Here is a 72,089-nt window from a genome sequence, read left to right as displayed (position 1 = left end):
ACTTCCGTGCGGATTCATAAGTTTGGTATGATACATCTTTAGGTCGGAAATGTTTTGGGAATAACACTAAGATATAAAAACATTAGTCCGAGGAATACAAATAATACGAACAACTACTCACCTAAAAATCAGAAACGTAATAGCTTATTATCGAACTCTTATGTGTACTTTTTTATTGTTAACAAGCATTTCAGCCTGGCGTTGCCCGAGTGTTTGGAGGTGTATGTTGAGCAAAAAAAAAAAAAAAAAAGCGGTCATTTTTTTTAAAAACTTTGGCCCCTATTATGACCACTGAACAGTTATTGTTTGGGGCTCAAATTTATTAAGTTAGATTCATGTCCAAGGAACCGATATATAAAATGTCAAGTGTTTAGACCCAAAAATTGTCGGAGGAGTTTGGTAGAGTTCTCAAAGGTGACATCGTTGAACTTTGACTCTTTAACAGCCAAATTTCTGGCCGAAAACAGATTATAGATTTTCCCGAATCTCAGTACGCTGTATATAAAATTTCGAGTCTGTAGAATGAGAATTTAAAGAGTAATTGCGTAGGAAAATGTAGAGACACGCGGACATATTAACTTTTATAGATATATAGATTGAATCAACACTTCTTCCCGTAAAAATTACATATGGAATTCGATCTAAATCCTCAAGTTCCCGAAGTTTACAAGGAAGCAACTGAATGCTGAAGACTAAATCCATAGAAACATTGCGAATATGAAGGTTGATATGAGAATGGTAGTCCAAATACGTATTAATATCACAAAACAACGCAAGCAAAATAAATTAGATAGCATACACCTACTAACGGTAGCAAGTCTCTTCCTCTTGTCACACTGATATTAAGCAAAGACAACAAAACGAGCAACGATTGAGTGTTCGCAATTGCGTGCGTGTGTGAAGCTTTAAAACTTATGTATAATTGGCGTTGTAGAAGTATGAGAGTGTGTCCGTTCGATTGCAGTGAAAGCAAAGTGTGTAATGAAATAAATAATATAATACGAAGTAAAAGTGAATACAACAGATGTTGTAGTTTGTAATATTAAAATCTATTAACGGAGACATTTCAGAATGAATGAAGTTGCCCTATAATGTAATGTAGTTTTATTTTATATATTGGAGCTGTTACATACTTTCCTTTTTAATGCTCTATCATTATCAAGCAGAAATAATTGCATCTCTTAAGAGATAAAAGTATTTCTGTTTGAAAATGATAGAGCATTACAATGGAAGGTATGTATCAGCTTATATATATATATATATATATATATATATATATATATATATATATATATATATATATATATATATATCCTAGCAGGAGACTAGACAGTACACGAGATTGATGATCAATGGAGGTTTCACAGTCTTAGTTTTCAATCAAATCAAGTGATAACCTGCTTTCGTTGCGGACCCATTGTGGTACACCGGGATAAAGCTGCACATAACTCCCCGCACTAATATGGATCACAAATCATTGTAACATACACTGCCCTGTAGAAAACCTGTTGATTTTATGAAACTGTATGTATAAGAAACAGCTGGAATTAAATTCTAAAATAAAAAAATATACATATAATTCAATTGTGCTTTAAACGGGAACATTCATTTCGAACCTAATTTTGACTCACACTTGTGATGTTAGGGTGTTTATATATATATATATATATATATATATATATATATATATATATATATAGTAAAATGATTTATAATTTATGATTAAAAATCGGTTTCACAAGGAAGAGCAAACACAATCAATGAAATTTGTCTGTTCTTCCTTGTGAAACCGATTTTTAATTTTAATTATAAATCATTTTACTCAATATTAAAATAGCTCTAGGATATCTATGCCTATCGAGCTTATTATTTATGTACATTACAAGGAACGCTTTTTTTTTTAAATTGTATTAATGCATTGACTAATACATTAAACGCCCTCTGCTCTTTAGACTTGTTCTAATCCCCTTAAAAAAACAAAAAGGGCTCCTTCAGTCTTTGACAGACTATGGATATCACACGAAGGGGTGCCTGCGCGTGAAATATTTGGGGTAAGAGATGCGCAATCTCCAACTACACCCCCCTCCTGAGTTGACATTGTTAAATACCAGTGGCAGGTGAAGTGTATGTACAAGACGACTGGAAACAAATGCCGAGAAAAGCGGAGAGCACATACAGCGCCAAGAATTCCCAAATTTTCACCCATCCTATACTAACCAGGCTCAACGTTGCTTAACTTCGGTGATCTGACGAGAACCGGTGTGTTAATGCGATTATATCGTCTAATCCCCTTAATATATATATATATATATATATATATATATATATATATATATATTATTCAGAGAGAGATGTTTTTATAGCCATGCATAAAGAACTATGGATGTACAACATTGAGGGTTAATTAATCGATCATTATTATTATTGTTTAACAGCTGCTATACCTTTTCAGTCATATTGTGGCTATATATAGTTTTATACATAGAATAAAAAGTGAAAGCTGTATAAAAATTAGCTATGTCCGATTTCTGCGAAATTTCGAATAGACATTAACTAATAGATGTTCCCCAAATTTATTTTTGGGGTCATTGTGAAGAAGATTAGTGGACGTAATATGGACACCGATTATTCTTCGAACATTTTCAACATCTTTCACACTTTTACTGCCTTTGTATCAGTATTTCATTGCAATAAAGCAGAGTCTGTCATTTTCAATTTTTCTCAAGAACTTTTTTATCTTCAATTTTATACAGTTTTTTAGAAAATAGTCATGCAATGGATGCAAAACTAAATTGAAATAAGGATCCCAAATATATATATTTTTACTTGGAAGTCACCACTTATCAAGGTCCGAAGGCCACTCGAGGATAAGAGTTAATGAATATATGGTGGTAGTGTAATAATCTTTAATAGTGTAAATTGGGTAGAATTTAGTTATTTATGGGGACGGCTAAACAAGAACTTGTTTACATTGGATTTGAAGGCTACCATATCGGGAAGGGTGCCAGCAGAACATTGTTCCACAAGAAGGCAGTTCTAGGAAAGAAGTTTTGTACATAAAATCCCCGTTTAGATTTAGGCACAGTTAGAAAGTGAGAGAAAGGTGTAGTAGCATCATGTTATTTATTTTAGTGAGAAAATAAATGGGCTGAAACTTTCGGTAAATAATTTTACCCGTCCTAGAACGGGTATTCAGTCCCCCTTTCACACACACACACACATATATATATATATATATATATATATATATATAATTAGAATGAAAGACAAGGAATAAAACTAACTATTATATCAGAACAATAATGAAAAGTTTAGAACATTGAGGGAAAACTATTTAGTCCATTGCATTTCAAAGCTAAATACTTCTCACCAAAAGAGAAGAGCCAGATTTATACAAAATGCAAATAAAGAAAAAAAATGGTTTAATGACATTTAGATATGAAGTGCGTGAACAGCACAGTCACGTTGACACGGGTTCTCGCCATATCACCGAAGTAAAGCAACGCTGATCCTAGCCAGTACTCGATGGGTGACTATTTGGAGAGGCTAGGCGTTGTATATACCTTCTTGGAAGATTGGGCATGGGGCCACCGCCCTCACCCCGAAGTGTAATAAACCTTGCTATTTTACATTTTTTTTTGTTATCATCTTGAGCTATAATGACGAATGCAGCTGAGATATTCTTTTTTGGTGTCAATTTAAAATTTTATATGTATTTTTAAAACACATCTGGAAACTTGTGCACAAAAACCAGATCCGATTCATCTACACTTAACATTGTCGAATAGAATATATGAAACGCATTTTCAATATCATTTACTCTCCCGTGCAATTACGGAATAGCGGGTTATTCTTCGTAAATATTCCAACTATTTCTCTTTGTAATCATTTTGCAGCAAAAGAAGATCTGTAGAGAGAAGTTAACATGTTCCAGGGAAGGTAACGATACCGCTAAATGAGCGAATATAAACTAGTATTACAGCACTTTTTCAAAGTCACCAGGTAACAAAATAATATCTAAATAAATCTTTAGCGATACTTGATTATCATACAAGACGTGCTCTCATAAATGTCAAATTAGATTTGATTTTGTCCTAAAGTTTATCATTTTTTGTCTATAATGCATATTTAAAAAGTGTAATTGGTGTGAAATTCACGTGTGAAATTCTGGTTCTTATTCATGATAATGTTTGGAATTAATCATGACTATACAACCAAAATGCTATTTCAATAGCAAGATCTTAGATTTCCGGTTGGTTTGTCGGGTTCTAATTCAAAATGTAATTTTCGTTAGCTATCCATGCTTCAATTTAAAATACCACTTTCATTATTTTCTAATACGTACATTTAAAAGTATTTCTATTAGTCTGCAACGCTTAAAATTGATATAGAATTTGGTTGATCTTTAATAAGAAATAACATAAGAGACCTACGAATGCTATGTTTGAAATAACATTTTGTCGGGCATTTTGCTTTGATGTTTATTTCGTGTGCCACATTTAAGCTTCTAATAGCCCTTTTTTTGGTTTGTCAGATGGAAATATTTAATAACCTTTGCTGTATCTGTCATTTTCAAGTTTTTAAACAGCTTAACAGTGTGCCGCAATTTTATTTGAAATAGCACTTGCCTGGCCTGTCGCGTTTAATGTTGAGTGGGCATTTTCGTCGGGCGCTTATTTCTTTTTGTCACTTGAATTACTTGATTAAATTAAGATTGAAGCTGTAACCAGACCAGATCATTGTAAATTCAACTACAAAGCTGAAGCTTAATTTATGAAACCCTCACTATTTTTCCAGTCAAAGATTGATAAATTATTACAAGTGTTTATTTGTTGTCAAACGAACAGACCAAACTATGAAGTTTGTTTCGGCTAGCACAACACCTATACATTATACAAAACGATATTTGCAAGTTTCAACTTTATCCTATAAAATTGCAAGCGACCCTCATCTAAAGAAAACAATATGGCTTCCGTTCAGTGTTGAGAAACAATTTATAGCCACTGGTAGGGTAGCTGCGCATATTAGTGTGATGCTTGAGTTGCATTATCTTCAACATCACGTCTGCTAAGTCGATACCGCTCGATTAATTTCAAGTAGTTCAGGATGACTCAAAACAATGTCGCGATAACAAGTAATATAAGCCACAACTTACATTCCCAAATCATTCAGTACTGATTAGCTTCAACATCGATTAATCTCGCTGATCTACTGGAACCGGCGTGCCAACATCATTATACCGTAGTTGTTTTTAAAAATAAATGTAACATCTATATTATATTATGTATCTGCCTGTCCGTCTATCAAAGGATGCATACACGAGACTTCTTGTAGCATTCTTTTCCGGAGTTCTCCGTCCGCTGTACACAATACCGTGCGTCTGATTCCCGAATGGCTGTAACATGTTCGTCTTCAACCATGTGAATAAATTCTCATTGAGCCATCCACTAAAATAATAGTACCCTACGAAGTTTCAAACATAACTGATCAACTTGCATCACCATTTATCAACATGCAACTTGTAACAGTGGCGTTTAGGCCTTGATAAGTTGTCAGCTAATAAGAAATACAGGATATAAAGTCTTCTTTTGGATAATGTATAGGTTTTGTGCTAGCCGAAACAAAGTTCATATTTTGTTCTGGTTTGTTCGTTTGACAACAAATTTAATTTGACTGGAAAAATAGTGAGGGTTTGATAAATTAAACTTCAGCTTTGTAGTTAAATTTGCAATGATCTGGCCTGATTACAGCTTCAATATTAACTTTATCAAGTAATTTAAGTGACAAAAAGAAATAAGCGCCTGACGAAAATGCTCACGCAACATTAAACGCCAAAGGTCAAGCAAGAAATTCGATGCCTGTATTGCTTCTTTCTGCAGTTTTAATGTCTTAGTTCCTGTAGACCTTCCATGGTCCTCAAAGACGAAGTTTTTCTTCATGTAAATTTATTTGCTACTTGTAAAATCTGATGAAGAACTAAGTAAATAATGAAACATGCTGCCTAAGGCTGAGAGTAGGATAAGTCAATTTTGTATACGGTTTCGAAATTTGAAAATATCTTTTTCGTAATTCCGAATACTTTATTGTATATGCTATTTATTTGTACACAGGTGTTTGTTTTTGCTAGCGATACTTTAAATAAATTCAATTATTTATACGAAAGTGGATTGTTACCTAAATGCGATTTGGGAATAATTTTGCCTTTGACCAATTTTGTACCCACAAATTGGAAGCGACACATGTATTTTTTTTTTTTATCCCTAACACATATTTAACCATCAAACAATATCTGCACTTAATATTAAAAGCGTATTGCTGCAAAGTAATATTGAAAACAATGAGAAAAAAATGTAGATTAGACTGAGAAAAAAAAAAACGTATTTAGTGTTTGAATGACGGCATTACGTTGGAAGTGGCATCTTACGATATAGATTAGAGCCAGTAATAATCTATCTTTATGTGAAGGCAAATCTGAAGATAAAATTAACGCAAAATTGAACATCTACAAAAGTTTAGTATACTTTTTCGGTAAATTTTCATATTAGGTCCACCTCAACAATTTTCTTTTAAATGACGATTTTTATAGGTTTTCGACTATGCTGAATACGAAAATCGCATTTTGCAGAAATAAGTAGTTATCGAGATATAAAAAGTTGTATTATGCATTGTATTCTTTGGTGGCCATCTTTTCTACGCGCGTGCGCGCGCCATAAACAAATCTACTCATCTATGACTGACACTGCACGCGCGTATAAAAGATGGCCGACAAAGAATACAATGCATAATACAACGTTTTATATCTAGATAACTACTTATTTCTGCAAAATCTCAATGGGATTTTCGTATTCAGCATAATCGAAAACTTTTAAAAGTTGTCATTTAAAAGAAAATTGCGGAGGTGGACCTAATGTAAAAAATACAACTTTATCTACTTCCCTACATAACGACTACAGATTTTCCGGGAACAAATATATTGTTATCCAATTCCACATCAGGGTTAGCTCCATACAAACGCTAATATGATAAAACATTTACGTTTCAATTACAATGTGGCTAACAAAAATGTAATCCAACTGAAATTTCAAAAATGTGTAATCCAACGTTGTGTAGGGATTATTTAGTTCTCTTCCACTGAAAGAACTCAGACACCAGGGTCAGAAAGTTGGACTGAGAAATCAGCGCCCCCCGAGGAGGGGTACTAACCTGAAAAAATGCCTGGGCCGACCGTTGGCATTCCTCGGCGAGGGCGCCGCAGAGGATGAGCAATAAACTAATTTTGTAAAGCTGGGAGGGGAGACCTTCTAGAACGGCACAGAATAAAACTCACCGCAAAAGCAGCAGGGACCTGATCATTCCATGAACGGTATAATCTATTGACTTTTTGGGCCCAGGATAAAAATCCCGAGGATGTAGTGCATGGAAGAGTGGCATATTTATGTCATATTCATATGCGAGGAAAGTGTCTGCTTATTAAGAAATCCTCTTAAATGAATATGCCTCTCCTAAATTAATCCATAACATTTCACTAAGGAGTAGTATAACGTTTCATGAGTCACCACGAGACACCACATTTATGGTCGGTAATGGTGAGGATTGGGTAATATTTCATTTAAAACGGCTCAACAAGTAACTGTTCTGATTCGACTTGAAAGTAACAAGTCGAGAGGCAGGTGTGATGCAGCCCTGCGGTATTGTGCTACACATACGGTTAAAAAATTTGTTCATGGAATTTCCGTTTAGTATTTGGCACAGACAAAGAGAAGGAAAGATTGTTGACGGTGATTTTACCTAGATGAATGTTTGTTGCGGGTGTTTGCAGGAGGGGACGCATAGATTTGAGCTCCTGCAAGCAGAATAACGATAGAACGTAATAAGGAGAAAAAGACATTTGCTATTGGATTTTGAAGCCGATCTTGTACTCTTTCAAAACCGGAAAGGTTGCTCAGAGCAGCTCTTTCCCACATGTTGACACAGAACTCTATCTTAGCAGGAATTTGGCCTTTTTACTGAGCAGATACAAAGGAATCGTTGACATCTATGCTGATGATACGAACATCTATGGCAACACATTAAAGGCCGTAAATGACAAAGTTCTGATTCTCTCTCCTCTAATCTTGAGCGCGTGGTATAGTGGGGGAAGAGGTGGCTGGTTACTTTTAATGCATCTAAAACCAAGCATCTATCTTTTCATCATCAACGCTCTGATCCCGATCTGGCATCAATTGGAATGGATGGCTCTCCTTTGGGGATGCTCTATGTTTTGACAAGCTTCTGGGATTGACCTTTACTCCTGATCTGAAATGGAACACGTACATCAAATCTGTTGCCAGGGTCGCTGGAAAAATGGTGGGAATCTTCTACCGCTCCAGTAGATATCTCACTGCTGATGCAATTCTCTATTTATATAAATGCCAAATACGTCCACGGATGGAGTACTGCTGCCATATCCGGGCAGAAACTGCTAAAAACAGCCTACCCTTCCTTGGCAGAGTACAAAAGACTTCGTAGCCTTCCCTGCAACCTCTCCCACAGAAGGGACGTTGCGACTGTCGTTGTTTTATCGTTATTTCCATGCGAAGTGTTCGTCTGAGCTCCATTCTTAGGCCCACCTCGTCAATCTTCCACGAAAAAAACTCCGTCAAGCTGAAACCACTGTCACTAATTTTTCCTACTTTTTATCTGTGCCTAAATCAAAACAGATTCCATGAACAAAGCTGCTTTCTTAGAAGTGCACGCCTGTGGAACTCTGTTTGCCTGTTTCCCACCTGACTAAAACTTGGATGTCTTCAAGTCCAACATAAACAAATTCCTGATGAACCGCCCCCTTAAGACACTATATCAGATCTCCATTACTAGCGATTACTACGATATTATCCCATTGATTACTGTATACGCAATAACCCTTATCCTCGAGCAGCTTCCTGGCCTTGATAAGTAGTGAGTGTCTTGTAAAAAAAAAATAAACAACAAAAAAATAAAGAGTTGAGGTGCCGTTTAATAGTGTGCTACTTCCATCGTGCACGTCGCATCGATGCCTAATTTTGATAACGCATTTTTTTAAAGCTAGAGTCAACGTATATCTTCGTGCGTATGTGTGTGCGAGTTTCACGTGGTGAGTTCGATTGAGCGCGGTAATCGATAAATTAACGCATTTGTTCGTTTGCTTCGTACTTGGCATGCCTACTTATAGGAATTTAATGAATATTTGGTCATGTACAACTTGATGCTGTGCGTAACGTTACACACACGCACTAATCATTTTTGAAATACGGGACAGATAGAAAAATGGAGAGAGACAGAAAGAGTAAGAAAGCCGGATATGAGAAGATAGGAAAATAGAGGTTTATGTCGGTAGCGCGCGCGTGTATATATATATATATATATATATATATATATATATATAGAGAGAGAGAGAGAGAGAGAGAGAGAGAGAGAGAGACGGAAGAGATAGAAACGGCAACTTGCAAGGTGTAAGAGAGGAATATATAAATCGAAAGTATGAGTAACGATTAGAAACTAATATTGAGCGGAATGAATGAATATATATATACATATATAACATCAGAAACAAATATATGAGTGTGTGCGTATTCTTTCTGTAGACTTAAAACTATAGTGTTTTTACGCGTGCTCTTCCTCTATCTGGATATATACACACAGAGATAGAGAAAAGGGGTGTATTAAAGGAACGAGACAAAACAATGTATGCCTGTGTAGCGGCTAAAATTATAAATGCATAAAAGGTGTTAAGAATGGAGTATATAAACAGATATGGGCTTAGTACAATAGAAACCGGAAAGACACAGCCAGAGAGAAAGAGGAAGTGAGAGAGATGGAGGAATAAAACGAGCATAAATAAGAAATGATTGTCTGGGGGGGGGAAGAGAAAGAGAGAATGTCCGAGATGTAGCTACATGATTTAAACACCCACATGCAGTCAGAGTGATGTTAAATATGAAGAAAATGCAACATTCGCGCGTATGTACAAAAAAAAAAAAGGAACATGTTTGTATGTGTGTGTGTGTACATATATATATATATATATATATATATATATATATATATATATATACACACACACACAAACATCTTCCTTTTTTGTACATAGGGCAAAAGAAATAGACAAATGAAAAAAACAGATGCCGGAATTAATTGAACCTTATAGAGTCTGTTACTTGGTGTATGAAAAAAAAAAGGCAGAAGAATGATTCTACACGATTAGATTGTAAACACCTTCTCTATTTTTTTGGTGTTTACGTATTCTTGTTAGCTCATAAATACACAAGCACAAAATAAAAAAAAAGAAAACATTAAACTATCGATGTCAGAAATGGCAGGAATTAAGCTTTTCGAACTGACAGTAAGTTAAAATAAACAATATGAGTGACATTTTACAAAGCATACTCCTTATGCCAGCGTATAGAACATGTGTTTACTTAGTATGTTTTTTTTTTTAGGATTGTGAAGTTCAAAGAAAATCCAAATCATTTTCAATTAGATAAATGTACTCCCCCCTCCAAACCGAAGGGTTGATAATTTGTCTTTTTTTATTTATATGGGCGTCTATTAACATCTTCGTCGTCATATTCACTATGTTTCAGTTGTTTGGGTTGAGAAAATTCTAGTTAAACTTGTATGGAATTCAATGCTCTAGAGTTGTGTACAACACAATCAAGAAATGAATGACAATCCGAATAATTCAATAATTCTAATTTTTATATAGCTTAATCCACTTAGGTTTTTATCTTGCTTACTATTGTCCTATAAGGAATCGGAGGATGTAATCCTGATATTTTAAGTTCTTCAACCTTATTCACCGTGGGCTGTTATTATAACAGATATATTTCTATAATTACCGGTATAAAATTAAAGGTTTTGGACATTTCCATAATAATCTTTCACATTCATTTACTGAATTCAGACACACACACACACACACACACACATATATATATATATATGTGTGTGTGTGTGTGTTGGGGATGGGGAGGGCTCCCATAAGCCTTGGTGAAGACAGCCTTTCTAAGAGAAGCACATCGCTGATTAAAAAAATAAAAGCAGGAGACCAGTACCGGCATTACGCTGGTCTGCAGTTTGACTTGTTGCTGGCTATCTTCCTCTTACTATTGCTGGATCTTAACATTTTGAACAGAGAGAGAGAGAGAGAGAGAGAGAGAGAGAGAGACAGAGAGAGAGACAGAGAGAGAGAGAGAGAGCGACTTAGCTGTCGTACAAAGCTAAGACTATGTAACACCATCTGCGTATAGATACTTCCTCAGGCATTTGTCTATTAAAATGGTCCTGTGGCGATTGAAGTCATTTTGGGCTCAGGTCTGAGGGAGTGGCAGTCGTCTCACAAGACGTTGCGGTCATCATATATATATATATATATATAAATAAAAGAATTATGACGTTATTAACTACTTATATTAAGACATTTACCAACCTTTCCATATTAACGCTTAATCGAGATAATGTCCAGTCGTATTTTGGTACACATTTTAAACTGAACATTTTTTATAACATTTTTCAACGTCTTTAAAATAGTTTTAGTTTGTAATTAAGATATACTTATTACACAAGAAATAATATATATTTGCTAATTTATAAAATTGCATACCAATTCCTTCATTAGTGACCTGGAAGCGCCAGAGGGGAGCCATGCGAAGCAGCAAAACTTAAGCTGCCTGGCAGAACACTACGCAAATGTAAATATATTTTATCGGTTCGAAAATGAGTTTTTTTTTTGGGGGGGGTACCAATTGTTATTAAAGTTAACTGTAGAACACGAGTCGTATTATAATCTTCAAATAGTCTGCATATTTTCATGTAGTTACGTGCTATAGAATCAAAGATATGAGCATTTTAATATGCAATTTGGCTAATATATATATATATATATATATATATATATATATATTACACACCACCCTTTTTGAGCAATGTTATAAGTTTTAAAATTCAAGGTAGCACATTAAGGATATTAAATATTATCCCTAGCCTATTTTAGGAATTTTTTTTACAGAATGAAATGTATCGGTAAAGGTGCAGTATCTTTCTACGCTATTTTAGGAATTTTGTTACAGCTATGCAATGTATCGGTAAAGTTTCAGTATCTTTCTACCCTAAACAAAATCTTTAAAATTACCATTATTATATATCAAAGTGTGCTGACAACGTAAATAACCTTTAAAATTCCAAGAAACTAGTAGTTTCGAAGATATGAAGAAATTAACGTTTTAAAAAGTGGGGGTCACTTTTCTACAAAAATTTACCGTAAAATGAGCATTCACTTTATGGCCCAATTTTTAAAGTGTTTTTTTTTTTTTTTTTTTTTTTTTTTTTTTTTTTTTTTTTTTTTAGAGTTGGGGTTTATTGTGGCCTGGTAGACCTATAAAAAACCTACCTAATTTTTTTTTACATCAGTTTGCACTGAAAACGAATATTGCATTTAAATTTTCCGCAATTAAGTATTTTTCCGGGTATTGAGTAATAATATGCACTCTTGCGCGTGCAACAATGTTCATATAACAAAATATTGCATTGCTTAACACCCAACACAACTTATTTATGGAAAATTCAAATGCTATATTCATTTTCAACACCCGAAATCCTATAGATAACAAGTTTTTTTTTTTAAAAAGGTAGGTTGTGTGTATGTTTACCAGGTCACACTTCCAAAATAAACTTCTCCCCTAAAAATAAAAAAAGAATAACATAAAAGATGATGACTATAACATAAATAACTTTTACAAAACATGGTGACCATAACGTGGGTGTCCATGTAACATTAAATAAATCTTTTGAAAACTATAATTTCCTTATATCTTGGAAACAATTCGTTTTCTTGTAATTTATGTTTGCATTTTCAGCACCCTCAAAAAGTTATAATTTTAAAGGATTATTCGAGAGTGGAAAGGCAATACCTTTACCTATGTTTCCATTATAGTCATTTGTTTTTCTAGTTTTCCATATGAATTATAAAATATCTGATATTTTCCCAAAACCTTGGCCTTAATGATGAGGATGCTAAACTTGCTTCTATGGTTTCAAATAATCTGAATAACAGCAAGAGGAGATTTGATTCTGAATATTTTTTATGTTATATCTCCCCTCTTAAGTTTTCATACAATATGTGAATTTCATGGTATATAAGAATTATTTGATACTGGAGAAATTCATAATCGTACCTTATTTCCAAAAGTGGAGATATATAACATATGTGCAATATTTTAAATCATGTCTTCCCTTACTATTATGGCAGTTCATTTGAAACCATAGCAGCAAGTTTAAGTCTCCCCTTCAATGGCTCCATTTTTAATCTGCCAAAATGGATAAGAAGGATAGAAAATTGCATTGTTATGAGGATTGAACTTATGCACTTCTAGCCTAAAAGTTTCATTGATTCATATGGAAAACTAGAAAAAACAAATGACTTTGATGGAAAAATAGGTAAAACTGCCGTCTTTCCACTCGAATAATCCTTTAAAATTATAACTTTTTGAGGGTGCTGAAAATGAAAGTAAATTCAAGAAAACGAATTGTTTCCAAGACATAAGGAAATTAAATAAATCTCTTGAAAACTATAATGTTAAAATGCAATCCCCGTCACGGACGCGCGTCAAAAGCAGACATGCTTTGTGAAAGTGCACGCAAAAAAGTTGTAACTATGGTGGGGAAAAAATTATGGTGCAGAAAATTATGTTTATAATACCAGCACCATCTTTGTAGCTTTTCAACTTTTTAATTAAAAAAATAGGAAGCTTTACCTTTGGAACTGCACTCACATATACATATATCAAGTATGGTGAACCTATTCCTCTAAAACATACATACCAGTAAATCTATCCAAAATATATTGCGGCAATATATCATTTGCAGACAGTTTGTGCAAATATATATCATCCACAGTGTGTGTGTGTGTGTGCATGCATATATGTGTGTGTGTGTGTGTGTGTGTGTGTATCTATACATATGTGTATAGATATACTTGTGTATATCTATACGTGTCTGTGGGTGTATGTGTGTATATATGTGTGCGTGTGCATATATGTATGGGTGTGTATATATGTGCGGGTGTGTATATATGTGCGGGTGTGTATATATGTGCGGGTGTGTATGTGTGTGTGTGTATATATATGTGGGTGTATGTGTGTGTATATATATATATGTGGGTGTGTGTATATATGTGGGTGGGTGTGTGTATATATGTGGGTGGGTGTGTGTATATATGTGGGTGGGTGTGTGTATATATATGGGTGGGTGTGTGTATATATGTGGGTGGGTGTGTGTATATATGTGGGTGGGTGTGTGTGTATATATGTGGGTGGGTGTGTGTATATATGTGGGTGGGTGTGTGTATATATGTGGGTGGGTGTGTGTGTATATATGTGGGTGGGTGTGTGTGTATATATGTGAGTGGGTGTGTGTGTATATATGTGAGTGGGTGTGTGTGTATATATGTGGGTGGGTGGGTGTGTATATGTGGGTGGGTGTGTGTATATATGTGGGTGGGTGGGTGTGTATATATGTGGGTGGGTGTGTGTGTATATATGTGGGTGGGTGTGTGTGTATATATGTGGGTGTGGGTGTGTTTATATATGTGTATATATGTACATATGCGTGTTTATATATGCGTCTGTGTGTATATATATGTGTGTGCGTGTGTATGCGTGTCACAGACAGTTTGTCACGACTTTTCAGGGCGGCTAATGTACTTGCAACAACCTTTGTAAATGTTTTGTATATACCATATTTTAGAGTTATTTTAGTATAATTATATATGCATATATTCCCCCCTCTCCATTTTTTAGACTAATATCTACCCATTTCACACGGTCAATATTCTGATAAAGAATATAGATTTTACTGTTTCGGCATATCAATATTTTTCGGGTTATTTAATGCAGAATCCCTCAAGTTGAAAAAGAAAAACAGTGACCATGTTCCGATATTTCTATCTTTAACTATTTATTCATGGTGTTTATTTTTTTTTTTTTTGTAAATGAAAATTGTTGTTTCTTACTTTACAGAATATAATTGGGTTTTTTAAACGTTAGGAATATAAAATTAATATTTGGTGCGTTTTAGGTAAGAAAAACAGTATCTGAAAACAATCTTCTCTGGTTGTATCAGATATCGAATATAAATTAAACTTCGATTGAGTATAGTTTTGAATGGTAAAAAATGAAAAACATTTAATTTTTAAAACAGAAATTTTATGAAATATTACAAATGCATGCAAATAGATTTCGAAGTGAAATGAGGTGGATGGTTGACAGTGAAGGTGAGCCATTCCGACAGACAAAAACACAGCGAAACACACACACGCACGCGCGCACGAGAAAGAAACAGATTTAGAGAATAGAGAGAAAGCTGTGGTAGAATGCTGGAGAAGAAAAATAGTTGCTCATATGAAGACTGACAGATGAAAAGGGGATAGACAGCACCGAGTTTTTTTGTTTTTTTTTAAAATTTTTTATTACATTTTCATCCCAAACAAGGCACATTGTTACTTTGGTGTAGGGGGCTACTATTAGGGACATAACCTACTGGGGTACTATGAAGGGAGTTGGGTAGCAAATTGTCGGTTCACGTTACACTTGCATTTCTACATATCAGGACAGTCGGGGAAGCAAGGACCCGGAATGTAATTCAAAAGTCTAGCAGTTCTGGGGAAGAAATTACTGGAGTAGAAAGCTCTCCTACATTTAGCAATGTCTATTGTGTAGGGGTTTGATTTAGCTGCTTGTCGGGTTTGTCGAGGGTATTTCCATTGTGGGGACACAAGTGCTTGCAGTTCGTCAGAACATTCACCATTAAAATACTTGTAGAACAGTCAGAGAGATGAAACATTTCGCCGGTGGGACAGAGGCTGAATATGGGAGTGTGAAACATCCGTAAATCAGTCAATCCTAGGTAACGTCGGGTCTACTTGCTAGTAATTTTATAAATTTCAAACGAAGTCTTTAACAACTTCACTCTTCGAAAAAGCAGTATTTGACATAAGGTTTTAATGTGAGGATATTTATTCCATCAAAACTAGAGGAAACAAACCTAAAAATACAATGGAGAATGATTCTTACTGGTTTGAGAAGAGACCATATTTTCATCATGTGGTGTATCTTAACGTGTCTTCATACGACGTTTGTTTCTGATAGTCTTTAATATTATAGGACATCAATAAACAGTAGCTATTCTAAACCAAAAGTCAATATCATAAAAGACAATACTTTCTGCTTTTTACTTCCGCTTCATTTCCCCACGTTGAAGACAGCTGGCGTTAAAGACACGCCGTCTATAAAATTGTCCATTTCAAAAATTACATTAGCATAAAACGAATCGTTATGCACATTATTGGCAGCTTTTTCTATCCGATTGTTATACACACGTGTGTGTGCGTCTTTCTTACCCCCAACAACGTACATCAAAACTGAGACCAAAAGGGCTAGTGCAAGATTTGGGTAATATTTATAAGACATCCTAAGCGAAAATTGTTCAGCGATGGGTTTTTGCATTACAATTCAATTGTTGGATGTTTCTTTCAATGGAAAAGATAGGAAGGAGAGGGGGGGGTAATCCAAATGCAGATAGTTCCGAGAAAAAAACATAAGCGTTTAAAAAAGAAGTTCCAACATCTGAAAACTTATCTGCTCGAAAAAGTAAGATTTAACTGCTAATCCGGTTTATAAACAGTATTTGCGTTGAGCAAACCAGTGCAACAAGGTCGCTAGCTTGCATTCCGTTGTAATAATTGTAAAAAACACAAGGGTACAACAATGCTGGGGTTTGCTGACAGCATAAGAATACAGAGGCTCTTTTTATGATCCTGAGTTAGAGAGAGAAGGTAGTGGTTGCTCATTAGATACATAGGAGACTGGAAGGTATGAGAAACCTGTCGAGACTGGTAGAGGAAGCCCATTTGGTTGGTTGGTTGTTTTACGGCATATCAACCCTTTTCGGGTTATTTAATGCCGAATCCAAAGATTTTGAAGAAAAAAATTTTAATAGAATATATTTGTTGTTTTCAAGTCGGTTTCTATTTAACCCATAGTTGGAACCCTAACAGGTACTACCACTCTGGGTCAGAGTGGACCTGGGAGCATTGGTAATTAAAGGGTGGCTCCATACTCCCCAAAGCCCACAAGCTGGGGCCTCACCATTGGATATAGTTTAAGGTCATATCCAGGACCCCCATTGAGGGACTTTTACCCTCTGCAGGGGGGGGGCAGTCGGGAAGACAGGGCCGGAAGCGCATTTGGAAAAAAAAAATGATATGGTTAACACTCAATTCCCTCCAAACAACATATTGCGCAAAATATATATTAAATATACTATAAATCTTGCTTTCCTAATTATGTTAATTCTTAATGGTAGACTGAAGAGCTGGAATCGAACATTCGGATAAGTGTATAAAACAAAATTATATATTTCGTTTAATCGCATAAATTAAGTTAAATAATTTTATGCGTATATTTTCAGTATTTACTTCTACAGTGCTCAATATAAAGGTAGAGCTATGTAGTAAGTTGTGAAAATATATGGCAATTTAAGCTACACACAATATTCCGCGTTTCATTCTCGTGAGAATTCGTCAGGCTTATGCGAAAAGTATATTAAATAATTTTAAAACTGACAATAACTCTAGTAAATAAAAAAAAATAAAATAAACATATTCATATAATAAATAATTAAAAAAAAAGCTAACAATATCCGAAATATAAAACAAAAAATGTCTAACTACACCTAGGTTGAAATTATGCTGACGACACTACCAGCTATGGTAGCGCACCAAAACCCATAAACGACCAAGTTATGATTCTCCTGATCTTGAGAACGTGTTACAATGGGGAAATATGTGGCTGGTTACTTTTAATCCATCTAAAACCAAGATACTATCTTTATATCATCAACGCGCTAACCCCATGTGGCATTAATTGAAATGAATTGCTCTCGTCTTGGGAAGGCTTCATGTTTTGACAAGGTTCTAGGCTTAACCTTCACTCCTGATCTGAAATAGAACACGTACATAAAATCCGTTACCAAGGTCACTAGAAAAATGGTATTTTTCTAGCGATCCAGTGGATACTTCACTGTTGGTGCAATTCTCTACCTATATAAAAGCTAGGTACGTCCACGAATGGAGTATAGTTGCCACATAAGGGTAGGAACTGCCAGAAATTCTTATCCTGCCTTGAGAGAGTTAAAAATAGACTTCGTTGCCTAATAGGGGATGCCTTTTCAACCGCTTTCTCACATAAGAGACGTTGCGAACCTCTGCTTTTGTTATTTTCATGACAACTGCTCGTCAGAGCTCCAATCTATGCCCCCCTCGCCAAACTCTCACGAGAAACACTCGTCTAGCTGAAAATACTATCAATAATTTCCCCCACTCTTTATCTGTCTAAACCTAAACGTAGATTCCATGAACACAACTTTTTCTTGGAACTGCATGCCTGTAGAACTGTAATCCGTATGTCTGCTTTCCAGCGGACTACAATATGGCCGCTTTCAAGTCCAATGTAAACAAGTTCTTGATGAGCCGTTCCACTTAATTTAAATTTACCGAAATTCTACTAACGATTATGATTTTGATACTGTACACTCCTTAACCTTTATCCTCGATTAGCTTCTGGACCTTGATATGTGGTGATTCCTATGTAAAAAAAGTCGTTTTCCTACACACAAAGATATCTATTCTTTCCATGAAACCACCCAATGGGAAAGAGTGATCCTGAGGTCAACCGTACCTTTTTTCTGTAATTGCCGACCATTGGCTGATTAGAATGGGCGCGGTTACAACTAAGCTTATTTACTAAATAGAAAATTCAATACAATTATGTTATGTGAAAATGCGCGATAACCACAACTTTTCGCGTAAAGCTGACGAATTCTCACGTTCATATTAAACAAATCGATGTAATATTAAATTGTAGGATCAGCATTAAAAATACTTATTAAAAGATTAGAAGAACCGGACATTACCTAGTCAAATAAAAATAGTCATTCTTTTAGGGGTTAGACTTCATTTCTTTTAAAAAATAGAGTTCTCAAAAACCCGACTAGAAATAGATTGCATATCGATAATATAGCAGGGAAAAAACATTTAAAATTAGGCTGACACGAATATAACAGTATATTGGAGCGATTAGAATTTCTGCATGGCTTATACAATCTGAGTTCATATCTATAGCAAAGTTTTATTTCCATATTTTCATTAGTAGGCATAAGCATTTAAGCTGATAAAATATTATAACTAGGCAGTTTTGTGATTTATTGTTTTATGTTATCCCTAGTATAAAAAAACACTTTTGGTTTATTTGATTAGGCTTTGATATAGATAGGTTGCCTCCTGGTGTCAAAACAAGTGATGCTATTTTCAAAAATGACGATGGCTTAAAAATCATAAATTATGTCCTACTATCAAACTGCACGACGTTGCCCGGTTGTAAAATATGTATTATCATATTGTAATTAATACAGAAACAGACATAAACAAGCGAGTATTTTTTTTTTTTCCAAAGTCCATTTCTTGTAAGAAAAAATACTCCAGCCGAGATCGAAACCAAAACCAGTAGTCGTATAAAAAACATTCGGTCAGCGTGACACGCTCTTTTAAGTGTTTTAAAACATACTTATATTTAATGAACAATCTAATGTGAACCATTCACACATGGGCAATCGTGAAACCACAAACAAAGAAAAATATGACGACTCCCATGTACAGTTATTTTTAATTTTGACATTTAGAAGCAGCTTTTCTCCCGAATGAAAACCTATCAAAAACGTTTTCCACATACGTGAATAACCCATTTACCAAATTTCAAGTCTGTAGATTAAAGATTCGTAAGGTATAAAGACTGAGAAATTTCCTTACACACATTTTCACTTTTATAGATATACTAGATTACTTAAGATGTTTTAAGCGTTATGAAATATAAAATCCTTTAACGCTTTAAAAATGGCGATGTCAACAAGAATAGCGAAATGAGCATTTCGAAAAAATTATTAAAAAAAAGGAAAATGTCATTAAGAAAAACATACCTGCACAAGATTTGTCAGAATGCTCCTTTTTTGTGTCTGTTAGTATAGAATATTTATAATATATGAAACGAAAATGTATAATCAAAAGAAGGACATTTTGCATCATTTGGGAAAATGTTAGATTTTAGAAAAAAAAATTAGTGACAATAAAAAACGACATCAGACAAGAGAAATAAAAGTGAGGGAAAATTCGATCCGAATAGAATAATATCTAAAATTTAGAATCGTTTAACATATGGATATCAAACACGATTTATACAGTCAGGTATGTGTACGTGTGTGCGTCATGGCACGTTTGGCTTCCATCTCTAGATTAATCGACTTATTGTGTACATATGTCCAAAATGAGACCACTCTGCAGCACATGCAAACATAAGATACCGGAACTCATAGGCTCGAGAAAAACATTTTCGAAATCAAGTTTCGAAGCACAAGTAATTTGCATGCAAGGCTGGACATCTGAGCCACTTAAGTTTTAGAATTGCAGTCTGTAACTTGAAGGGTTTGTGTGAGCTGCGGCATTATCTGATTGTTGAAATAATTATATACCATCAACCACGGAAAATCTAGAACACATAATTTGTTTAAAGAATATAGTTGAATTCTTTATATAGGGACATATTAGGATATATTTAGCTAAACATTTGCAGATGGGATATAACATCAAAAGAAAGATTCTAAACGCCAATATTTTTATTTTTCCCACGTCTCTTACTTTCTCCCTATCCATTTTTCGCATAAGATCTTTCTTTTTTTAATTTTTACAAGAAAGTTACTTATCAAGAACCTCAGTTTACTAGACGTTAATGATTAGTCGTGCATTAAGTTGGATTTTTGCATTTGTCTCGTGGTTTTCCTTGTAGGTTTTATTTTTCCTCCAATTATATATGGAACTGACATCCCATATTACCTGCGATATATTTTAAACTGATGCGACATTCCAATTCTACTTTCTAGTATTCCTACAACAAATATATCTAGACTTATAATCTCTCGACGCATAAACATTCCAGCATCTTACCAGTACTCAGCTGATCAAACTTTTTAGAAGGCTACTTAATGGATAATACCTCAATTACATGTTACACTACTGCCTAAATAATATAACGTTCTTCAACATACGCATTTATTTTTTTTTTGGACCTGCTATATAATCATCTGTCATTGAATCATAGGATTTTGTTTATTTATTGCTTATGTGTTGGTTTTTTCCATACGTTTCTTCATCCCCTATACTTATGATATTTCTCCTATTACCCTGTTTCTTTTTTGACGCATTCTCCATTCCCTACACCCCTATGTCTTAAAACATTCATCTATTAGAATGTCACCCTATTATAATCACCCTCTCTCCTCTAGTCTTAACAATCCCCAGGTGTTTAATTGCCTCTATTTTTGTTTTGTCCTACATTGCCCACCATTGAGGTTCTATATTTCATTAATCCGATTTTATTTTACATAATAATATATCCTAAGAGGTGCCACATTTCTTAACATCGGTAACAAAGCCATATTTTCTGCCGAGAAGCATAAGGCTTCGAAATGACTAGGTATGAAGTGTTTATAAGACCTGTTTTTCTTATGGAAAACTAAAGACATGCTTTTGTTATGAGTATTATAAAGCCAAATGGTTGTGCCCTCAGGACAACTCACAGCACCAGATTAATTTTATATAAGTTCAATTAATAAAATAATTTTATTGGTCACCATAATTGTTAACCCAACTAATACAACACACTAAATTCATGATACAAAACTAAGTCGTAAAAGTTTCAGATAGTGGTAAAATAAATATAGAACAAAAAGGAGAGACTCGAGAATGAATTAAATTATAAGTCCGTACATGCGTTAGGTCCTTGAAAATTCAAATATCGTATTAGATATCAATTAATATTCAAATTTAGATTTTTTTAGTATTTTGTAACTTTTTTCTGAGACAGCCTGATGTGGCAACAATGCTTAATTAAACGATACATTTAAACAGTTGCTGTGAGTAAAATCAATAGATTTAGACCATATCGTAATGAATATTCTAGGAAAAAGGATCTATATTAGCATTTGATCTCATCTTCATACGGTGATAAAACTGCGCCAAATTGGTTCGTCAACGTCATTAATTTTACCTGTTTATGGACCAATATTTTCTCTCTCATGTAGGTGTGTGTGTGTCATTTATAACTTCAAAATCATATGTACTCATAGTATTCATGTAGTACACATATTTCGTTAAATAGCTCAAGTCAAAATGTCAAATTTATTTTTCTTTGGAAAGAAGTTTTTTTTTCTTCTCTTGAATATAAAGGGTACCCTTTAATGTTCGCAGAACTATAAGAACGAAAAAAAAAACAACTTTATACTATATATATATTTAAAGGAGATTAGAACAATAGTCTAAAGAGCAGAGTATATTTTAATGTAATAGTAAAATTACTAATTAAATTAAAATACAGGGAAAGAAAAAGTGCTCGTTGTAATTTAGATATATAATAAGCTCGATAGGTAAATATCCTAGAGCTAATTTAATATTCAGTAATGTGATTGATAATTTAAAATTCAAATTAGAATTAAATTAAAAAAATCCGTTTCACAAGAAGGAACAACAACAAAATCAATAATTTGTACGATCGTTTCGGAAAACAATGTTTTTATTGTGGTAGACATTAAGCCACGGACAATAGTTTTTATGAAGTTGGAAAGCTACAACAAATATCCATAGGAATACTTTGACCTTAGTTGCTGATTTCAAAAGGCGAAGAATTAAAAGATACATCTGCCTATACTTATAATGCTAGCTTTATTTATGGTGTATTTTACATATATTAAAAACCCTTCCCAATACTTTGCTGATGAGGAAACTTTGTTTGTTAAAAATACTATATATAAAAACTATTGTCCGTGGCTTAATGTCTACCACAATAAAAAAAACATTGTTTTCCGAAACGATCGTACAAATTGATTTTATTGTTGTTCCTTCTTGTGAAACGGATTTTTAATTTAATTCTAATTTGAATTTTAAATTATCAATCACATTTCTGAATATATATATATATATATATATATATATATATATATATATATATATATATATAAATAATGAAAATTACAATTGAATTTACCAAAATGATCCAAGATGGTAAAATTAAAGTAAATTATAAATATTTAAGAATTAATATTTATAAAATTATCTCAGCCAGATAAAAAAGCTCGATAAATCCAAATTGGAAATAGAACTTATTGTACAAATGGAAATTTAAATTTTTTTTTTGAAATATTACATTTGGATTTTACCGTCACTGGATTTTTTTATGTTCCACCAGACTATCTTCTATCCATTCGTGTGTAATTATCTTTTTCTTTACCATATTCCCTCTGCTTCACTTTTTTTGTTTTCAAGCAAGATCTTTGACTTACTTGTTAATTCATCAAATATTTCTGCATGCAAAATCCAATCCCGCATTTTGCTAATTCCTACCCTCTGATGAGAAGGAAAGTATTTCTTCGAAACTCCGCGGATTAAGGACTATCCATTTATCTAGTGTTTCCTTTTCAGATTAAATTTGTTTTTTAACTTATTTCAAAGTGTTTTTAACATTTTATTAACTGTTTGCTCATATATATATATATATATATATATATATATATATATATATATATATATAAAGAGAGAGACTTCCAAAAAATAATTGAATTCAAAGTATACGAAGAGATGTTATTTTGTGATGCCATATCTGACTTCCCCTCTAGAATTCATAATTATTTTCTCATTAAAACCCAAAATTATTCAAATTATTAGATTTTATAAAATATTAAATTTTTATTAGAATCATGAACTACCATAAATTCCTAATTTACAAAATTTAAATTATCCACATAACTTACCCAAGTTCGCATTAGACTGACGTGTTATGTTATACTGTTAATATTATTCAAATATTTATTATTCAATTAACATTAAAAAAAATCATTAATTTAGAATTCAGTATCCCTTTATAGTAAATTAATTTCATCTCATTAAAACAACAAAAAAAGTTTACTCATTTTTTTGAGTTATCGCCCTTAGATTTGAGATTCTACTCTCCAAGAATGATTTCATTATAGCTATTATAATTATATTTTTAATAGTATTTATTGTATTTGTGATACACAAATGTCTTAAATGATATGGATTAGTAATGAATACACAAAAAGTAATATCGTTTTACATAATTACATATAAAAATATCACATCGTAACAGAACTTTTAATTTACTATTTCAGTCCAATATCCCCTCACGGACAACGTTCTATTCTGCTCTATTTCCAATGCCCCGTTTTACGTCACGTTTCGGTGGTTTTCTTCGGTAAAGACCCGCTGCACTTAGAAATTACGAGTTTTATTCCTACACCATTCTCACTATGATCATATGCATTAGGTTGGTGCAACAATAATGTCGTTCAACTTCAAAATATAACTCCCTTCATAAATCAACTTTATTAATCGGAATATGAACCATTAGAATCGACATATTTTTGCTAACGTGGGACAAGTTAATTTATCCCATTAGCACAAAAAGCCGGAGTTCTGAAAGCGATAGAGTCATTATAGGCCGATTCAGCATGTTCTCGGCTGTTGAATTTTTCGCGCAGGAAGTTGTTGAGATGCTTGAAAAACTGATAATCGGTGGGCGAGAGGTTCGGTGAATATGGCAGATGAGGCAGGGTCTCGCAGCCCAATTCGTTCAGCATCTGCAGGGTCAGTTGATCAACATGCGGGCGAGCTTTGTCACGGGGAAGAATTGGTCAAATCATATTGACTAATCTTGATCACATACGTTGAATTTTGTCAATTTGTCGGCAGTATTTCTCTGCCGTAATCGTTTCGCCCGGATTCAAGAAGCTGTAAAGGACGAGAGCGGCCGAATACCACCAAACCGTCACCATAACTTTTTGTGGTGAATTTTCGGCTTCGTCAAGTGTTGTGGAACTTCTCCAGCAGTCAACCACTGTGCCGAACCACAATCCGCTCGAGAAATGTGTCGTTTTTGTTTCGCCGAAGGATCGTAGAAGGCCTCAAAACAACGATTTTTTTTATCATCGTTCATTTCATGCGGCATCCATATATCCAACTTTTTTGACTTCCCTATTTGCTTTAAATTGCGTACGACTGTTGAGTGGTTAACGTCGAATTCGCGTGGTTTTGCGAGGATCGGCTTCAATTAAGCCTTTCAAATGTTCGTTATCTACTGCAGTCGGCTCTTGTCACTATCTCGAGGCTCTCGTCACTATCTCAAATTTCTTGAACCTCCCTTGTGCGACACGTTCGTTAGCGGTTCCTGGGCCAAATGCATCTTTGATATCACGAGCTTTCCGACCTAATTTGAACTGGAACAAGAAAATTGTGCGGATTTGAATTTTGCCTATGCTGTCGAAAAGCCTGCAAAAAATGAACGAAGAGATTGAGAAGTAACGAATAACACGATTCAATAGAGTAAAAAAGGGGCTTAAATAGATATATATATATATATATATATATATGTATCAATGAATTAATTCAGAAATAATTAAAGTAACACACGTGAGAAAACGATATTGATTCTGAACTAACCTAATAGTTATGATATTCCTAAACAAAGTTACATAAAAAAGACGGCACATATTTTTGTTCTGGGCTGCAAGATTTGTCTTTTTAAAGCCACAGTTTGCCGTTTTAAAACAGGTTGCATGTTTAAAATTGGATTTGTCGAATTTAAAGCGTACCTTAGACTTCTTTCTAACATTAAAATATAGTCAGATACAATTTCCAAGTCTCATTATACACATCAAATTGTCTATTTTTGTTTACCTGAAAAATATTATAAAAGAATTGAACCACACCTTTATCTGCACCGCGTTCAATTACATAAAGAAAATAATTACGACAGCTCATCGTTTAAAGAGACAAAACAAGTCTCGGTTGACATAATGGCGTTTAGGTAGCAGAATTTTCAGGAGTTCAACAGACAACATAAAATGATGACAACCAGGTACAACAAGACGTTTCAAAACGTTTGCACTCACTATCCTTTCGTTTTAAATACATATCCGTAAAAACTAACAGATACTCTGGAATAGAAGTGACTGAAAATCTACCAAGACTTCCCACATTTTTCTAGATAATCTTCGAAAATAATATTATATTATCGAGTCTGGCGTTTAGAACAGTATGTTCACTGGAAAATTTATACTAAATCATGAGGCCACATGGTGCAATCTGGTTTCGAATTTCGAATCATATGCAAGATCATAGTGGAAACCGTTTATTTAAATAAAAACTCAATGTAGGCTTATAAAGCAGAGAAATTTCAATGATTACAGTGTCCGACGTATGCCAATCTCTTTAAGAGTCAGCAAAAGACGGAAATATTCAGAGGCAAATTGTACATGTAATTGTATTTATATATATATATATATATATATATATATATATATATATATATATATATATATATATATGGGACTGCGGTTTAAATAAGGATTATTATCTCAATCACATAAGTGAAGAGATTAATGTTTTTAGCTAATTTTCCGATATTTGTCGCCCAGAAGGTCGTGATTCAAAATAATAGCGACATGATGAAAATCCGTCGCCCCTGTCGAAAGTTATAGGCAGACATACAAAAAATATACATACATTTAAACAGACATAGGATATTTATATTATAGACTAGCTTGGGTGCCCGGCGTGTCCGGGTATTTGGTGGTGTGTATTGAGCAAAAAAACAAAACACCGTTAAGGATGAAAAGGACATGAAAAAAGTGACGTGTTTGCAGTTGAGCACATCGCTAAACTGGAAGGGACGTAGGTTTAAATTTAGGCCAGGCACTCGAAAAAGGTGATGACTTTCGAAAATACTAGCGAAAAATCGACTCCTCTCTGTAGAAAATTACCAAGTTGAGGGTGAAGGAATTAATTTTCTCGGCCAATTCTCCGACATTTTTCATCCGAAGTGTCGAGCTTCAAAATGATACCGATCTTGTGAAAATAATTCGCCTCTGTCGAAGGTCTAAGTCAGACAGACACATACATATATTTAAATAGACAGGTGAGATTTACATTATAAATAAGGAAAAATATTCTGAAATTTATACATTTATTTTTAAAATGTGAAGGGTCGAATCGAAACCCGATGTTGTTAATGTTCTGCTTCTTCACTTAAGCATCTGTGGATATTCGGCAGAGAAAGGATAATATAAAAAATTTGGAGACCTTTTTTTTCTTTTTTACTTTTAAAAATTTCATCAAAAATTATGTATTTGAAAATTTTCAATAGGATTATCCCGATATGCACTTTAACATGACAGGACATTTAAATTCGTAACTACTTCAAGTAACTTTTTCAGTAAGTATTACACATAGGATGGCAATTTCAAAAAATATTGATTATATTTATATTGAGCGTATGACTGTTCTCAAACTCTTCTACTTTCACTGCACTTAAAAATTCAGGAACACTTACATGATACACTTAATATTAAGATAGATTATATTTCGATAGGGAACATTAACGTCTCACATAGATTTTTAGTTACTATCCCCCTTCTCTCTCTTATATATATATATATATATATATATATATATATACACACATATATATACATATATACATATATATATATATATATATATACACACATATATATGTGTGTGTGTGTAACTGGTTGTGTATATATATATATGTGTATGTGACTACCTTAATAGTATAATTTTAAGTATTTTCCACATGAAGATAAATATTTTATATAAATATAATTAGCTAATAAAAATAAACAAAATAAATGAGACTTTACAAACTTGTTATATAGGCATGATGCATATAGATAATGACCGCATATAGAATGGCAAATATGTCTAGATTCATATTTAATATCAACAATGAAGGTAACGGTGATAATATATTACACCTAATATAGTTTAATGTGGAGTGATGAAAATGAGAAAAAATAAAATTAAAACAACCAAAAAAAAAAAAAAATAAAAAAAAAAAATAAATAAAAAATAAAAAAATAAAATAAAATAAAATAAAAGAGAACATACAATTAGGATTAGAGAAAGAATTAAATATTAAATTAGTATAGGGAATAGAAATGGATCATGATATTATTACTTAGATTAATTGCAATGTTTATGGATGGTAAAGTTGAGATTGTCAAGTAAGGTAATTTATGGATTAGGAAATAACATAACTAAATGGTAATAATCATAATACTGAAAATGTATTTATAGTAGTCATACACCAAATATTAATCTAAAAATAACATGATGCAACAAGTTGATTAACGATTGATTGATAAGTGGTTTCAAATGTATAAGCCAGATGCTTACTTATTAGAATAAATGTAAAAATCAATGTTATAGTTATAAGATATATATATATTGTAAATCTTCTAAGACAAACTATATTTTTAATATATACTCATTAAATTAACGTCTATAACTTCGTTTCGAAAACGTTAAATTTAATTTTTAAAAAATAAATAGGATGTAATTAAATTACATAGGAGAGGGGGTTTAAAGTATAAGGAAAACTTTGGTTGGATATAGTATATCATTTTTAGGTCTATAAATATTTACAAATCTTATTAACTTTAATTAAAATTAGAATTAGTTTAAACTTAAACATACATTTATTTAATTATAATTAAAATAACATGTTTTCAGACGAAGAAACTGAAACATACTCCTGAGAGAATTAGGATATATACGATAACAAAAATTATGCTTAAATAAGGAACAAGTTCGTAAAATGTTTATTAAAAATAGATTGTCGTATGTAGAATTGAGTTAAGTTTGTGAAATGTAAAAATTGAAACTTTACTTTCAGCATAATTGATGGTGCCGATATTGATGATATGAATATATAAATAAATAAAAATTAAAGGAAATGGATGGAACTAATTCAAACTACAATTCAACGTAAGCCGATTTGAAGTATAACTTAATAACTTGATTGAAATGCTCTGTAATACTAACATTTTGCATTGGAAAAATTACTGAATTAATTTAAAATAAAAGTCGATGTAATTTTTTAAAAATAATATTGAATGAAAGACATTAAAACTATATTAAAATAAAAAAAATAGTTGAATATGGATGTCTATGCGTTGTGAAAAAAATATAAGCAAATTTTATTTCAGAATATTTGTTCCCAGGGGGTAACTCTGCCGCATATATTAAGTTAATCTAATTATGGGCAATTGCAATAGAAAATAATTTTCAGATTATTCTAAACTTAAAACGCAAGTATAGTTCTTGAATTGTTTGATATTAAAAACTATAATTGTACCTATTTACAATGCCTCCCCACGGGACAGAGTTAGACACCAGGGTCGTTTTTTAACGTGGAGAAAAGGTACAAAAATAAAAATTGTCTCAATCGCGAAGGATTTCTCCTCCACTGAAAGAGAACGAGAAATGGAAGTGTAGCATCTGAAGACAAATACTACACTTTGATCTTTGTCAAAAGGCCAAGTAATAGTTAATAGATTTGAATTATGTATAGTCTTCAATTCTGATATATTGTTTAGTTACGATTACTGACTAAAATGATCAATCTTTTTTTATAGCTTAGTTTGCTGATATTATTTTCATAAGTATGTATACACAACTTAGAATTAAAAAAAATTACTAATTATTAAATAGAACATTTTGGTAGAAGATTCATGCATTAATTAATATTGTTAGTACGAATAAATAGGTTTAATGACTGTTTGATAAAAATTCAATATGGCGTAATAGAAAAATATAAAGGTAACTGCAGCTTCTCTTCCAATTTTCGGTTTTTCCCCCATGTCAAATCACATTTCAGTTCCGTTTGACGGATTGATTGCTGCTATGTCTTCTGATGAGTTAAAGGCATAATAGGTTCACTAATTGATATAATAATTAAGTGAGTGATTTTGCGCTACAAAACATACTATATAAATTGTAAAACTTGACTGATTTAAAGGAATAAATTTGGAGATGATCTACATGGATTTTGGAATATAAATTTTTGTCATTTATTATATATATTACTCTGTAATCACATTGAGCGTCTTATATAAGGATTGATATATAATACTAAAATATATTTTTCTACAGAAATATATATATATATAATTATTTTATGTATCTACATAGAACTTTATATAAATATTTTCAGTATTTACTTTGGCCGTGCTTCGTCCGCAAGTACAGCAAGGCGGTACCTTTAAAAAATATATACGTCTACACAGAATATTACGTTTTTATCATTTGTATTCTTCAGGCTTATGCATGGAATTGATTTTGCTTCGTGTGTCAAAGATACGAAGGACATTCTGCTCATCATGGTATATTTCTTCAATCATCTATCATTTCCTGAAGAAGGCCCCGAAAATGGGGACGAAGCGTACATTTCCTAAAAGACTACAGGTTTTTCTTCCTATTTGCATCATAATACATTCTGTTATTGTAAATATAAACACACACACATATATATATATATATATATATATATATATATATATCCAACTCTCCTACAGCGTAAACCACTGGGCCGATCATGACCAAACCTTGCATCATGATTATCCCCTACTTAGAGATGGTGAATACTATTTTTCAAGTTTAAGGTGAAAGATCAAGGCCATAAATTGTATATAGTCTTCTATATCTCACACCACTAAGCTGATCATAACTAAACCTCACATAATTATAATATTCAACCTAAGGATGGAGCCCACTATTTTTTTTAGGTAAAGGGGGAAATTGCTATACGTTCGCGTACCCGGATACCTCGGCGTACAGCAAAGTCTCACGTATAGCGCGGGTATTTTTGCTCGTATATCACTTATCTATACATAAAATGAAGTTTATTGATACTTTTATACAGGTGCATGTAAAGAACAGTTTTAAAGAAAAAATAACTAAACTAGATGACTTTCATAACAGTTGCTATTTATAACAAATCAAAACAGGGTAAATATTTAATACTGATTTACGCAAATATGGTTTAATGTAAAACTTTAAAATTTAGAAACTTTCGTTAAAATTGAAAATCTTTATTTTTTTTGCGAAATATTAATGCATATATGACATCAAACCCCTAAAATTTACGTTTCTCTTGAATATTTTACATCGACTTTAGGCAAAATGAGCGTAAATTATTTACACATTAGATTTGTATTGAATGCGAGTGTACTACATAGGCGCAACTGAATATTTTCTTGACAATTTCAGATTAAAACGTTACACAATGTCGAAAAATCAACATAATGCATCTAATTTTGATCAAGTAGACAAAGAATGAGAGACATAAAAAACATTGCATCTAGATTTGAATCTTATTAGGAAGCAAACAAAGTTGTACCTGTTTTGGGATTGGTATTTTCTAGTATTTATATATGAATAAAAAGAAACGCGTCTTTTTACGACTCTAGTGTAAATAAGATTGACCTAATTCCTCTTTCACTTCCTTTGTGCTTTATCTTCTTTCTTTCTGTTTGAAAAATATGTCTGAACACAACAATTTCTGTTTATGACACTTTCAATTCATTTCCAACAAGAGAAAAAAAATTAAATTAAATATTCTAAATCAATTTTCATATGAAACATTAATCAGTAATTAACACGACGGATTGTCAAAGATGTTAATTCTTTCTCTTTTTTTGTGTTGAAAATGTTTGATGGCGGTTCTTATCTTATGTGTATATGAGAATTTTGTTTAAATTCACACGTTTTGTTAATAGCTCAATAGGGTACACTACCACTAGAGCCGAGATATATGACGATTGAAAAATGCTCAATTTGATTCACATCCACAACACTTTTACCTCCTCTCCCGAGATTTTATATATATATATATATATATATATATATATATATATATATAAAGTTTTAAAAATATATATGTCAAGGTACAGAGAAAGCTTAAGCCTGATGAATCCTAGTGTGGATGAAACGCGGAATATTATGTGTAGTTTAATTGACATATATATTTCATAACTTACTACCTAGCTCTACCAACGTATTGGGCACTGTTGAAGTAAATACTTCAAGTTTACGCATAAATGTACACTTTCGTATATTTGTGATAAAATGAAGTTATATATATATATATATAGATAGATATTACACTAATAGAGTTGTACTACAAATACGTTATACTTGTTAGTATTAGTTGAATACCTGTATTATATGAGGGTAATTATATACTTAAATCATTTTTAAATCTTTTTGATGTAATTTTTATTAGAGACTATCTTAAATGGCGTAAGGTCAACCAGTTTCCTAATGATCCCAATAAATATAAATTAAATAATGCCTTCTAAAGATTAATGGCACCACTATTAGATGTATACTAATCACATAAATCTTAAACTTTCAAAGATCACATGCGTATACGGAGGAAATTAACTCTTATAATAATTTGTGAAACTAAGTTACTTTTGCGACTAACCTAAATAATCCATACGTTTATCCATATAGCCCTAATAGTGAAAATAGAGTTAAATACAAAAAATACCAAATATAGATTTGCACTAAGAATATAAAATATAGATTTATATCAGAGTCTGCAGAAAGGTAATCGGAAATCCGTTTATTCAAGATTACTCGCCGTATATTTATCAACGGCATACCAAAGATATGTGACAATATATCAGCATACTTGGCAAACAAAAATACAGACGTGTAAATGTAATAAGTCTGGGTTTCTAGTCGTAATTGATTGAGAATAAGCGTGATTAAGCAACGGATGAAACAAAATGAAAATGTGTCAAGTTAGAGTCCAGTTTATTTCACAACAAATGAAACAAAATAACTTTCAGCTCGGGTGTAGTCAATTCTCACGCGTTTTCCCCTAAAGATATCCGCAGAAGGAATGCCAATTTAAACTATCACGCAAAGCCGATTTCAACATCAGATAAATAATTGACACATTGTTTTCGAGAGTGTTACTTTGTTACTGTGTCCTGTCTGGCCTATTTACTGTGACATTCTTTTAAATAAATATTAGATATTGAAAATAGATATTGAAAATTTATTTTGTTTTTAGGACATCCCAAATATATTTGATTTCAGTCCTTTTGAAAAACATGTGTATGATTTCAAATCTTTGTAGCTTTCAGAATGTATTCATAGTGTTCGATTAGATAATGCCAATTGTATCTTTATCACTCGTTCTTCATTCCTAGTAGAAGTAGTTTCAATGTTTTTATAAAGCGAGATATAAAAAGTGAATAGTCGATTGGTTAGGTTTGGGAAATGTTTGAATTTGATTGTTATCTATTTCAAACTTGGCGAATCACGTTGAACAGTTTAGAAAATTAAGGGCAGACTTAGAGTAGTTTTTTTTATTTTGCATATAATAAAAGTATTTTAATTGACATCAAACAAACGATTATGCAGCATATTATCAGTTAATGCATTTACATTGAATCTGCTATTGTTAACCTATCTTATTAAACTTGAATCTTTAAGATTTAATATTTTAGTGCAGTTTTCCTTACACAGCTTATTTCCTTTACAGAAAACATAGTATAGTCTTCCGCAAATCCAACACCTAAGGACAAAGTAGTGTCCTCCGGAAACACATATGTCATGTTCTCCAGAAAAAAAATAAAGAGAACCTATCTTTCCAATCCATTTGCTTCATATGTTTCTTATGGCAATTCATTGCAATGTTGATAATCCATTCACTCCGCTTACAAAGCGAGAATTTTAGATTTTTGGAAGCACACCATTTTGATTTTCATAAATTCCTGTGAAATATTGATTGTATTGGTGTCAGTCGTACATAATATCAAGTATATTTTAACTTCTGACATCAATCCCCTGCTTGTCTGAAGTGATTTTCATGAAAAATGCTGGCTTTGTTTGGTTGTGAGTAGCATTACTATTTTTTATTCGTCACCGGCGAAAGACAATATCTTACAATTACCTCGCTGAAATTATTTAAGTAGATGACTGCATAATATATTTTGGCATAGCGGATATCACATTAAATTACATAAATTGTGCATAAAAAACAAATTATATATAAAAAGCCACACAAAACAACTTACTCGATAATATAAAGTGCACCTCAACAATTCAGTAAGAATTTCATGTTATAAACTTTTATCCAATGCAACAATTCGCGACCCAAGTCCAGTGTAGCCTAATAATAATGAACATAAAACTAAAAGTAAAAAAAAAACAAGCTAAGAAAAACAAGTAGCAAGGATAGAAAAGAATGGCAATAGGAGAGAAGATCGAATAGAAACCACCGAACCGAGAAAGAAAACAGAGAAAGAAAACAGAGAAAGAAAACAGAGAAAGAAAACAGAGAAAGAAAACAGAGAAAGAAAACAGAGAAAGAAAACAGAGAAAGAAAATAGAGAAAAATAAAAAAAAACAAACAAAAACAGAAAGACGAAAACAAAGTCAAAGCCAAGATGGCGAACACAAATAGAACACAATTAGAACACAAAAAGGCGAACACAACAAACAAATAACAAAAAAGACCAAAAAATTAAAAGTATAAGAGAAAAAAGCACTAGCTATAGCACATCGACTCGCTGAAATGTCTTCTGTGGCGTTTTAGCTGGAGTGTATGTATAATATATATTGATTATATATTTCATTTTGTTGTCAAATTCAAAGTTCTTTTTATAATGGATATATTATTTCAACCTGGGAGTCAAGACTTTCCCAAAATCAAAAAAAAAAAAAAAAATCATCCTTATTCCTTACTATTGCAACAAGTGAATAATAATTTGCTCGAACCTTTCTCCTAACGAACGAGCCAAAAAAAAATCTTACTGTCTTTATTTCAAAACGCTCTGGTACACCTCTTGCGATGCATATTTTATAGTAGTAGTAAATTGATATAGTCGCCAGAAGAGATGGGGATAACAGAGAGGTTATTTATGCTATGCGTAACCATTAGAAGAAAGTTTATGACTGCATACATCTAAGGGTTATTAGTATATTGGCATTGTGTAGCACATCCAGTGGGCATCTTCATTAAACAACTGATCAGCATGTGTTTCCAGTTTCTTTTGCCTGTCATGTTTTGTCTTTCTATTAGTAATAGATAGGACTGTATAATTGTGTCCGTCTTACTCATCGTCTTCCCCCTTATCAGAATTAATAGTTATCGTAGACAGGCTAACAGAATAAGTTTGTTTTTGCATTCTATTAGTGTAGAAGTTTCATTATAAATTGCAGTAATAGCATAAATATCCTATGGCGTAGAAAATTCCCCATACTAATGATCTGTGTGGAAAGGGACAGATCCCGAATAACGACGTAAATAGGTTTGAAAATAATATTTACTAAGATAAAAATGCTAGAATCGAACCCAGTAATCAAAAATTGAAATGGATACATATTGTAATCCTCAGAATGTGGTGAAATTGCCCATTGTGTTGAGAAATAACCAAATATATTAATTATGTCAGAGTTCAATTTAGGAATTTTGTTTATGTTGCAAAAACGTGGAGACAACATTCACCTGACTGAAGCACGTTTTGACGCAAAGATAATTTACAATATATTCAGTTAATAAGGTTCAAAATGAGGAGCTCAGTCGAGTTCGGGAGTCAGTTCAGAGAAGAGGGGCAAGTTAGCCGAAAGCTTTTTCGAAGCGATTAGAAAGGGAAACAAGAATATGCAACTCTTAAAGGCAACTGAATTCCTGATAATCACTTATCCATCTGGGAGAATAAACATGTTGTAAACCTTGTCTTCGTTGTTATCTTTCGAGCTGAAAGGTAATGTGATTTTGTCTATCCTATTTGTAAATGAACATTGTTTGAAACACCCTTCCAAAGTGTAACTGAGTCTCCATCCTCAACAGTGTAAACGGAGTAACCACCGTCATTAGTAATGTATTTTCTCCCCCGTGTTTAAAGAATTGTCTATTATACACATCTCGTCACATCTATATTCATTCTACTACAAATAATGTACTCAACAAGTAATTACCACCGTCGTCGCTGTCGCAATGCATCATCCTCTATTATAAATGTCGTTATATGTTCACGTTATATGTCGTCCCGATATATACACCCCACTCTATAACAGTAAGTCTATTCAGATCTGCAGAAAAAAAAATCCAGAAAAGCGCTCTAGATTTCCACGCGACTTCGTTATAAGTTTGTTATAATACTATTATATTACTATAAGGTAAACAATGCTATCAGATTTTTTTATATTTAAATTTTTGAAAAAAATGAAGTAAAATATGCCGGTCTCGTTGGGATATACAGACTATTCAAAGCTACATAAGTTAGGAAACTACAGCACAGATTACTTTTGGACGCGGATAAAATGAATTCATGTAGATAAGTTTCAGGCTATTCGGCTTATTTTTCAGTATACGAATAAAAAAAAAACTACATGTTTGTAAAAGATACGCGACAAATACGTTTATATATGCGTAACTAAGTTTGTTATTTATTAAAAAAAAACTATATGTAATGATTGTTACCCCAAACGTGTGGTTCCCTCGTCAAATCGCCGACTCCCAACGTCGTGCACCATGGATTTTTCGTTCACGGCCAGATCGCCATTTTCTCGCTGGCGACTGTCGGTGGGGACACACGTGTTGCTTCACAAAAGTACAAATATGAACAAAGGAAAAACACAAACGCCAATGTTCACATATAAATTGACTGTTGGACTTGTGTCTTCTCCCCGTTCTATTGATGTTACATTCGTATATATCTGTTTCACAGTCAACTCTAAAATGGTCAACGTCTCTATTTCACAGTCAACTTTATAACTGTTCAACTGTAGTCGTTATCAACTCGCATCCGACGTCCAGACCATCTAGATGTAAACTGTCCAATTTCCATCCGCCGTCTAGCGCATCAAGATGGCAACTGTCACTGTCCAACTTCCATCCGCTCTCTAGCGCATCTAGATCTCAACTACCTGTCTCCTCTGCCTTGATCTCTCAGGTCGGCCACCCAACCCTGGCTACCGGAAGCTGCCCTTCCCTGTTTTATCAGGTTTTTATTGTTATTGCTTGCTATTTCCATTCTATTATTGATTCTATGTTTATTCTAAGCTATTTCCTCTTCCTTTGTCTATTCCCCCCCCTCTCAGCACTTAGTGGCTCATATCCACTCCAGGGCCACTTTATAGCATCACAATTACAGTTAAACTGAGCTAGTATTAAGGAAAGACGAGAACAAGTGACATACCAAAGTATTAATGAGGAATTTTATTGCATACATATTTACAAGGCATTTTTGTCGGTGTGAGTGTACATCAGGTGTTGAGGAAACGCAAAATTATTTAGCCTATCTAACTATAGAAACTACTCTACAGTAAAAGCTTCAAAGTATGAGTATACTTATAAAACTGGGTGATTATTTAGGAGAGATGCAGACACGTTATACTTTTAGTTCCTCCATACGTATAGAAATGGATGGTGTTCCTGAATTAATGTTTTGAGAGTTCTTTTATTCAACCGATAAACACGTGCACCTTGCAATATCAACAAACCGGATACGCCATTACGCGCCACTGAAGAAAGCCAGACCGCATTGAGAATGACGCCTATATTAATGACAATGGTAGTTCCACTTGTAGTAGTAATCGCTGGCGAAGCAGAAACACTTGTGAATGTAGTCACTGCAATGTTTATCGGATCTTCGCACATTACAAGGAGGTAGCATAACCTGACGCGCACGCCCAGCTAGACTTTTTGAGAAAAAAAAACAAAACATTCTCTTTTTAATATACACGGATGAGTCACGTTAGACAGATTATGGACGCTATATATTTCGGATATAAGAGGAAACAAAATTTATTGAACTTCATATTTTATTACAGTTCAATGGCAGTATCGATCATCACAACCGAGTCCGAATATATATATATATATATATATATATATATATATATATATATATATATATATATATTCATCTACATACCGTTCTGTTTCGTTGTCTCACAACTTATCAGTGGGGCTAGCCTGGCACCTTTTCATAGTCAAGGATCGAAGCTACAAGAGCTGAGTTGACAATCAACGGTTTTACACATCGTCCAATCGAATCAGCGCCCGTAAATGACTTCAACCAATGTCCATTTAAATAAACACTTTCCCACCGCTTTGATGTGTGTAATAATCTTGTTTAATTTTTCGATATATGCTAGCTTGTAAAATTTGTAATGATTATATATATATATATATATATATATATATAGATAGATAGATAGAGAGAGATTTAAGCATACCACTATTTTTTTTAATCAATTCCGGCATCAGTTTTCAAACGTATTGCAAATATTAAATACTTTACATGAAAAATAAAAAAAGAAAATAAGATAATGACTATGAGACAAAAGTAAACAAAAATAAAGCGTCCGTACATTAAAGTATACACACGCAAACACACATTGGGTACGCGTGTGTATTATAGCATTTAACTCGACTCTCCGTATCCTATAGATCATGTAGTTGTTTCACCCGAATGCGCACAAAACCAATTGCAGCTATTTTGTTAACTTTCCTCTCTCTAATATATATATATATATATATATATACACACACACACACAAAGAGAGAGAGGCAGAGAGAGAGAGAGGCAGAGAGAGAGAGGCAGAGAGAGAGAGGCAGAGGGAGAGAGGGAGAGGGAGAGAGGCAGAGGGAGAGAGGGAGAGGGAGAGAGGCAGAGGGAGAGGGAGAGAGGCAGAGGGAGAGGGAGAGAGGCAGAGGGAGAGAGAGAGAGAGAGGGGCAGAGAGAGAGGGGCAAGAGAGAGAGGGGCAAGAGAGAGAGGGGCAAGAGAGAGAGGGGCAAGAGAGAGAGGGGCAAGAGAGAGAGAGGGGCAAGAGAGAGAGAGAGAGGGGCAAGAGAGAGAGAGAGAGGGGCAGAGAGAGAGAGAGGGGCAGAGAGAGAGAGAGGGGCAGAGAGAGAGAGAGGGGCAGAGAGAGAGAGAGGGGCAGAGAGAGAGAGAGGGGCAGAGAGAGAGAGGGGCAGAGAGAGAGATGGGCAGAGAGAGAGGGGGGCAGAGAGAGAGGGGGGCAGAGAGAGAGAGAGAGAGAGGGGGGCAGAGAGAGAGAGAGAGGTGCAGAGAGAGAGAGGGGCAGAGAGAGAGGGGCAGAGAGAGAGAGGGGCAGAGAGGGAGAGAGGGGCAGAGAGGGGCAGAGAGGGAGAGGCAGAGGCAGATCGATATAGTGAGAGAGAAGCAGAGGTAGACCGAGAGAGAGACAAAGAGAGAGAAAGGCAGACAGAAAAACTAAGAGGCAAATTGACAAACGGAGAGGCAGGGATTGAGAAGGGGAGACGGAGGAAAAAAGAGAGGGAGGGAGACAGAAAAAAGGGGAGAAACACATAGTGCAAAGAGAGGGAGGGAGACACACATAGTGCAAAGAGAGGGAGGGAGACACACATAGTGCAAAGAGAGGGAGGGAGACACACATAGTGCAAAGAGAGGGAGGGAGACACACATAGTGCAAAGAGAGGGAGGGAGACACACATAGTGCAAAGAGAGGGAGGGAGACACACATAGTGCAAAGAGAGGGAGGGAGACACACATAGTGCAAAGAGAGGGAGGGAGACACACATAGTGCAAAGAGAGGGAGGGAGACACACATAGTGCAAAGAGAGGGAGGGAGACACACATAGTGCAAAGAGAGGGAGGGAGACACACATAGTGCAAAGAGAGGGAGGGAGACACACATAGTGCAAAGAGAGGGAGGGAGACACACATAGTGCAAAGAGAGGGAGGGAGACACACATAGTGCAAAGAGAGGGAGGGAGACACACATAGTGCAAAGAGAGGGAGGGAGACACACATAGTGCAAAGAGAGGGAGGGAGACACACATAGTGCAAAGAGAGGGAGGGAGACACACATAGTGCAAAGAGAGGGAGGGAGACACACATAACGCAAAGAGAGGGAGGGAGACACACATAACGCAAAGAGAGGGAGGGAGACACACATAACGCAAAGAGAGGGAGGGAGACACACATAACGCAAAGAGAGGGAGGGAGACACACATAGTGCAAAGAGAGGGAGGGAGACACACATAGTGCAAAGAGAGGGAGGGAGACACACATAGTGCAAAGAGAGGGAGGGAGACACACATAGTGCAAAGAGAGGGAGGGAGACACACATAGTGCAAAGAGAGGGAGGGAGACACACACAGTGCAAAGAGAGGGAGGGAGACACACAGTGCAAAGAGAGGGAGGGAGACACACAGTGCAAAGAAAGGGAGGGAGACACACAGTGCAAAGAAAGGGAGGGAGACACACAGTGCAAAGAAAGGGAGGGAGACACACAGTGCAAAGAGAGGGAGGGAGACACACAGTGCAAAGAGAGGGAGGGAGACACACAGTGCAAAGAGAGGGAGGGAGACACACAGTGCAAAGAGAGGGAGGGAGACACACAGTGCAAAGAGAGGGAGGGAGACACACAGTGCAAAGAGAGGGAGGGAGACACACAGTGCAAAGAGAGGGAGGGAGACACACAGTGCAAATAGAGGGAGGGAGACACACAGTGCAAATAGAGGGAGGGAGATAGAGAAAGAGAGGGAAAGTAAGCTCGTACATGCGTGCGTAATCAGACACACATGATGTTCATATTACAAAGGCGTACAACATCATTGAATGAGAGAAACTAATATTTCTTTGACGTCATGCATAGTGAAAACGTCAATATTGTGACGAGAATTAATTTGCTTATTTTGAAGATTGATTGTTTTACGTCATATCAACCCTTTTCAAGTTATTTAATGCCGAATCCGGTTATTTTGACGAATTTTTTTTTTAATAGAATATCGATTTTTTTTTTATTTTTATTTTTTATTTTATCGACGCATATTTCTTTCGGTCTGCCTATCTGTCCCATCAATATTTTATATTTAACTTGTTTCCATTTAATATTTATTTATATTACTTTCTCCCTTACTTTTATTTTTTTCTACTTTTTTTTTTATATAACCGTTCTTACCAAGTCCGCTCCATATTTATTTTTCACTATATTTATCTCTTCAAACTCAATTTGTCCTCAATGATATGAATACGGGTGAATGATGGATCAATCTTTGTTTTTATTTATTACTCCTTAAATTCATAAATAAACTGATAAAATTTCCTTTGAGATGAGTATATTTGTAAATGACACCACACTATATAACAAACACGAGGAAAAAACAAACAAACGAAAGTCTATGTAAGGAAATGATGGAAACCTCAAAATAAAACTTTCAGTCTATAGTAAAATGAGCTCAAAAACGGATGGTTCCCTTTAATACTGCCAAACCTAAGCGTGTTTTCTTTCACCATTCTCACTTGCTGATCGCTATAGCAAATAATACATAGCTGAATACGTTACGTTCATATACCTTGACTTATTCACAATTAAAACGAATTGAAAAAATTACATCGATGCCATTGCAAAGGATACTTCAAAGATGGGCCCCCTAGTATGCTTAAAAGTTACTCACACTTGAGTCCCTGTAGCAAGATGTAGTAGCCAAAAATCAGGAATAAAGATAGGAAATAGTTGGTTTCGCCCTGCACTGCCTATCTCTAGAAAATAGGGATTTCTTAGCTGTAATAACCGTGGATAAATAAGGATACATAAAAAAAGAAAAAGGCAGAAGAAAACTCGCTTCTCGCAGATTCGTGGTTCGTCAAAAAGAACAATCTAACTGCCAGAACCACCTACGAACAATCTGCAAAAACTCCCTGACTGCTTCCCAGCGTCCTTCCTTATAGTGGCCGGGAATTATATATTTGCATAATTGCGCGAGAGCACACGCGATTCTGCGAGAATTGCATGGGGGTCAACACGATTAAAAACCCATGGACGCCATCTTGGAACTCTCTTCCGCTCACCCGTAACACAACAGACGTATCCGAGGTCAGCTCTTTATTTCTCCCTATTTCGGTTATTGCCAATTCCGCTACACCCCCCTTTACCTTTACAAGGCCAATATTTCGCCATGCATTAGGTATTATTTCTACAACTGGATTGGAGCATCAGTACTATTATTTCACTCTTTGTCAGAATACAATAAAAGTCAACCTTATGTCCCGCACTATCAACAAACGTCAAACTACTGTCCCCTAGCTGGAATGTTGCAGCTTTTTCTGTTTTACAAGTATTTTAATAGAATGTGCTTTGGTGTAAATAACCCAGATTAACCCGAAAAGCAGCAAAATCCCATCCTTTGCTGTTGAGATCTGTAGGAGCCGGAAAGCCTTTTACTCCTATAGTTTCTTCTCTCGAAATACTAGACTTGGCGATGGCCTCCCCGATCTCTGCTTCCATGACTGTACTGGCATACTGAAGTCCAAGTGTAACGTAAACATACGTATGCTGCTTAGTTACCTGCAAAGTATCCCTGCAAATTTAGTTTCACATAGTCCCTTGCGTCAAACTAGCACTATTTTTTTGTGTATTAAAATAAAAAAAATATATGTACATACTTCATTTCTTTTTCTTTCATGCATATACATACATATATAACTTTATTCATTCAACAATCACTATAAAACGGTATATCCTTTTTAGCACTATTTGTATGTATACTATTTAGAATGAATTATGTCCGAATATGCCGACGTAATCAAAATCAATACATAAAAAACTTTCAGTGTTCAGTTCTCATGTGTGCGTGTGTTGGTCTTTATTAATCGAATATTAAATCAGAAATGCTTTTGAAATATTTAATTACGTAACTATCTTCCAGTTGGCATTAAAAACGTCCATATTGTTTTAGGAAAATGTAATTTGGAGGATAATACTAGTTTCTTGTAATTTTATTTTAAAAAAAAATCCAACTTCTTTTCACAGCACAAAGCAACTCTAATACTTGACGTGGAGCTCAATTTTCTTTGCAAAGTTTTCAGCTTACGTTATTTAAAACCAATTTGATTCTCTCTTGCAATGAAACTGGCGTCCATTTTTTTTTCTAATCGCCATTACGTCAAATAGCATTGAAATAAAACATGAAATTGTTATATCGTAGCATTTCGAGATAAGGAAATAATCCAAAAATGGAATAAATGAACAGCGGCTTGGATACTACAATAAGGTTTATTGTACGATTATTAGAAGACGAGAATATAAAGTCCAAGGAATAATATATATAAGTAGGTCGGTAAGCACTTAAAGTTTCTTTCGTCGTCAAACTTTTTCTAAATTTCTGTCGTCATCACTTATATATTGCTAGGATGTTTCTAGTTTTTTTTTTCATTAAACAGAAATAAATACCTTTGTTAATATTTTAAAAGAGTGTAAGTGTTAACTATAGCATTTCTTTTTTGTACAATGGAGTTACCAGTTATCAAGGCCCGAATACCACATGAGGATAAGTGTTAATGAATGTCAGCTGTTCGGCGAAATTACACTAATGATCTGTAATGTTGGAACTTTGACAGAAATTGATTATTGAAAAGTATGGTTCCGAAATACTTGTTTACGTTAGATTTAAAGGCGACGGTGTTGTGCTCAGCTAGGGAAAAGGCTTCACATGTTGGCAGCGTTAGGAAACAAATTTAATCAGGAAATTTTAGTTTAGTGTCAGGTAGAGATTAAGGGAGATTTTTTGACAAAGGCTGTAGCTAACCGAGTCTTTTTGTGAATGTGTGTTTTGTGAGAAACTAGATTGAAGATCAGTCTAGCATCTGTTAAAAAAGTAAAGATAGAGCAGAGATGGATTTTAGACTCACTTTCTCTGATAAATGAAGTAAAAAGGAATAATGATCATAGTATTTTAAAAACTGGCTTTGAAATCTTGTAGACAATCAAGACAGGGAAGGATGGCTAGAGCAGCCCTTCTCCATATGTGACAACGGTAATTTATCGTAGGACGTATTTGCCCCCAAAGAGTTATTCTGGAGCGAGAATCATGCTTGAACGGTAGAATGAAAATGAAGTCAATTAGAATAAACCCAACGCAAACAATTTTCTTTTACTTCACGTATTGCAACTATTTTCATCGTTTTAATTAAGCCTGAAATGTGAAATGACAAAAAAAAGAAAAGTCATTTTATATATGAAATTAAAGTGAAGTTTCTATTTATTTGCTTTACCATTATAACTTTCGGAGTAAAACGTGCACAAACGAAACCATTTTAACACTACTTCCCGATATGTGTATGCAACATATGCCAATTTTTCTAGTTCTAGAGTTTCTACCACAGATTATATAGAAACTCACAGCAGAGGCATGTACAACTCAGAGACCCAAACCGCCAGTAACATAGGTTGTAATTGTTTGTGTATGGGTGATACCACGGCTATCGAGAGAGTACGCCAGTGAACATAACATCGTGACGTTATTACCAGGTCGCCATGTAGGTAAAGAAAGTTTCTAGTGTTCAACCACGTGGCAATGAAAAAATATTTATCCTTGTCTTAGATTGCGCATGTTTTTATTCTCCTAAAGAAAAAAAACAATTCTCCATTTGGATAATTATATAGCTGCACATTGGGATAATTTTAATAGAGCAAAAAATAAGAGTAAGTGGATTGTTTTTGAATTTTTATATCTAGAAGGAAGTTGAATATTTTATTTATTTTTTTAAACTGCAAAACAAAAAAAAAATTATGAATATCTTTCAGTCTGTTTTTTTAGAACTTTTCATTGAGTATTTCTAAATATTTTAAATTTAGAGCATTTTTCACGGCAGATTTTTTTGTTTGTTTGGTTTTTAACTAAAAAATCGATGAATTCAATATTTTAGTGGCAGACATAATTTATTTCTTTGAAATATATTTAAAACCTAAATGTTTTTGTGTTTTATAACATTTTATCTGTAAATAGTTTACATGGCTGAAATAGGAAATTCTCTAGTCTCTCCTGAAACGTACGAACACAAATTCATCTTAAAATTCATTAACTAATCAGTTTTAATTAAAGTTTGGATATGAACTAATAATAAAGAGTACATTACATTTTAGTTAACATATTTTCTTGTGTTTATCTTATAAATAAATATTGTTTGATATTTGTGCCGTGTACTTTCCGTGCTGTAATAATAGCGTTATTTAGAAAGCCATTCTTAATAGGGGGGAGGCTTTCACCACTTTCACCTAACAATTTAACGAAGAAAAAAATATACCATAAAATTTAACTTGAATGTCCTCTCTAAAATATAACACGGTACATACACCGCTCAAACACAATTGCAAATGAAGTAAATTTAGTGCATACGCAAAAGGTTTTCGTTGGCTTATTTAATAATTTTTTTAAGATAATATTTGAGGCCAAAAGCATTATTTGAATTTGTATGAAAAAATAAATGTATGAGATATATGCGAAGAAAGTGAAAGAACCCCCCAGGGAGCAGCTATTACATTAAAACTTGTTTACCTGTAAAGTGCCAAAAAAAAACAAAAAAAAAAACGAACAAACAAAAACACACTAGAAATCGACATGCGCCACACCAACTAGTTGTGAAGGGGCAGAGAAGATTGAAAGTCCGAGGCGGGAGAGTACTAACCATATCTCCACTGGAAGTGTGCAGTTCAAATCTGGTACCTTGGGGAGGCATTTTATCACCCAAACCCCAGAAAACACCAATGGCCGATGCCAACGAGAAATCAATAGCAAACAGCTGTTGCGATTATATACAATCATCTGCACGAGTGGTCAAGAGGTGGAGAACATTGGAAATCTGAGGAAACTTGCATGTGGTCTCCATTGAATATCACATGTTTCTGCCTGTGAGAGATCACGGATGATAGTATGTGAGAACTCCTGGTGAGTGAAATAATAATGTCCCCCTCCCAAATTCACCACCACCCTGATTTAATATTGTAGACTTGCTATATTTTCTTGGTTTTTAACCAATTGTTCACGTTATAGTATGATTGTCTTTTAGTAGTTATGTGAACTTAATTTCCGTATTCATGTATTCTGCACGGATATTTAAATGAAGACTACAGCGGAGTATAGAATTCCTAAACATGTAACTGATGAAAATACGCTACACATTTTGATGAATAACATGGGAAAACTAAACAGAACAGAAAACTAAAACTTTAAATATAATTTCTGTATTAAAAGTAATAGTTATTTAAATATTTCGACATATAATCTTGAGGAATGTCGAGCTCCGAATGTTACATGATAAGGGCTGTCCCCTGTTCATGTAAGTATAAAAATAGAGAGATTAGTTAAAATGGAAATAAGAGAAAGCAGAAATCGAACCCTGGACATACGTTTTAAAGAACAATAGGTTTAAATGGAATGTCCAGTAAATTGTTAATTCGGATGAAATAAATAATAAATAAACTATTCAATTGTTAAAAGAATGTGGATAATAAAATATGAGTTTAATAAATTAGATATGTAGGTTAAATTCCTTTGTGGAAACAAACAAGGAAAATAGGTTATTGGGAAATCAATGTCGAAAACGTGCAAAGTCGCGCATGTTGAAACACGTGAATTTTGCTCACGTGGCCGGGATGCATAGATTTCTCAATATAGCAGGTGGGAGTTAGTTGGTCGAGGGAGAGTCAGAGAGAGTCAGAGACAGTCAGAGAGACAGTCAGGAGAGACAGTCAGGGGAGACAGACAGGCGGACGTCTGAAGCGAGACGTCACTTCAGAAACTAAGATGTGAAACTTTGAGTTCTTAATGAGGAAATCCCGACCGGTCGTATTAAATAAATTCACCATGTGTTTTGGATAAAGCTCATCTTTGTGTTTGTGATTTCTACAAAAAGGTAAATTGTATTGCTATAATATGTCTGTGTTATAAAATGTCATTACAACAACATCTCTCTCTCTCTAAGATACAACATCATATGTAATAAGACAAGAACTCTCACTAAGACTCATATCATTACTAATAAGAACTCTCACAAGAGAAAGCATCACTTATAATAGTCTCTCTCTAAGACTCTTTAATGAAACAACTATATAACAACCCTCAATTTGGTGCCGTGACCAGGACAACTATATAACAACTCTCAATTTGGTGTTCGTGAACCTTTTGCATCAGCGATGCAGAAACCGAACCTGGGGTCGATACCACGAAAAAAAAAAAAGAAAAAGAAAAAGAAAAAGAAACACAACGTTTTAAAAGGGTCCAACATAATTAAAAAAAAAATAAATAAATAATACCACGGAAAAAGAAAAATTACACGATCACAGAATTCGAAAAAGAAAAAGAAACACAACGTTTTAAAAGGGTCCAACATAATTTAAAAAAAAAATAATAATGAATAAATAATACCACGGAAAAAGAAAAAAATTACACGATCACAGAAATGCGAAGAAAAACAAAATGAAAAAAAAAAATTTGAACATACACGCACACAGAGAACAAAAGATACAAGAAATATTAAAAAGAAAAAGAAGAAAAGGCCGATATGCCGTAAAAAGAAATTCGTAGTAATGGAAAAAAAATAGTAAACAAGTCACCAAACGTAATTCATTGATAAATGAATTGGCCTGTTAAAAAAAAACACACACACACACATACACGCGAATGCAGAGATTGTGTAATCTATTATTGTTTTGAAAGTGTCATTAGAAAATGTGTGTCAAAATGAAATCGTTTGGACGAATTTTTTAATTAAATCTGTCAATCAAAACAGGAATTTTTCAAAGGTCGCGTATACTTTCTTAAACAGCGTTTAAATTGTTTGGAAATGCATTTTGTGTTCATAGTGAACTTTTCGGCTTTTGCGTGTTCATTTATTTTGTTTTTGAAAAAAAAAGGGACAATTGTTTTGGACAGACTGTTGAATTGTTCTTTGTTACAGATGATTTTTTTTTTTTTTTTTTTTGTTAAAAAAAAAAGTTATAACTGTTGCAAAATGTTTAAATGTATTAAGGTATTTTTTTTTTGAAAATGTTTTTATGATGTTGAACAAATATTGTAAATTGTCTTATGTATGTAATGTTATGATTTTCACAGCAAGAATTCAAAGTTATCCGTAAATATACATTAGATTAAAATGATCTAGTAGAAAATAAGTTAAGACGTATGGTTGGCTTACAGATTCAGTTAGAATTTTAGAAGGGGGACAAGAATTAAAATTACGTAAACGGGCATTTGGAGAGATTTTAGATGTGATACGCCGTAAGAAAGATGTTTTGTTTTAGCATTTGGTTTTGTTGTTTTTTTTAGAGATCCTAAAAATTTTTCTCCAAGAAAAGTTACTTGGTAGGGATTGATAAGCACAAGAAGTGCCCCTATACGAAAAATTTGGGAACCTGGTTAATTACGTGCTTAAAATAAGCTAGTCGCACGTAAACGACTCCAAGCAAAGTAGTAAATAAGTCTTGGCTTAGTTAATAAACAGGCGTTGGAAAGAATACGAAAATTCTTAAGGGGACCAGTAAACCGATGAGAGGTAGTCCCGAGGCAATCACATATAGCTTAATGAAGTAAGAGAAGGCAAAAATATGCCGTAGATTACGTAAGAAAGATATAACCTTGTATTTTTTTTTTTTAGAGACGCATGAATGTGGGATATATCTGCTGGATCTTGGAGGCTCTGGTGAGAGGAAAGAAAAATCACAAAAAAACGGGCAATTAGATAGAATTTAGGCGCAATTAAGTTGTTGGTCGCAGGAAACGTGTTAGTTAGTTAGGGGTGATATTTCTAAATCCTCGTCGAAGTTTCAAGAATCCAAGCAAGGAAATCCGAGTGAATCCGTATGAGAGAAAAAAAAAAAGGTATATCTTAAACTTCTGAAGCCAACCACAAAGATTTAAGTATATGAGCTTTGGTATGTCCCGTATGAGATAGTTATAGAATAAAAAACAAAGCCATACTTGATAAGACTAACCATGCGGAAAGAGAGATCAGAGCACTTTTGAGACGAAGGAAGTCGTCCATTTCGAGAAAGGTGAAAACCTCTAGTCTGCGGCATATGGGTGGCTGGAAAATAGCTGATGTGAATTATAGGAATACCCTACACACAAAAAGTAAATGCCACAAAGATCAGAAAGGTTCTGATCTTATAAAAATAAATAAATAATTGTGAAATCGGCCGTGAAGGGCTGACTAAAAGAGATTCTTTTTTTGTGTTTTTTAGCCTGATCTTTCTAGCCGTGTGGTTGTGTAGATGTAAAAAAAAAAAAAAAAAAATGTACTAAAGTTAAAAATGCATACATTTTTTTTTGTGAAATATGGAAGGGAGGGGTGTTACATGATAAGGGCTGTCCCCTGTTCATGTAAGTATAAAAATAGAGAGATTAGTTAAAATGGAAATAAGAGAAAGCAGAAATCGAACCCTGGACATAAGTTTTAAAGAACAATAGGTTTAAATGGAATGTCCAGTAAATTGTTAATTCGGATGAAATAAATAATAAATAAACTATTCAATTGTTAAAAGAATGTGGGTAATAAAATATGAGTTAAATAAATTAGATATGTAGGTTAAATTCCTTTGTGGAAACAAACAAGGAAAATAGGTTATTGGGAAATCAATGTCGAAAACGTGCAAAGTCGCGCATGTTGAAACACGTGAATTTTGCTCACGTGGCCGGGATGCATAGATTTCTCAATATAGCAGGTGGGAGTTAGTTGGTCGAGGGAGAGTCAGAGAGAGTCAGAGACAGTCAGAGAGACAGTCAGGAGAGACAGTCAGGGGAGACAGACAGGCGGACGTCTGAAGCGAGACGTCACTTCAGAAACTAAGATGTGAAACTTTGAGTTCTTAATGAGGAAATCCCGACCGGTCGTATTAAATAAATTCACCATGTGTTTTGGATAAAGCTCATCTTTGTGTTTGTGATTTCTACAAAAAGGTAAATTGTATTGCTATAATATGTCTGTGTTATAAAATGTCATTACAACAACATCTCTCTCTCTCTAAGATACAACATCATATGTAATAAGACAAGAACTCTCACTAAGACTCATATCATTACTAATAAGAACTCTCACAAGAAAAAGCATCACTTATAATAGTCTCTCTCTAAGACTCTTTAATGAAACAACTATATAACACGAATAAGGGGCACTCTGGATAGGAACAAAAATAAGTTGTCTCAGTCATGACGGCTTTCTCCTTCACTGGCCGAGGACAGAAAAGGTAAATTGTAGCATCAACTACACTGTGACCTTGTCCCGAAGCCCAAGAATTGTGTTTTGTTTCTTTGTTTGTTCTCTAAATTCATAATTCAGTTTCATCAGTATTAGATTGTATATTGCTTTAAAATTACGTAATTTTATATAGATAATATTTATATTTTATATTGACTAAAATTCAGTTTCATTATTAATCGAATTGAGTTCCTTTCTTTTCTTTAACATGTTTTAATGTTCTTTTTAAAAATGCAGTCATATAGTATCGACAGTAACAATTCGACAAATCTTACCTACATTGCCTGCAGGCATTTTTCAGTTAACAGGCCTTCTATATCTCGGTGGCCGTGGAAATGCACGTTTTCTTAAGATAAGTAAATCAGGTTACATAAAACATCGCTTTTTTTTAAGGAATCGGCTTGATTTCTCAAAATATACGTGTCTTCAAGCGGTCCGAGCATCCAAGCGGCCGAAGGACATGATTTGCAATACATTTACTTTTGTTGGTTCGTTTTTTCTTCCTATTAAATATTTCAATACGTACGGTTTCGGGGGAAAAATATTTTTGTACAGAGTAAACCGTTTTTTTCGTCTTTGTTTCTTCAATGTTTTCTTTAATTATAATACTGTTTCACTGACATTTAGTTACTGTTAGAGTAGAAAGCAAGATGGCGTTCTAGTAAAACTTAGAATTCGGCGGAACGTGCACAGCTAACAGATGAGTTGAATACTACCAGCTAAACAAAAGAAAAACATTGGCTTTTTCGTCAAATTTCTGTACGTTTAAATCAATAGCCTGCTAAAATATCCTATTTTTGGTGATTCATTCAACGTGAAAGCGATTTCATTTTAAAAGGATCCATGTCAGAATTTCTTACCTTATTCATAAATTACAATATAAATTACAACGCACTATCTTACATACTTACATAAATTACAACACACTATCTTTACTATCTCAGTTTTTCTAAATGTGTTGAAGTGTGCTAAATTACGTATAAAAATCGACTCATTAATTGTATTATATAGTTTTTCTTGACTTTTGATTATATATTTTTATTTAATATTTAATTTTCCGTATCCGAAGTTTTATTAAACTGTTTAATATTCTAGCATGTTTTCATAGTTATCTTTTTGTAAATTCAATGAATTCAACGGATCACTTTACTTGGGCGTACCAAGAATAAACTAGTAGACTTTGTGTATACAAGGATCTTTAAGGTTTTCGTGTGCTCAGCAATTGAAACAACGTTTATTTCATCGCCTTTACGGCCTGAGAGGTTACAAGATAAGGCAAAGAACTACCGAGATATTATGGACGCTTGCCAAGATCCCGACGAATGTTAGATGATTCAGAAATAGAAAATTATAGGAATTAAAAAAAAAAGCAAAATAAACATAATTCATACTCCCCATGGGGAAAAATAAGGCACCAAGAAAGACAAAAGCGATCAGAAATATAATGCTGAAGGTGTTGGGAAAATAGAGAAGGCTTACCGCAAAAAACGTGCTCGGGTCTGTCTTGTGCGGGCTGAGAAAGAAAAACCAGAAGATTCAAGATCGCGACAGTCAACGGTCTCGACCAATTCTAGAAAAAAAATCTCACGTGATTTTGAGGTGTGCCCGGCCTCCATTAAAGCAGGTTGCTGGTGGGGGGGGTAGAAACGTTCAACCTGTTTATAGTTAATATCGTTGTGCTACACATCGAATTTCTTGATACAACCTGTGTAAAGTTAACTTTAATGTGCGGCTCGGATTTTCCGGTTCAGGTGATCAACAGTTCGCGTCATTTTCCAATTAAAGACGATACGCCTAGGATTTCCAGTCGCCAGTCAGTATATTTAAGAGTTTGAGTTAGTTTACGGTAGTTGATAATTTTACAGAGGTGTGTGCCTTAGCGTAGATCGAGCAGACATTTAGAATATAAGATAAGCTGACCAACAGACCGACGAAAATTGCCAGGCAGATTAATATCAGATTTTTAATGGTTCTTACATCCAATTGATTTATACAGCGTAGAAGTTATACAGACTATACTGTCTATATAATGTAAGTGCTATGGCGTTTAATGAAATTTTAAGTTTCAACTGGAACACGAGAGTTGTTAAAAAGAAATGGGTAGATTACATGACACTAACGATTTCGAAATTAACACCACACTTGTCATTTCGCGTAAGTCTAAATTGGCTAGTGTGTTAAAAATTAAAAAAAACACACACACACAATAGCTACTAAATTATGCTGTTTTAATTACATGGTTGTTTTGAATACATTTGCTTTAATTATATACTTTAAGCGTATTTTACAATCAGATAATGTAAGTCAACCTGCTAATAATTATATATATATATGTTTATACAAACTACGTAATTTGTCTTATAAACATTTTATACGTATTTCATTGTGAAATTTATTCAATGCTTATATCACTGAAAACACAGCTTTGACTTTCATGTCGTTCACGCATAGAGTAATCTTCCGGGATTGGAGGATATCGCCACAGAGTAACGGGCAAACTAACTTTTTCGTCCATTTGTCATCACGGCAAATCAAAAAGAATAACATTTTGAAGATGGCATATGTCGCCGAAATAATCATTTTAACAAATTTGTTCGTTGTACTAAATATTGTAATTTGGCGTATGAACGTATGTCGTTACATATAAGTATTTCAATAGCCAAACAAATTCGCAGCTCACAAAAGTCATGACAGCTAACAAACGTTGTGAGTAATGAGTGTTGAAATAATTATATAATCTCCAAAATTCTGAATGAATATATATATATATATATATATATATATATATATATATATATAAACTAAAATCAACTTGTAACGATGTATGTAACCCACTTTACGGTTTACGACACCCGGTTGCGCATGTGTCCATGACCTGCACGCTGAAATATTAAGGTTATTATATCGAAATTATTATTTAAACATGGGAAGGGTGGGAGTTTAAAATGACTTAAACGTAATACAGAAAGGAACTATGTAAAAAAAAGCAGATATATCAAAATTTGAATTTAACTATAATAAGTATTATGGTATCTGTTCAGTGCACATTTACTTATAAGTATGGCAAACCTCTTATAATTCAGTAACTAATTTAAAAAAAAATCAATTATAATAAACAGAACGACCCATAGAAATCTATATTCTTTTTTCATTTTAATATACTTTTATAGAAAGGTTTATGTCAAAAAAAACTATTTTCTTTACGTTACAAGTGTCACGCTCATACATGAATTCCATAGCTGATATACATACTGGCCCAACGGGTCACGGGTAGTCTAGTGTGTGTATATATATATATATATATATATATAGTTGCGGTTAAATGTTGGCTCATATATTTACTCTTTCCATAGATAAATTTTTACAAATTTATAATTTTTTTATATAGGACTGTTTCGTTCGCAGGCGGTTAAACGGTTAGTATATCAATTCAAAATCTCACTAAGAATTTTAAAGATACAACCTCGCTTAAATTTAAAAATAAAAAAAAACTGCAAAGCAGGCAGAGAATCGTGAAAAACGGAACAATTTCATCGATTATATATTCTTAGTATTTACCCATTGACAATATTAGATATGGTGGCGGCCCTTTTTTATCACATAAGGCAATATGTGAATTCGAATAGGAATAACAGTAATAGAAAAAAAAGCTAAATTATATCTTAACTGATTCCCTTGGCCTTCGGGCCGGGATCAAAGTGTAGTATCTGTTCCGGCAGATACTGCACTTAAGATAATTTGTACCAGTCAATGGAGGGGAAACCCTCTATACTGGGACAATTATTATTTTTGGTAACCAGAGTGACCCCTTTTAGGGGAGCTGGTTTTTACCTCACATTAAAAACGGCCTTGTGCCTAATTTGCTCAGTGGGGGAGCAAATAAACACCATCTGTTCCGGCAGATACTGCACTTAAGATAATTTGTACCAGTCAATGGAGGGGAAACCCTCTATACTGGGACAATTATTATTTTTGGTAACCAGAGTGACCCCTTTTAGGGGAGCTGGTTTTTACCTCACATTAAAAACGGCCTTGTGCCTAATTTGCTCAGTGGGGGAACAAATAAATACCATCTGTTCCGGCAGATACTGCACTTAAGATAATTTGTACCAGTCAATGGAGGGGAAACCCTCTATACTGGGACAATTATTATTTTTGGTAACCAGAGTGACCCCTTTTAGGGGAGCTGGTTTTTACCTCACATTAAAAACGGCCTTGTGCCTAATTTGCTTGGTGGGGGAGCAAATAAATACCATCTGTTCCGGCAGATGCTGCAAGCTATGACTAGCTATGACTAGCAAAGACCAGATGTGGGGGCAACCCCACATGTCTGACCATTAACCAGCTCCCATTTCCCACCTCTCGGGAGCTGGTCCCCTTTTTCCCTTCCCCCTCCCTTCACTCCTCACATTAAAAATCGGCCTTGTGCCTAATTTGCTCGGTGGGGGAGCAAATAAATACCATCTGTTCCGGCAGATACTGCAAGCTATGACTAGCTATGACTAGCAAAGACCAGATGTGGGGGCAACCCCACATGCCTGACCATTAACCAGCTCCCATTTCCCACCTCTCGGGAGCTGGCCCCCTTTTTCCCTTCCCCCTCCCTTCACTCCTCACATTAAAAATCGGCCTTGTGCCTAATTTGCTCGGTGGGGGAGCAAATAAATACCATCTGTTCCGGCAGATACTGCAAGCAAAGACCATATGTGGGGGCAACCCCACATATAAGACCTTGGTCAATGTAGGGGCAACCCTTCATACCAATTGTCACTATCCAGCTCCCCTACTCCCCGGGGAGTTGGTCCCCATTTCCCCTTCACTCCTCACATTAAAAATCGGCCTTATGCCTAATTTGCTCGGTGGGGGAGCAAATACATACCATCTGTTCTTCAGATGCTGCACTTCTATTTCTTGTTCTTTCGGTGGAGGAGAAATCCTTCACGACTGAGACAATTTTTATTTTTGTACCTTTTCTCCACGTTAAAAAACGACCCTGGTGTCTAACTCTGTCCCGTGGGGAGGCATAGTAAATAGGTACAAATAATAAAGTTGCTACATTTTTTATTTATCTCTAGGTATCATTGAATTTCTATGCAAAATAATCTCGCTTACTCTTTCCTTCCTTCATTTCATATACGTACATTTATAAGATTGAATTGGGGAAAGAAGATCACCCAATTTTCAGAAGATAGAATATTTATAACGCGGTGTATCATGAACGAAGGCCTGCAGAGACAAACGTAGATGACCGATATAGAAAGATGGTGTCCTTTATAAAACAAGGATATTCTATTAGATTATTCTATTAAGTAAGAATCACAACGTTCCTCCTAGAACAGATACGAAATTCACGCCGAATATCTATTCAATATATTGCATGTAAGTATTAACCGAACTTAATGTTAGAAAAGATATTCGGTAAATTGTTTTATTGCATTCTCAACATTTAAAATCGTCCGGAATTGGGGTACGAACCTAAAGGAGCGCGCAGATATGCGTCCGTTTTCGATCGCTATCGTGGATTACATGGATTTTAACGTTTGCCGTAGTTTGTAGCGCTCCATATCCTCCATAATTAAACCGTAAGTTAGTGGTGTAACATTTTTATTTTGCAGGTGAATTTCACGCAAACTTTGTTCGCCCAAGTACAGCTCCCAACAAAAGGCTGAATAACAAATTCTTCAGTGTAGAATTTACATAATCAAAATCTATTTTATTAATAAAAGTCAGTTTTTTTCTGTCTGATAGACTCAACTTCTGAACTAACAAGACAATTACATGAGCTGATTTAGTATGCCTTTTAGACTGATTATATTCTAATCTTGTCCCCAGGGAAAATGCTGATGCATGAGGATGATGAAGTAAATTTTCCCATTCTGAATCGAGCTATACGAAAGAAAAAAAAAAGAAACAGCCACTAATTCTACTAATTTCTTGCATCTTTTTCTTAATCTTTATCTGTACAATTATAGAAATCCAACCTTGTCTGTGAGTTCGTTCCTTATAGACTTCAAAACGGCTGAACAGATTTTCTTTAAAATTTACACGTTTAGTGTATAACTTTTGTCTGAGAATACCCCCGATAATTGCTGATAATTGAAACCGTTATTTTAATTCATCATCGTGAAGCCATTTTTCCAAGTCGTCGCTTAGCAGGTGATAACGTTTTCCTTTGTTTTGTTTTTTTTGTTCTTTTTTTTGCTTAACGTGTTCCGTAGGTTCAAATTTGCACGTAAATTTAATTTTGTCATTAACTGCAAATAATTTTACAAGACTTAAAAATGCAAGTGGTTTTATTTTGCATGACTCGGTCTGTAGATACTGACCCCCGTTCGCAAATTTCTTTATTATTTCATTAACTGAAAAGTTTATACAAAATAATTTTATTAAAGCAACAATAAGTTTTCTAGAGGGCAATGTAGAATAACATTTTCGACTAGGCTACTGCATGGAGGCATGTGAAGTTTTCTCCTGGGCGATTTCACGGATTTCGATGAAAATAAAAATATAGGAGTTTGAAATATTGGTTGATCATCATTCAATCTTGGACAACCTCGGGTCTTCCTGCCAGTTTTTCACAAAATTGTTACGGATATTCATTCATAAATTGGAAATATGACTGTGCTCGTAAAGGAGAAAAGTTCATAAATGTAACGATGTGAGTAGCGGTAAGAGAACGATGTATATAGTTTTTGTAAAGACGGTTTAAGTTATTAAAACAAAAACTATTTCCCGTTTGTCTTTACATTAGCATCTATCTTTTACTATCAATGAAACATTTCAGCGGGTTATTACCATCGTTCCATATATATATATATATATATATATATATATATATAAACGTTGGTCTTGATGGTAAATAATTTGTGTGATCAATTTCAATCTCATTAGTAAAATCAATATTGTGATAGCATAAAACAAGATATAAAAGACGCAAACGTAATAAACGAAATTAAAACCATTTGAAACAATATATCCTTAAACATGCTCTAACTTCCAGCAAGAAAACTATTTAACAGACATGCATAAATAAACGAAACACAAGATATGCAGAAACCTACAAAGTTTAGTTATTTTGAACTAAATAAAACATTAACAAAAATAACTACCCTATAAAATCGCTTCATTACCGTTGAAAAATATATATAACTGTACGCAATACGATTAGTTGCAAAAAAAAAAGTATTGCTTATAAGAATTTAAATTTTAGTTTCACGTACTCAATTAAAGTAAAGATTTAAAAATCGCTTTCACTTTTCCTTGTCAAATAAATCCAATAACATGCCTGTTACACCTTAGTCTCATATTGGAAGCTTACATTCTTTTAAAAATCATTTTATCGATATAGTTGATCAATTTAACAAATCTCCCCAAAACAACAACAACAAAAAAAAACAATTAGAATTAAATCTTTTTCCAAAATTGTTGAATATATGGGGTCATTAAAAAGACTTCGCTGCATATATTCGTGCAGAAAAAGAAATTTCACAATCATTACGCACTTAAAAGGGGTTATTCGATAAATGATTTTTGAAAGCATCATCTCAATGAGTTTCATAATAAATTGTGTAAAATAGTATATTAGATAGTTCAGTATATTAGTATATACAAAATATTAAAAAAAAAACTTAATTGGGTCCTGATTGTCAGTTTATCCGTACTTAATGGTGTGCTTATCTATTATATACGCTTTTTATAAACAGACTATTTTGCGCATTCCTTTATCAGCCAATAAACCGCCAAAACATATGAAGTAGAACTTGTGGGAATTTCACAAAATTAGAATTATACTTACTAATTTTATTTGATGAAACTGATGTGTTCTGGATTACGCAAAACTATTTCTTTGGGCAGAAAACCGAATAACACGCAAAAAAATGGGATCAATATTTCTATGAAACTAGTTTCCGTTGTATTTTAAATATGAAAGTAACAAAAATTAATAAGTATTAGATTACTGCAAAAATGTCGGTTTTCATATACAATTGAACATCGAGAAACGACATTTTTAACCAACCTACTAATATTAAACACTCAGAATCTAATATTGTACTACATAGTTGAGGAGAAATGATAAAATCACATTGCAAGAGAATCTTTAATTTACTCCTTAAGTAGATTATCCGTTGGCAGACGATGTACCTTTTTTTTTTTTTTTTTTTACTTGTTTCATCTTAGTGTTCTTTTTTCCAGCTAATGTACCGCTGACTTCTATACAAACCGCTGCACGTCGAAATTGTTTCTATTGCACAGTATAAAAGCAATGATGTATATTCGGAAACGAGTTTACATCAACGGGATGCCACTTATTTTTGTTCAAACTTACCAAATTGACCTTTTTAAATCCAAAGTTCGCATTTCTGAAGCAGTTTGCTTTTAAAATTTTGAAGTCATCTTCATAGCATAACGTACAGACAAACTAAGGCAGTAACACATAGAATATTATATAGGTACAGCCATTTTAAAGGCTGGCAATGATTTTAACATGAAAAATGCCAGCGTTGGTCAAGTTTTCCCTATTTGTAATATTAGTCACTCTTCAGTACTGCAATTTACAGCTACTTTGTAGGAAATTCGTCTGATAAATAATGCAATCAAACATCTATTAATCGTCCCTTTAATAAGCACACATACCATAGTTTTTATTGTTCGCAGATATTTGAATATTTTTGTTTTGTTATTCTATACTCAAGTCATGTTCATATATTATGCATTGATTGCTGACAAAGATTATCGTAAATATACTGACGATTACACTACTGGTAATTCTTGAACATATAAACACTAACAATCTTGCAACCGGCTACCTGTTTGCTAACAATTAAACTATGCACTACGTATTGTGTCTGTGTGTGCTGATCTGAAATTGATGGAAACACGCAGAAAAAGTGAACAAAGCATTTTTAAAGAGTAAAACGAAACTTTGACAGGTTTCTCAAATGTTGTGTCTGTGTGTTCGATAAGCAACAGAAACATTTGCTGCTGCTGCTTACAGAGGTGATCAGACAAAACAGACAACTATTTAAGCCTCCTTGCATATTAAATCGTATATTACAATAGTCCTGTTTACCTTATTTGCATGTGTAAATTAATGGTTTTACTACCTATGGTTGCCTTACGTTTATTTGGACGCTCTCCGCAAATTGCTCAGAAATTCTTTATACTAACGGCATTCTATTGATAATCATCACAGAAGCAAAATATGTGACAAGATCGTTTTTAATGTGGGGGAAAACCAGCTACCCAAAAAGGGGCCCTCTTGATGTTTGACAGTTAGTTCAACGGACCTGGACTTTTTTCTTCTGGGTTGAGGTACTAGTCACATGTAGTCAAAGAACGCTTACTCTCGCGCATGACCTCCTCTATTTGGGATAGCGTAAATTTATTGCTAATTATGCCTAGCGACCTAGGCACGTTATACCGAGAGACAATTTTAATAGGCTAAAGTATCCTTTGTTTTAAATCGCTGTACTGATTCTGACCGACTGATTTTACCATATTTACCCGCGGTGGCAACGAAAGTAAATTCTAAAGGTTTATGCTTTTGCAGCTGCTGGTGCTAAAAGTTTCAGGCGGTATAAAAGCTCAAATGAATTATTCGAGACATTACGATGTCGGACTCTAGTTTAATTAGGAGGCAGAAATAAGACGCCTATGTGTTTCACAGTCATTCGCTCGTGACACACGTCTATAAGAGAAGAGGGCATCTTCTTAGAGCGTTGGCTTGTAGCGGTGGGTATCCAAAATTAAAGTGCTTAAAATCTGTGTGTGACCGAAATAATATATATATATATATATATATATATATATATATATATATATATATATATATATATATAAGCAGAGTCATCTAAATGTATTCGTAAGGTATTATCTATATATAAATTAGTACTATTGTGTTTACTTGCTTGTTCACGATTTGATTAAGATATACGAAGTGTCCTTTACTATGTCATATATATATATATATATATATATATATATATATATATATATATAAGTATTATCCTGACAAAATATACAATCAGGAAGTCATCTCATTTGCATTTTATTTAAAATTATTATTTAATAAACTTTGAATAATTATTGATAATATTTAATTTAATTTATTTGGAATTTTTCCCGACATCGACTGTTTTAAAAAGGGGTATAGAGTTAATATTCAAATAAATTTCCCCTTAGAAAGTTCAAAACAAAATTTCATTTAAACAGAAAAATGTGTGGCTTTTGTTTTCTTTACTAGTCAAACAAAAATACTTGCATAAACTGAATAGAATTAATTTGTTTTTATTATTCTTGAAACGGCTATATGGAATCTTTGACCGCGTAAAATTCAAACTTAAGCCACATATTTAGGAACCTAAAAGCAAATCGAAAAAGCCACCCACTAAAAAAAAAAAAAAAAAAAAAAAAGCAAATCGAAATTTTCTACATTTACAAAAAAAAAGTGGCGGTGAAAAATGTGCCTTCACAATAAAACAAAACAAAGAAAAAAAACGCGAATTATGCACGCGTTAATGTGAAAACGTTATTTTTTCGGGGTGATAAAATCATCAGGATTCTTAGCACAGTAAGCACAATAACTTCCAAATTACTTTTAATTTTATCGCGTTTTGGCTATTTTCTTTTTGCAGTCGCTCGGGCACTCGCTATTTTTATTGAAACAAAAAGTTGTTTCGATTTATTCTTTTTTGCAGGGGGGGGAGTCCAGCGATCGAGCAACAAACACGCTCAATGCCCGGAGAATAGTTGCTTCTCTTTATATTTCTGCTGCCGAAATATCTGATGGATAGGGTATAACGTATTTCTTTTAATTTTTTAGGCGATTACATTTACATGTTTTTCTCCGTTCTCGTATTTTCGAAATTATTGGGGAGGGGTTTCGACGTTTCCCATGATGAAAATAATTAATATCCTTTGTTTATCAGATGTGTTCCAAACGTAACTTATGTCAACTCGGGCAACGCCGGGTACCCATGCTAGTATAGATATATTTCAAAGTGCACAGATAGTATACAAGACGAATTCTATGGTTTTATAGAGAAGATTTTAATCACGGCTGTTCTGTGTAGTTAATTTATACCATATAACTAGGAACTAAACCTTCCTTTATTCACAGTTCTGCGAATTAGCTCCCTCACACCTTGGGCATTTGAACACGTTTTCACATTCGCAGTGCCTTTATTTTAAACTTATGTTGACGTATTTCTTATTCAAAGTTTATATTTCAATGGCTCCCTTAATAACTTTAGTTGTGCAAAATTATTCTCAAAACCAATATTGATTTTTTTGTTTTCTAACATTTGTAACTAATGTCTGTATATTACTGTTCTCTGGGCATGGTTTTTCTTAGCTACTAGTTCTGTGAATTTTTTTGCATATAATCCCCCCCCCCTTTAATCAAACATTTTCTATTGGCTGCTGTAGGAAACGATGTAAACAATAACATTTTAAACTGTCTTCGCCGTAATAATGCAGTGAAAGATCTTTGTTTTATGCTGTATCTACGGGGGAATTTAAGTAATTAATGCCCCTGACCACGTTGTCAGATCTAGCTGAAATTTAACATACGCGATTATTTTTATTTCTGTTTCTGTGACATTTTTCAGCTTTGATCCAATTGTATTATCTGATTGAGGTTTCTAATGAATTCTTCTTAGTGGCTCGTTGTGATTTCTGTTGTATTTTAAAGGCGGTACAACAAAGTAAACTTAATGAGTTACGAGAAACGTATGGCAATGATGCCTCGTCATAGATCCTGTAAAACGCTTGTATTGTAAATTCAAACATGGACGAAAATCTGAAAATCGCTATCAGACCTCGTCACTTCTCTTCTATCGTTGATAAAAGATCTTACTCAATTTGAAACTGCCATTTTTGAAGATCGACGCGTGATTATCCGTGAAATAGTTCTGAAAGTAGAGGTTAATAGACCGTATGTGGTACTCTATTTGCATATGCATAATGGGTATGTCAGAGGGATTTCCGGCTGTTTTGCAGAAGCAAGAACGCACGAGTGTTTATAATGAATTTGAAATTGTTTCCAGAATACGAGTAAACTTTCAGAAAAAAAAGATTTTATACAGGATTAAACTTTGATCAGTCAATATCATCCAGAGACCAAGGCTCAGTGACTATAATGGAAGCACTAGAAATCACCACCTACTTGGGAAACAAGGGCCAAGCTTTCTGTTGGTAATGCCATGCTCAGGTTATTAGACTAGGATGGAGTAATGATGAAAGATTGTCTGGCAAAGGGGACCAACATTACAGGAGTATTATTTTGGAGGGAACAAAAATATCCCAATCAAAAGGTAAGGAAAATATCAGAAACGATATCCTCTTCCATTAAGACTACGCAAATGTAAAAAAAAAAAATAAAACACGTGGATGTAAACAGATCAACAGTATAGGCGTGTTGCTACGTAATGTCTCCATCCCACTACTCTCCTAGCCTTTTACCATACGGCTGTTATCTCCTCTAAGACATGTGGCTATTTATGAAAAAAAGAAGCGTTTTCCAAATTATATAGATTGTATTTTCGAAGCTGTATTTTAGTTGCGAAACCAACTACGAATGTTTTACGAAAACAGTTTTCCGCGTTGAATTACACAATGTAACCAATAGCTAACTGATTATATATGGTTACATGATCTTATAATTAATGAAGGCATTCTACTGTAGACGCGTTTTTCATGTTAGTAAAAATAATTTATCTTCGTCAAATAAACAATGATATTACATTTCATACGTAGAATATATAATTGTTAGCATCTATGAAAAGTAAAGGAATAAATCGACTTTTAGTATCCATATCAGTCATTGTTCGGCATGCAACCAAAGCTATCTGTTTTCTTGCAACGCTAATCTTTAATATGAAATGTAGTCTGCGTGCATATTAAGCTAATAATTTTAAATAAAAAACTAATTCTTAAAGTGATTATATATAATTAAAAGAAATTATACAGTAATTTGGGGTAAAATAATCCTGGTTTCGTAAAGGAAGGGGTTAGTCATGAAATATAGTAATTTGGAAAAAAAAAGTGCAGATTCATTCATCGAGGAATCTGTATAAAAGGTGAGTTATCTGTGTTTCTCTAAAGAGAAATGGACTTGAGGCGAACTATCAAATTAGAAAGAAGGGGGCGAAACAGGTTGGGGGGAAACAAATAAAGATGGGAAGAGAGGTAGAGATATAGAAGTTATTTTACAATTATGAATTCGGCAATGCCAAGCATCCCTGCTCGTACATAAGATGGAGTTAAATACCTTATGCACGCGAAAAAAAGTTTATCTAAAAAAGCAATAATTATTTCCTCCTATTATATAATATTGAATAACGTAAGCTAATGTTCGTTCTGAATAATATTTTTAAGTGTTTAAAAAATCGTTTATCTATTAAGACACTCATGGTCAAATGCCTGGCCACCGATTAAAAATCGAAACCTCAAGATCCACAAACCGAACCAGTTGCACACGTAGTTTATTTAGGTACTAGCGGGGATACCTGGCGTTACCCGAGTGTTTGTTTCCGGGACGGGGGGGAGTTTTAAAAAATGTTATGGTAGGTAAGTAGAAAGGATCAAACCCGGAGTCATGAGTAAAAGTAGGAAAATAAAGTGTGAAAAAAAACAAAAAAAAAAACAAACATCTGCAACGTTAACAGTTCGGCCACCAAGAAAAGTCCATTCCAGTTGTTTAGGAAAAAAAAAAACAAAAAAAAAACGACTACGGTAGTTCGGCGCGAACGTGAAAATATAATGTGAATTGTCCAGCACGCTAACCACTACGCCACAGAGCACTGCAGCTTAGTTTAGTGATTTTAGATAACTTCACATGAAAGAACTACGAAACCAAACCGGTGTTCTCTTCTCAACTGTTCCTTGTGAACGATCCCCAAACGGTGTTAAGTGGTGGCAGGGGGAGGAGGAATTTATTAGAGAAAATATTTTCCCACTTCCATTGATCTTAACCGATTTTGGCCATGACTTCTCAGCAGAAAAAGTATAGAAATCTAATATTATCGAGGAATTTGAGAAATAATAAGCCTATAACACACCTCAGATATTGTTCTGCCGTTTGTGCATATTATATTTGCATGAAATATCTTGATTTCTAATCCTTTTAAGGTCAAAATCAGACGGGAAAAAATGAGTTCATTTCATTTATTTAGGTATATAAGCTGCCTTTATTTTACGATGTGCACACACCTGGAAAGCACAGAAGCGGTTTAGGTTGGGCCGACTTCACAAGAAACAAAAGCGTCCGTACTTATTAACGAGAGAACTCGAACGCCAACTGGAAGCAACTCGAATGCCAAATGGACAGTGCCCCCTAGATTTCTACATCTCTCACTTCAGGTGTTTGTAAGGATAACCTGATATGAGTAAACCTCGAGTAAATCTTCAAAATCACATGGTATTCGCAGCCCAAATATCTCCTCAGTTTGGCTTACCTACAATAACTGTTACAAGAGATGATAATCCTTCCTCAAGCGATGATACCTCAAGTAACACTAAGCTGGATACTCCACTAGACTAAATGGATTATTTTTCTTGAATCCGGTAAGATAAAGACATCACAATATAATCCATGATATATTTAAATAGCCAATTTTTGAGAGGTAAATTATTTTTTCAACTTCACTGTTTGACATGTGAATGGGGCACTTTAATGGAACATTCGAATATTTACGTATCTTATACAACGATCGATTGTTAGTCCTAGAGACGCTTGATTTCTTAGTCCTTCAACTAAATAAAATAAAACAAGAGCTAAACGAATACCATACAAAATCAAAGGTAAAATCTATAAGTTTTGAATGTGTTAACTAATGTGTAAAAGTACATCAGATTACTTCATTATTGATCATAAACTATTTTAAAAAAAATCACTGATCAAATGTTAAGTCTATGGATTATTCGGTCACATTAAGAAAGTTCAAATCATGCGTCGAAAGCATAATACAAGGAAACCCAGTCAAAAGTAAAAAGATAGACAACGTTTGTTATATAACCCTATATTATAAGATTTTGCAGAACACTTAGTATGTCAGTCGTATTCCCCAGATAGCAGAAAAAATGTAAACTTGAGTCAAAAGTTAAAAGAACAATCTCAGTCAATGGATAGAGCTACTGAAAAATAAAGAATCGTTCTTACATTACTGTTAATAATGCCAACAATATTGAATTAAAAAGGTAATGTCTTTAAGTGCCGATTTATATTTCATGTTTTCCCTTCAAAAGATTATCCTGAAATTTCTCCAACAATTTCTGAATGAAAAAAAGAAGCAAAAAAAAAGAAAGAAATAAACATCGATGTCTGACATTGCAAAGATAAGCTTACGAAAATATTCATCTTAAATCTATATCAACCTATACGTCTTAAAACGTATATGCAGCAAAAACGTTATAAATGTATCATTTAATTTCAGAAACAGTGTTTAGATGCTTTAAATGTTAAATATAGATCTATTGCTATAGGGAGATGATTTTGTATAATCTAGGAATTCTCCTGTCTAATGTAATAAAATAATAATTCACATGATAAAAATATAGATGTCCTTTCATATTGGAATATTCTTTTTATGTGAAAAAAAATCTTGATATATCTTATATAATTCTTTGAGTAATCATTAACACCAGCGGTAAATATTAAATATTTATCGCTGGTAATTTAGAAACATACACAATACATATAGGAAGGAGGAAGGAAAACATACAGCATTAAAAAATTATAAAAAAGTTCCCTTCCCATTTTCTAGAGGTTTCTTCAGAATAAAATGATTGAGGAAAATTAAGTAAACTTCATGACGAGTCGAATGATTTTTGTGTTAGCTTTCGTGAAAAGTGAGTTTTTATTATGTCAAGCTTGTACAGACGTCATAGCATGGTAGCATCTTAGATAAGATGTAGGGGCAAACGCCACACTAAATATGAAGAGAATATGAGGAGGATTCTTATTCTATTACTGATTAGAGAAACTAACGCTAATTCCCTACACATTTAGCTCTGAAGCTAATTTCTACTTATTAACACACAAAATTGTTTCATAAAATTTATGGTACCTAAAAAGGTACCATAAATGTTATGAAACATTTGTGTTATGTTTTTACGTTATACTTTATTGGTTCTCCATATTTTTAAATTGTAATTCATATCCGACGACGATTGCTCAGCATATTTTTGTGTTAGGTACCGGGCAAACCCGAGAGAACTTTTACATATATCGAGTCCGTAATTGCAGTAGTACCGTATTTTGAATTTAGTTTTATTGTAAAGACTTATTAATTGTAGCATATTTTACGTGCAAGGTAATGTCTAGGAGGAGACAACATATTTAAAATAAAAACTAGGAGTTTAAAAGAAAATTTATTAAAAGGTAAACAATGGAAACATTTATAAGAGAAAGATTGTAAGGGAGATAATCAGTTTTTTTTAAATAGCTTTTTTTCACGGTGTAATAGCCTACTTTAAGAAAACAATATATTACCTTCTTCAGAATATAACATCAGAAAATCAATATTTACCAAGAGTTCGTTTTTTTGCGTAGGTGTTTGCCATACACTTGTTTCGAGAAAATTTCTGCCGATCGGATTTTATACTATGAAAATTGGTCACAGTCATAAAAAGTTGAAAGATCTCCCCAAACTTCTATTTCCTTAGAGCTGATTTAATAAAGGGTAGTTATGACACTATTAGCGTCTATTCATGGTCATGTACATTTGGAAGCTTCTAGAATATCCACAATGGAACAATTCGACTTTGAACTTTCTGGAGCCCAAGAAAATGAACACTTTTCTGTCTTATCTCTTCAGAAACGTTTAAAACGAGTCTTTATTATCGAATTACAATATTAAAAAAAGCAGATTACAATGTGTAATGAGGGCATTTGTCCTTTTTATAACTGAATTACTATGATTTACATAAATGATATAAAATACAAATTTAATATATAATGCATTTAATTTATTATATATAATATTAATTTTATATCATTTATATATTTATATATTTTTTATCTATGTAAAAAATAGTAATTTATTCAGTTATAAAAATGACAAATGTCCCCATTACATATTGTGATCTGCATTTTTTATGATGATATATATGACAGACTTGTCAGACATTCGTATAGTAATGCTATTTTTACAAATACTTTAGATAAATTTTCTAATTTAAGTTAGAGGCCGCTATGATCTCGGTTTTTACATTTTTCTGACTTTAGTATCACTAAATATGTAGCAATCATTTGTTCTTTTTTTATCTTGACACTGTTGGTATCTGTTGGTATTACATTATATTCTAACCATATTTTCTGGGGAAATTGTAATGTTCATAGATTAAAAATTGTACTTGTTATTCTGTGAGCAAATTAAGTGAGTATGTTTTGTTGATATTAAGTGCTTTTTTGTATAATTGATTCAGATTTTTGATTAAGTTTTATTTTATGTTACAATTGTTCGGAAACCTTACGAATATTATACTGTATGACGTACAACTGGCTTTTACATGCGTAGTTGGTTCTCAGTCAAGATCAAAGCAGATGATAATCAGCGTTGTATTAAAACCTTGCTAAAGTGGCTTGCAACATTTTTGTTGATAATAGATTTTCTATCTTTAGTGAGCAGGTAGTTAACGCTTGTGATTAAATACACAGGAGCTTTGAAACTTGAGCAATTATTTTTGTCTGTTGGTAGACTTGTGTAGTGTGAGTGATCTTGTGTTGTCTATAATATATATATGAATATCTGAAGTTCAGCTATCATAACAATGCAATTTGCAATCTCGTCAGGTGCATTAGCCCATAACAAAAATATGAGGCATTACTTTAGAATGCCTTTAGTATTTTAGATTATATATATAACCATTGAGTAACCAGGAATTTAATTTATAATTCTATATAGAATAGTTCGATTACACGATTGCACTAATAAAGAGATGAAGGGACAAATTATGTCCTGGTAATGGCACATATATTTTTCCTTTATGACTTTCATATTTACTTTATTTTTGATTTGATTTTATATTATCCATACATTTTTTTTTCTATTCTTTATTAAACTTAGTACGTTGGACAGAGATTACATTTTTTTCTAGTTATTTTATCGATAGCCTCTCTCAGCTCACTATTTCTTGTTGAGCATAATCTTTATTAGTGCATAGATATTCGTAACATTCGCGTATATCCATTATCCCCTCTTTTCGTAGGATACATTTTGCTTGCTCATATTATTTTCTTAAATTTCACTTTCGTTCTCGCTTTCATATCCCATAGGTCATCATGGGAAAGTGCCATCCTTATATTACCCCTAGTCCATTTCTGTTACCCCTATTCTTATCAAATATTTCCATGCTTATATTTCTAAGCTAGATACGCATGCCTTACTACATAACCTAGCTCTTCCTCTCCCGATGAAAAGTATTAGGCTTAAGAATGATTGCGTATAGCAATTTATAACTACTCCTCATTGAACTTCAATTTTTATACACCAGTATATATTTTCTATTGTCGCTAATGCATATATATATATATATATATATATATATATATATATATATATATATATAAATAAATAAAAGGCTTCCTTCAGTCTTGACAGACCATGGATACCCACTGCTAGGGTGCCTGCGCGTGAAATTTGTGTAGCAAGAGTTGCGCAATCTGCAACCTCGCCTCTCCTGAGTCAACATTGTTGCATACCCGTGGCAAGTTGAGGTACAAGAGGACTCGAAACAATGCCGAGATAAGCGGAGAGCACATACAGCGCCTAGAATTCTCAAATGGTCACGCATCTGGTATTAGCCAGGCTCAACGTTGCTTAACTTCGGTGATCTGACGAGAACCGGTGTGTAAACGTGATTATGCCATATATATATATATATATATATATATATATATATATATATATATATATATATATATATATATATATATATATAAGCTAGAGAATGTACGCTTAGAAATTGAAACAAAGCCCAGAATGTTAAATAGGAATAGGAGGATTAATAATCAAGATGAGTTTAAAATAAAACAGCCAAAGGGTAGAAACAATGGCACAATCTTAATAAGGAACAAATAAAGACGACAAATTCAGACAAAGACGTTACTATAAAAACCTTCAAAACAAAGGATAAACATTTGTCCAAATCGAAAGATGTCATTGGAATTTTTTTCTTTTAATTCATTTCTATAGTTCCCTCGGGTAATGCGCATAGGAAGAATTGGCAGCGACACACAGATTGAAGTTATTTCAGAATTACCATTTTTTTCGATTTGTCCTCGTCTTTCAATTAGATGTTTTGTGCGTCGGTCTCCCAGGTTTTCTATTAACATTCTACAAATCGGTAAAATTACAAATACACTACGTAACTTTATTATGTACAAGTAAATAAGTTAAAAAATATTGATAAAATTAACCAAGACAAAAGAAAAATACATTTCAAAGTGTGTAATGCGTAGCCTTAAACATTGCAGTTAACTTTAGTAAAATGTGTTTTGATTGGACGAGAGGCTGTCTAATCGGAAGAAGAGACATGTTAGTAATGTTTATATAACCATATGTGTTTGTAAACATTTAATAATTCTATGTTTAACTAGATATATAAAGAAATGATAGAATCATGCCTTCTGTGATAAAGAGATGATTATTAAACGTGTACACTAATATTTGTTTATACTGTAGCTATAAGGCATTATTACACAGTATTGATTATATATGCCTTGTATGTAATATACTGAGTTCATGTAATCCAGTAAATTTCCATATACCAATAAGTTTTATGCCAAAAAGATGACGTAAAAAGTTACAAAATTATATTTCATAATTGAGCATTAATATACTATGTAAGCCAACAATTGTGGGAACAATTGTAACGCAAAAGGAAATACACTTTTTATTGCTATTAACACCTTTTTTGAAGTCTTGATTTTGCTTACACAGTGTATATATATATATATATATATATATATATATATATATATATACACTAGCATAAAACTCCGATATTGCCCGGAAATGAATGAATGATAAAAGAGGGTTTCACGCTCCCGTACTTTACTGTCCTCGAAATCGTTAAAATCGTACGTTTTTTCAATTAAAGCAATTAAGTGTATGCTCTAGTTAGGGACCCACCGCGATGAAGCTTGACATGCCTCTCTGCAATGACTAAGTCCACATTGCACTGCAGATAACCTACTGTTGATTTTATGAAATATTTTATATAATAGCTTGAATTAAAGTTTTAAATGCAAAATATCATGTTTTAGTTGTGCTCTAAACTCTAATGTTGATCTCGAACGCGCTCCTGTCATATCAAAGAACCTGTTTATTTTATATGCCGGTCCTTTTTCCCGGGTGCTATTAAAATGTCACATATGCACTTGTGATCTTAGGATTTATAAGGCGTTACCTTTAATCGAATGTTTCGATTGTCGATACTTATCGAAGACCTTTCGATTAAAACCTTTCTAAAACACTACACAAATGTAATTCTATATAAACTCATCCTTGAGACTATACAAATGTACTTTATGAGGATGGCAAACTTAAAAAAAAACTTAGCCGTTTAGGACCGAACTCACAAAATATGTAAATATTTAATTTTATGCTTTCTTATGGACGCATCATACTCTAAGATTTTCATGATTTCCTCATCTCAATTGTTCATTCTCGTTTTGTCACATGGATTAAAAGGTAAATTAAATTGTTTAAAATCATTTCCGTTTGGCTTGAATTTATTCCTTATAAACACAAAAACATTTCTCTATATAGTGTCAACTATTTATAAGACTTATTTACATCAAGTTAGCGATGCCGTATCTTACTGGATATCTACCATTAACTATGTATATAATTTTAGATATTTGCACATTTACCCTTTCCCCAACCAAAAATGAACCCTGCCAAATTTTAAAACACCTAATATTCACAAATGTAGATAATATATACTATAATTAATTTAGTTTAATACAAAGCACCAAACAGTCATTGAAAACTCAGATACTCTTCACATCCTTTGGGATACTGTAAACCATTTTTATTGTACATATAAGCATAGTTTTTCATTTCAGATAGAAATTTAGATCTGAGTAAATTACAAAGACAGTAATTTGCCATAATTACCTAAATTTCAATATTTAAGATTAAGTCTTAGATATTTATTCGAATCAAAATCATTTAATGGATTTAAATAAAAATCAGAATTAGAGTCAATTGTCATTTTAAGTCTCACAACTTGAGATTCTTCTTGATAGAGGGAAATTTGAACATTGTTCTGTTTTGTGTTATCTCTCTCATAAATATATATATATATATATATATATATATATATATGTGTGTGTGTGTGTGTGTATAAAGAGAATAAGAGTGAAACATAATATACTTATGCCTAGTAATGCTCCTGTTTCAATTTAGAGTAGGTCAGTTAAGTAACTTAGGAATATAACAAACATTGATGCCTTTGTTATAAATATATTCAGGAAACCAAGATATTCTCATGTTCAATCATTTTGTAAGTAATGCTGAAATAAGAGGTTTTTGTGTTTGAAATGAAAAATACATTAGTTGCGATTAATTATTCGTGATGTTCATTTGTTTATTAGATGTTTACCAAGGCTGAGATTAGAAACGACTTTAATATACCTTGCTCTTTTAGGTTCGTGGAAGAGTGCCCACTGAACTAGATAATACTCTGGGATTCCGTAATTTACGATGCAAATGTCACATTAACTATCACAATGGTCTACATCGGTATGATGAGGAAATAATTAAAAACTACTTCCACCTTTTCTCGCAAGCCAACGGAAACATCACAGCCTTAACCGGTCAACACAAAAGTTTTAACAATGCAAATATTTCACAGATGAAATACATAGATACTTTAGGCCTAGAGATATAGCCTTATTTACAAGAGATGACATCTTTGTAATCTAAAACAATGTTCTTGATATACACTTTGAGACATTTCAGGCTATGTTCGCAAAAGAATATATACATAGATATGTTACTAAAGAGGTAATGACCAGGATTATGACAGGAGAATAGCC

General features: G+C 33.5%; 1 long non-coding RNA gene across 1 annotated transcript; it reads left to right on the top strand.

The window, feature by feature from the left end:
• The first annotated feature begins 45,049 nt into the window (after nt 1–45,049).
• LOC145287851 (uncharacterized) lies at nt 45,050–49,914 on the top strand. Its single transcript, XR_013869207.1, has 2 exons — nt 45,050–46,467; nt 46,498–49,914. It is a non-coding gene; the product is annotated as an uncharacterized LOC145287851 (long non-coding RNA).
• Nucleotides 49,915–72,089: the final 22,175 nt, after the last annotated feature.

Source organism: Euprymna scolopes, chromosome 11, assembly GCF_053919585.1.
Source record: "Euprymna scolopes isolate OS-2025 chromosome 11, ASM5391958v1, whole genome shotgun sequence".
Classification (NCBI taxonomy): domain Eukaryota; kingdom Metazoa; phylum Mollusca; class Cephalopoda; order Sepiida; family Sepiolidae; genus Euprymna; species Euprymna scolopes.
Note: the sequence above shows the minus strand (reverse complement) of the source record. Positions and strands in the feature narration are given on the sequence as shown.